At 33.0% G+C, this 72,089-nt stretch overlaps 1 protein-coding gene across 2 annotated transcripts; it reads right to left on the reverse strand.

The window, feature by feature from the left end:
- Window positions 1–31,481: 31,481 nt before the first annotated feature.
- Window positions 31,482–34,870, reverse strand: LOC116766819 (zinc finger protein Elbow). Of its 2 annotated transcripts, XM_032656940.2 has the most exons (3): window positions 34,616–34,870; window positions 32,697–33,363; window positions 31,482–32,576 (listed from the first exon to the last, which is right to left on the reverse strand). In XM_032656940.2, the coding sequence occupies exons 1-3, from the start codon at window positions 34,673–34,675 to the stop codon at window positions 32,179–32,181; spliced, it is 1,125 nt and encodes a 374-aa protein (XP_032512831.2). In that variant the 5' UTR covers window positions 34,676–34,870; the 3' UTR covers window positions 31,482–32,178. The 2 variants fall into 2 exon arrangements, with proteins under 2 accessions (XP_032512831.2, XP_032512830.2); XM_032656939.2 differs by having other exon boundaries at window positions 31,482–33,363; window positions 34,616–34,869.
- Between the last annotated feature and the right edge of the window lie 37,219 nt (window positions 34,871–72,089).

The raw sequence follows: 72,089 nt of genomic DNA on the forward strand, positions 1-72,089 counted from the left end.
AAAGCGCGAACAAATCAGGAGCGAAATATGGATGTGAGAAACATCCATTGGATATGACGATTAAATTATTTTTTAAAGTTGTTCTAAAAAAACGAAAAATAAAATTAAAATCATAAAATATTGATTATTGCAAAAGAATAACATTCAAGTTGCAACCGTATACATACTTCAGTTAATTTACACATATAAGCGGTTAGAATAACTCAAGACCATTAACATTATAATAATGCTCAATTAAATAAAGATATGTGTAAAAAAAACAGTTTTTTAATTTATGTTACAGCTCGCAACATAACATAAATATCAATCCACAAAGATAATGCTAATTACAGAAAGCATCAAATCTGCATATTTCTTACATTACCTTAAGTTATACCTCATCCTTGTTATAAATATAACTAATTAATGTTTTTTATAGGCATAGTTAAATACACTTCAAGATAATGTATACTTCTGTATTAATTTATGTTTGTTTTTATTATTCAGTTAGATATATTAATAGCATCTATACGAAATATTTGTTTTATTAAATTTTATTTCTAGAAGTTGGTTACTGGTTATTGGATGTATTCAAATGTCATGTTTCAAGTGTACAAGGTTGAAACTTAAAAAGATTTAGTTTCGTATTTCTATGAGATAAATAAGTAATCAACTTAAATATGAAAGCACATCGCCGACATTTAAAGATATGTTTATCCAGGTCCGATTAAATCCACACTAATGAATACCGCATCCAAACCTTCGTATGTCACGTAACATCGTGATTTACTCTGTCGGAGGCGCGGGAGTGTGAGGAAGGGAGGGGGGAACACTCGACTAATAAAAAACACCCCGACGCCCTCCTGACTGATGCGACAATTAATTTAATCCCATTTCTCTGCGTCTTCCGCCGTCAGGGTTGTCGGAGGTGAGAAGGATCAAGGAGATTGGCCTCAAACATCTTCTTAACAATATTCTTTATAACGTACAACGAATGTAAATCATAAAACAGAGGTATTTATCGCCGGTTATTTAAAGATATCAAACATAGTAATAAATATACCTATAAAGTACATAACGCCTACTATAAAACAAACGATACTATTATATGTATGTAATGATCTTTACTGGCATCATTTAATATATGTGTCGGCAGCTCGATGTTATTTGATTTAATCTGTGTTCGTCGGTGTTTTGTTAGCCGCAGCCCTGAGAGTCGCGCGAAGCAGACATCAACGCGGCAGGCGGCTATTAAACAAGACTAATTGAGCGATAAATTTCAGACGGGAGACGGAATAAAAACGAGAGAGAAAAATCCTAGATGAAGGAATATTGAAAGCGGCCCGGGAATTGATTACTGTCAATTATAGACGCCACTCCATGTCGAGGCCAGATGCTTGTTAGGCTACCGGCACATCGGCTAGACTGTGCTCGAAACGTCTAAGCTGAGAACTATAATAAGTGGTACGGCTAAATCGTTTACTATAAATAGCTAGGCTGGTTCTTCAACTTAAGCTAACTTAAGCTAATTTACTGCGTTTTATGTTTTAATTATTTATTTATTCAGTCAATGCAGTTAAAAGAAATGGTATGTGGAAAATTATCTAAATATAATAAATTTAAGAGCTCCGAGAGATACAAAAAGGTTAAAAGCTTCAGACCGAATCTAAAATACATCAAATGGCAGCAGACATGTTTAATGCTATCCATTAAATTATATTATCAACGAAAAACGATGAAATATTAATGTATGCTCCATACATTAAATGATTTTAACACACGATTGATGCATTTATTATGAAATAGTCTGTTTTTATATCACATATCAATAATATTATTATATAAAACTATATATTGAAATCTTCGTATTATATCATGTACAAAATATTTACACCAAAGTTAAAATTCAGTAAAAAAAAACGGAATCGTGAAATTGAGTTTCCTCTTAATTTCATGTAAATAAAGTCTTCAAAAGAGATTTCATAAATCCGATAATATTGTAAATAACCCGGGAACAAAAAATATATCGAAGAATGTTATATAAATATAAACATATTTTAGCAATGATTCTATATCAACAGCTTTTTATAGACGCATTGTGCGATACAATGGCTCCAATATTTTTTATTTGAACATGACTGATTGCACATTGTTCAGCCGAACTGAACATAAACAGTAAGCGGTGAAATATATCATCCGTTCGAGCACACAATATTCGTTAGTACATTGCCGGTTCTGTTACAATACTCTCCGGTGAGCGTTTATCGAAACTGGTAATGTACGCGTGCTGTTTTACTGTGATCGTCGTATGAAACATGTAGCTTACATTTATGTCCGGGAGCCGTGTCGATTAATAACATTTACAAGATGAAAGCCGTCGGGATGTTAGTTGCGCTCCAGAAATAAAAGGCAGCTTTATTCGACAACTCAGCTGGGGAAATTCGGGTGACTATGATGACACAATATTGAAGACTGACAACTGACAACTGTCACTACGCCCGCTGTCAAAGAAAATCACGACTCGATTCTTATAACATCGCCTGTCGATGTTTTGATATACATATATTAAGTTCAATTTTGTTTCGATAATAGAAGGAGTTATTGAAAGCATCTTGTGTTATATTCCATTGTGTTTATATTGCGTACGACACGTGAACCTACAAATCATTGTTACATCTGTAACAGTTTTCTATCGCCCACTTCCTGTTTCATATTTATTAACCAACGAACATCGGTCCAACGAGCACAATACAACAAAACAAGCAATTTGTCACACTCACAATAAATCCTAAATTATAATTGGATGAATAGTTTTCCGTCGACATTAATAATCATGGTGACTGAACCACGTGAAATATACTGTGTGCGGCTAATAGGTGGGACGAGCGTTAAGGAGGGCATAAATTAGTGATGTTGTGACGTCGATGCTCTCCGACCATCTGTTTATCGATATGTCACCCCGCTAGGGAATTATACGGAGTGGATTTAATACAGTTATATGAAAAATTTATTATGATGATAATAAAAATAAATTTCATATATTTTAAAATTTCATGATCGTCTCCCTTTCTTGGTGCTATAAATCCGTTTGAATACATAATCTGCTTTTACACATTTTAAGTATAAGATGTTTTTTTACTGAAATGTACACAAAAATAAAAGCAACAGTAAATGTACAGTAATCGTCAACAGCTCGATGATGTTCATATACAAGGATATCTATTTTGATCTGAATCTCCCATGCGATGATAGTTCGTGACATTTGTGCCTCCGGCAGTCGGACGGCTTTTTTCAAGCTCTTAATTGCCTCGCATATATCTTAATGTATCAGCGGTTACGCCGTTTGTGGGACAAACACGATGAAAAACTCCTAGAACCGTAGCCAATAACAGAAGATTCGACTCTGAAATATTACAGGCTTGTAGCTATAAAAATGTTGGTTTATACGCAGCGGACGTCGTTGATAGATGGCGAGATTAGAGCAAGGAATTATGTTTCTAATTGTGTCATCGCTATGGATGATTGTAGCTCGAATGGTTTTTGTATCACGGAGGGCTGTTTGTAAGTCAATAAATAAAGATTCCACAGCTAGGTTAATCGCACTCAGACTCGCACCGACAATATGTTATTGTCACATAATTTAAGAAATGGGGGATTAATTGAATTGAGTGCTTCATTTCTGAAACGACTGTTATTTCGGGTGATATTCTTTCTTGTACATTTATTTTGTTGGCAGCTCACGAGCTGATAAATTATTATATATAATATGAACGACCTTCACGAATTTTGAAATATTTATTTCGCACATAATTTAAAGTAAAACTGTATCATTAAAAAGTAAGATTCATTTTATGTTTTTTTTACGAGTGACAAAATAAAATTATATTATAAAAGTTACCTGTTTTATTTTAAATTCTGTCTGTTAACTATTTTTCATATCTGTTTGATGTTCGCGTGTATCATAACTCGGAGATATTTATTGTCTGATGAGTTTAAGAGCTCTTGAGCAAATAATGTCATGCTTGTTAAATGAATAACGAGTAATTTAATTATTAATTTTTTGTATATTAATGTGTGAGTTATTCAAAATTATCTGTCAGCCCGTCGACATGACAAATGGCTTTTTATACATTAATGAAAAACCACTTATCTAACATATTCTCATATAATAACGTATGATATTTGAATTTAAGTTATATGATAATTAAAATTTAGTGTACAAGTGATTACATTTAATTACAGCCGCCTTGAAAGTAAGAGCATTACAAACAAATTAATCCCCGTTTAAAACCAGAATACACTTTTATAATTAGAAGCGTAACAAATCACCGCTCCATTAGCGGTATCGTCTACAAGATTAACGACCAGCCGGGAATAAGGTAACAATTACCGTATCCCGGGATCGGGGATGTCCCACGGGATATGAAGCGATGGTCGCCCTACGATCGATGTTACTCTTCAAAATGAAAAATGCGTTGGAGCGCACATCTTTTGATGTTGCAGTGAAAAATTGCTGAATTTGTCTTTATCGTGACTAACTTGCCCTTAAAATTAACACAGCAAAATGCCGCCGTAATTACCATTTCCTGTGTCGCTCCAATGAATACAGATATATTACTCAAAATTTAACGTGTTATTTATATGGTCCGTGATATCTTGTGTTTATATTAATAAACGGACCGGTCATTTGTTACAGAATAAAGAGGTTTTTGAATTAGGTCAATACAGCCTTTTGTTGTTACAATTCCCTTCAATCACGAAACTGTAGTTGCGGACATTCATTACCGGTTAAATTACTTAATTATTCAAAGCGTTACTTTTATTATTTTATTACTTAGATTTATGTTTTCTGGGGGTCTTGATAAAAAACAAGTATTAATTAATAAAATGACTTGACATTATTAATAATTTTATTTAACACAATATGTTTTTGCAAGTTAGAATTTAAGCGTACAGAACTTAAAGCACATAATCAATTATCAAACTATATAAGAAAACATAAATAAACTATTATATAATAATTAAAGTGTTAATACCTAATATAGAGAAAAAGTTTTCTGAGTATCTATTAATATATATAATTGTATATTAATAAGTAAATGAGTCGTTAGTGAGTAAGTCGTAATGACGAAACTCCGTACAACTGTGACGGATGTGATGTTCCGGATAACTGTGGCGAGCCGTCGCCGGGGAATTAACAAAAAATAATTAATTACCCGGGTAATGAATACAACGAGTTTACAGAACTACGGTCTGCAGAATATTAATGTAACGGTAACTTCTATCATATTAACGTATTTTTTTTGTACATCTATTGCATGTCGCATTCAAACACAGGTCAAAGGGGAGGGGGGAGGTAACGTAAATGAGGCTCAAAATTCAGCTCAATATAACTAACAATCGTTTAAATGAACTGGTTTACCTATAAAGGTATAACATCATCTTATCTACTACTGATTTCTTACTATCATTCCGGTTTTCTCCCATTAATTTCCCCTTATCAAATGATTTTCCGAAAATTAGTTAAATGGCTTAATACCATATTTTCAGAGAACGAAACCAAAATATTTGAATACATTTTGTTTCATTTCAGCTGATCCAAACGGGTATTATTATTGTATTATAATTTGTTATAGCTAGGTTTTATTTATTAATTTTCTTGAAGAATAAACTGTTCAAATATAATTGTTAAAAATAAATTTAAAAAAGAAATTAAATTTATAATCTGTGGACCGTACCTCATTCCCCAAGGGTGGAGTTAGTCCTGATTTATTCGGCTGGTTGCCGTCACTGTTGCGGGCTGTTTAGCCGACTCGCTGCTAAATTAACCGACATTCAACACTGAACGCCGACACCCGCTGACACCCGCCGACACCCGCCGACACCCGCCGACACCCGCCGACACCCTGCACACCCAGCGCCTTGCAATTACAACTTACATTACAATAGATACTATTGTAACAACAACATCATCTGATAGATCGTAATGCAATTACATTCGAAAAATAAAATAGAAGATCTTGACGAAAAATATTGCTGTTGTTGTAAATTCTGATGATTATAATTCATGTCACTAATAAATATATTATTCAAACGGCTCCTGGAACTTGCAAATTGTCATAATTTTTAATATAAACGTTATCCTAGAACCGCCAACATTACGTGGAGCGCGTTAAGCCTCCGCAATGAAAACTTCCTTTGTGATTAAGCTTATAATAATAAACTACGCCGGAAATCCTCATCCAAAACTGTTATATGCCGTCCGAGACGATTCTATTACTACCTCATAAGGGTTGAGAACAGCTTGGCGTGTTTGTGTAAAATAAAGTTGTCAGTATGATGTGTTAGTTTAGGGCATAAAGGCATAATTTGTGCAGCATTTAGCGGTGGGCTAAAGGGGCCAATATTTTAGTGAGGTGTTTGTACAGGCTGTTTGCAGTCTTGTTAGTGAGGATTGGCTTCTGTTTGCGGGATCAAAGCGTGATACATGTGGAGATTATCCCACGACCGAATGGCTTTCAGACGTTCGGATGTTGGATTTTATAAAAAATATATATTTATATAATATCAGAAAATATGATTATTTTATCTGTAATATAACTAAAGAAATGTTTTTTAATAGCTGAGATCTTATTAGGTATATTTAATATGAATAAATTTTACGTTAAACTGTAAGTCAATTAAATCAGTGGACATTTCCGCCATCGTTCGCTGTTTATGTCACTGCTGTCCAATTACGGACCCTCGATGTTTATTTGACAGATACCAAAAAAGGGTCATTTGTTAATTGTGATTTCACCGTCGATATTAAACTTATATATCATTAACTTCCTTTAATTTAAGTGTCCGTTTAAACAATATAATCACTTAACTGCATTTATTACGACGTAACATTATTTTGTTTATATGTGTATCATTTTATTCCATGTACGTAGTTCGTTAATCTCTCTTTATTGCTTATTTTAAATTGTATTGAAGCCGCTTTGGACAGTGTCATGTTTTTAATACTTTACACGTATGTACAAAAGTTCATAGAAATGTCAATGTGAAAATGATTAAAATTTATAATAAGCAATTATGTATGTTATCATAGTAATGTTTAATCGTAAATTAATGTTCAAATAGCCCAATTTTTTTTATTTCTTAATAACTAATAATCAATTCCCATTATAAGCATGAAAAAAAGCTATGACGATTCCTACTTTAACTCGCTGTGTATTAAGGAAATAATAATATTGTCTAAGTAACGAATTACTTCCGCGAGAGTAAACGGAGGAGAACACAAAGCTTTGATAACTTAATTAAAATGGTTTTATAATAGTTGCACAGCCCGAGGTGTATAACCTTATATTTAATTTTTCAATGTGGTCTCTACTGTAACATTCCAGCTTCTAATCTGTTGTTCTTATAATAGATTCTTGGTATTTGGGTGGTGTGAGATTAAAAACCAATTTTATTAACCTCTGAAATTCTTAAACGTTGTTTTGGTTTAAATCTAAAATTAAAATGAACAAATTTTGTGAATAAAATATATATATATTTTATAAAAAGCTCGAATTAAGCTACGTTTTTTTTTACTTTAATAACATTTAGGATATTCTTTTTGTTTGTGGTTGAAAAATTTATTTTAATACAAGCACTAAAATGTGAAAATATCTTAACCTTTATAATAGTGGTGAATATACAAAAATAAAAGTCATCTATATTAATTAAATGGCTATCTTAATAGCTATCGTATAAACAACCAGTAAATTGTGGATTCTTCAGTCAAATCCACTAACAACGTATTGAGCCAGCCGTCTCTTAACTCTGTAAGTCTGTCTGTCATTCTGTCAGTCACCGACAACTGTCAATTAGTGTTGCCTTGGATCATTTACTTTTTTAAGACGGCCTCTTTGTTTTCCGAACGCAGTAAGATGATCTGAATACCTGATACTTTGATGAAATTCGAATAAAATTTTCATATTTTATTAGAAATAATTTTTAAACACAGAACGGTTGTTTTGTATACAATAACATAGGCTTGTTTTTTGCTACTCGAGTTCAAAGCAGGTTTATCTAATCACCACTAGATACCAAAACTCGTCAAATTTGAAGAACACATGCGTTACAAGAAACAACTTTACTTTCGAATCCCTTGAACATAAATGGGCTTTCAATTCGCGGAGATCCATTAAACACTATCTTAATAATTCTGCCACGCAGCTATGATTTTCAACCCGGTTGTTATAAGTAGCAGAATCGTATAGAATAATAAACTCGTAATAGACAGCAGGGTTGTAAAGCTAAGTGCCGATTTCCTGACCAGCCTGACGCGAGGAAACGATAAATAACGACCAACAAGTGGCGGATTGTTTCTGCTAACTGTTTTATTACAAAGGTTTATTCTACAAATGTTCAGAACACGTTGTGCAACATGTCAAAAACACCTGCCCAGATACACACAGACATGTATATATATATATATATAACTATAACATCTCACTTTGAAATTCATTGACCGGGACCCTCGTTGATGTAAAATAATAACCGCAATAGCCGTTATAGGAATATAAGTTAGTTCGTCTCTTGTTACTGATGACTATAAAGCCGCTGGTTTGGCTCAATACAATACATTTATAGATCTATTAAGCATCGTCCTTCGCTGCGGAATCAGTTAGTCGCCGATTTTCGGGTCACTATTTGTCTGTGGCGAAGTGTACATCCATTCATACGTCTAAGTCCTGACGGCTACATGACTGCTAATGTCGGCGAGGATCATTTTTCATGCTTTGTGTATAACGCAGCGTCACTCCCCCTGGCAACATAAATAATTTATTACTTGGACCACCATTTACATAATGGACATGAACTTTCGCTGGGTGTTAAAGACAATGTTTGTAATGTTTTAACGACGAGCCGAGACGAATTACAAGTTTTTTATGAAATGTTGAGCTTCTTAATATATGTCCGAGTGACATCAAATTCCAGCGAATTTATATAAAAATAATGAATATTTATATTAATTATTAAAACGTGTTTTTGTAACACTCATCCGTAAATATATATGGGTATGTGCATTTTATTTACAGCTTATTTATGTTACATTTACGAAGTATCTGTATTACGGAACCATCAAACTAATTGTAATAAAGAAATCTTAAGATCTATGATTATATCGAAAACGATGCTATCGTTCTTATAAAAATCAGTAGATCGTAGGATATGTCAGGGACTGAAGAATTACGTAACATGTAACAGTATTAATAAATCACAGAACAAAGTGAGGATGCATTTGTAACAATGCTGTCCATAAATCGACGCTGAGGTTGACCGCTGATTAATATACTGCATGAGGCTGCATACGATTTTAAAATGCTGTCCAACGCTTCGGAGAATGTCGAAATGCATTCGGTACCATAATTTTTACCACTCGAAAAAGGAAAGCAATTTTGTTCAAAGTACAAAACTTTTTCATTTCTTCGAATACACATTGAATGATCGTCACAGCAACAATCCAGTAAGTATTGTTAATCATTTAGTGCCAATGCTAATGATAACGGAAAGCTCACAAAAAATATATCGTAAATAGGACCCATATAAAAACGTAAAACAGCTGTGCGTGAGGACAAAACAATTTTTAACACGGCACATGTATCCATGATATTAAATTTATTAATATTAATGGTACCTCAATGACTTCAATGAAAATAAAGACTCAATTGTTTCATGTACTGGTCATTAATATTTATCTACAAAATAGAAGTAAATTAACCGCGTCAGTGCAGTGCATGTCCACGGACAAGTGGCAGTGACTGATTAATGTCCCTTCCCTTTACAATACGCATACCACTTTATTTAATTTTCTTGCTGTAATTGCTTTTAAAAATGTGCTCGGCATAATTTTTTCGTCGCTGCTCCTCAACGCGTAACTCATGACAATTACTATACGTCACTATAATATTTACAGAATTACCGTCGTATATTTTTATGACATGCGAATAAATTCATAATAAAAATGTTGCCGATGGGACACGTAAGGGGTTTGTAGCAAAAAGTTGCCAGCGAATTTACAAACCGACTTGGGACAGCTGAAACCTGACGGGATCTCCTCAAAACACTCTGGACATAACCGTTTCCTTTTCGACGAAATAAAAATTTAGTATCGCTCTGTGGATCGTAGGGGAGAGTTATGGTTTCTGGGCCATTTTAGTCTCATGAATATTTGTAATGGAACTAATATATTTTTAGAGCAAAGAATTTAAAAACACTCATTTAATATTGTAGGTCTTATGTAACAATTATAAATCTGTCGAAAACGTGTTATTCATTATTTTTTTATTTTTTTCTTTGATATTTAGAAGAACACGAAGCTCATACAATAGTTTTTTGTACGAAGTTATTACATCTGTTACACAAATATGAAATTGTATTTGGTACAGTAACCTGGTGTCTCACTGATCAGTATATAACCGGCGTATTAAATCGCCAAGTTAAAGCCATAATCCGATACAACCCTAAACAATTACAGCATCCAGCTTCGGCTGTAACATAACATAAAGACTTAAGTGGTATATTAATACGTTGTACAGAGAGGGGTCGGATTAGTAAAGCTCCTGCTAGACGAGATACTGAACGATATATTTTATTATTAAATATACATCCAAGAGAACTTATATTTAGTAATAATTGGATCTTAAAAAATCTGCTATTTTATAATCATGTTGATTTTAAATATGTGCTAATGAGTTGGCTTGCTAACGTCAAGGATTATCTACCATTGTTATAAAATAAGCTGTATAGGAGATTCATTAATGATAAGGCTGTATGAAACGCAGTGGAGTCAACGGGTCGTGTGATGAGAGCCTTAGTGAAGTAGCATTAATGGCGTATCAGTCGTATTAATAGCATATCATCGAGATAGCCCGCCGGCGCCCGCAGCGCTCGTTCGCCTTTATGGATGCCCTGTTTAGGAGTTAAGTTGGTGATAAATTTTATATGCAACATTCACTTCATCTTTGTTTATAGAGCTGCCTTTATTGGTGAAAACTACCTTTTATTACTTCAAGGATGGCTTTGTGTTTTATATGATATCGCGTATATAACTTAAGCTTTTGTGTTTTAATTAAAACTTCTATAACTGTTGAATTGAATACATCAACGTTGGAATATATATCTTTTTCATATCTTTGCATCTTGTCTTCTGTTCTATTTCCATTAATCAGTAATTTCATAACTGATTAAAATTTTAATAATAACCAGTTTCAGTATAACGAATTAACTATATGTATTTGTTCATATATTTTTTATACAAACCTTTTAACAATTTAACAATCGATTTCGATGGTACTTCAAACTTCATCGACGTCATAAAAACAGTCGTTCGTCTCGTTCCATAACATGACACGTCACTTAATTACACCACAAAACGAACAATTTTAATTGTCACTTACCAGTTTTATGTAAATCGGACGCGCGTCACACTGACAGTTGACAGCTGACAGTTGACAGCTGACAGCCGCCCGCCAATTTGGAAGCTGCATCGTATTTTTTCAGTCTTTTTAAAATAAAAGCGTTTATGAAAATATTCGTAACGATTATAGTAGTTTCTAAATTTCATTTGTTTCGAATTTCAATTAAAAAGTTATGAATTAAAGTAATAATATAGAAAATAATAATATGAAAATATCTTAGAATCTTCCTGTCCCTTCGTCATTTTTTTGCTCACATGTAACAGTTACAATACAAAAGTCAACCTAATTTACATACTAAGAATGTATTAAATGTAACTAAAATAACTCATAGAATCCATTCGGCTCTAGTAACTGCGGGGTCTGTGCCCCGAGTACCCTAACGACATCATCTTTCATATTTTGAATACTTATTCGAGTTATAAGAATTTACGCCACACTTAGGCGGGGTAATGGCGCGTATAAAATGTTATGACCACTTCGTTCTTATGTATTGACTTTTAGCCTTTTCATGTTGTACTCGTTTTAGTAGACAGTTCGTGTGTTGAACGATTTCTTAGTGCTCAGAGACGCATAAAGATATGAAAATGTTTTAGCCTCTTTTGTGAATGTTTCTATCTACCTGGTAATAGATTTAGCCTTAATTACCTATGTCACGAAATGTCATTTATTGTCGCCTCCTAATAAATATCGTCGTTCGATTCATCTTTAATTTAACTCTCTTTTTATACTATTATGTTTCACAGATCCTATTCTGTCTACGAGTCCTTTCCATTTTGCGCAACCATTTCCCGATTGCTTGTCAATGTCATTTTATTAATGTACATAAAATAAACAATAGAGTGGGAATCTATTAACAATAAATCAAATGCTAGAAGGCGATGCGATTGAGCAATAAATTTCAATGAGTTTAATGTTCCCGCGCAACATGCGATAACTGTCAACCGGCCGCCATGTTGGACCTTGTTTGATTTACGACGTTTTATTGTGAACTGTCAATAAACGTGGAACGAGGTGAAAGATGCAAATAGGACTAAAACCAATAACAGCTTACCAAACTGTAATGACATTTGCTTTCAAAATGACCAAATCAACTAAACATATTTTGTAAAGAACCAAACTATTTTTACAATGTTTCAACACTAAATTGTTACTAGTTTCTTTAAACAGTTTTTATTGACTGTTAATAGAAAAAAATAATGAACGAAGTATTAATTTTCTTTTCTATAAATCAATATTATCTATAAATCAACTATATTTAGATGTTGTTGTCGACACGAGGTACATTTTTATCCCACCGTTACAATGAGCTCGTAATTCACAATTGATTCTATGGCCTTCTGTCAGCAATCTGTTTCATGTCGGCTTAAAACGCATTTGATTAAGTGAGCAGTTTCATCTAAATTGATAATGGCTATTTTTAAACAACGAATATTGCTTCACAAGTATTTAATGTCCTTTTAATGTTTTCTGATTTTCTCTAGAAATGTATTAAAAGAAATTTTCAAAAGAAATTCTACACAATATGTATGTTGGTGGTAATTTTTATGTAATTTTATAGAGGTTCAGTCATTTAAAGTGACTGTTTGGATAACATAGATAGATAGAACATAAGATCATCTCTCTGACATTGCTCCAAAGGAGATTGATTATGTTTAATTAAATGGTTTCAAAAAGGTCATCTGTTTCATATTATGCATAAACATTTAATGATTGTTGTCGTTAAAATTGTTTTGGAGCATCATGGTTTTGGAGCAATAACAGTTCTAAAAACTTTAGATTACTACGAGATGGATTTTCATTTATTATATTTTTTCTTGCGATGGATATTAAAACTATTTATATTCTTGGTATATATTTTTTTAATTGTAAACTAATATAACGCTGAAAAACTTGACTTTCTTTATGAAACTGGGTGTTGCCTGGTGTTATCTCCGCATAATAAACTTATTTGAGTCATTTTCGCCCATTTGAGATTAGGTTCGGTTTCGAGCCTTACCCCCCCCCCCCCCTCCATCAGACCCGTCTCAGTGAAATTGAATATACCTTACTACAGTACATAATTGAAAATACCTTAGTTTTCAATTAAAACAGAATTTTGAAATCACCCTTGGTTGAAGTACCTAACAATGTAACACTCGTTTTATGTACCTAGTCGAATTTTTGAAGTCGGTTAATAAGTTAAGTTGATAATTTAAGTTACTCCTTGTGGCGTTACCAACCTGTTGGTGAAATTTCTAACAAAATTTCTCCTGCAGTTCTAGAGATTAAAAATAAATTATTGTGTTTAACGATTTTTATTATTATTTTTTTAATATCATTGTTTTATTGTGCATCAACTTTCTTATGCGTTTATAAAAAACTACCAATTTGAAATTCGAACCAAAACACTTTTTATTAATTAGACAATACAATTAATCACTTCCATTTTACTTTTTATGCATTTTTGTATTTCTGCTTTGGTGAATTCATAACACTCGTGTGAATTGAAATGCATATGTATAAAAAAAAAAAAAAAATAAGCTTGCACAATATATTTTAATAGGATTCGGTATTCGGTATTCGGCATCAGTTGTTATATTCAGCCGAATATAAATACCTTAAATAATACAATTTGCTTTAGTGACATACATATATGGTAAAATTATAATGATTCTTTTCATAGTAATGTTATTTATTACAAGCTTTTATCTGCTATTAATTAGTTGGAAGTTTAAGAAAGATGGAGTCAATTAGTTTAGCTTAACAGTTAACCAAATGTTTAGCTGTGTGACGTCAACCTAGATCCAAGATGGCGGAGAATCTAAGATGGCGGATAAGTTGTCAAACAATCTGGCTTGTTGAAATCATTCAATTAATCAGTAGAGAGGAGGTTAAAATAAATAATTATTGTTATAAAACTTTTACTTACTTATCATAGATATGTACAGACAGGCCGAATTTATTTTTTTAATTCGGTTATTATTCTAAGAATGACTAAATGTACTATTTCTTGGGAGCATAGTATTAGGGTATATATTTTTGATTGACCTTCTATTAATTTAAGGGATACTATTATGCGATAACAACTATTAAGTTTTGTAGGGTAAAATTAATCGTAAATAAAATGTGAAATATCAAACTCTATGAGCCTATGATAAATGAACAAAATAATTATAAACATATTTCATAGAGGTTTTATCGTGTAATATATCAAAGTAAAGAATGCGATGTCGTTATTATTGATGATACAATAAAACGAAGACTTATGACTGTCGTAAATTACCAGCTATATCCAACTGTTCCCAATAAATTAACATGGAATTAAAACTGCACTTTTTAAATATTGCTATTAATTGTTTCAGATTCATTTTACTACATAAATATCTTTTGTATTTAACCGACTTCTTCGACCGATCGTTTGTATTCAAGGCGGAACGTATTTACAACTTTTCATATTCAGGTTATTAGCGGTGATGTGTATATCTCGTAACATTTTTCAAATTGAAGTCCTTCGATAGTAATCTCAATGCAAGTGTGCATCGTCACTATACGAAGCGTTTCCCGTTTCTCGTTAACTAACCTACGTTAATACTATAATCTGCGACGATTTGTGAATAAAATCCTGTCAACGCTCCGTGTGTAATGCAAACTTGAAATAAGCATACAGCGTTATAATGATGACGATTGGATTGTTATAATCAGGAACAGTAATCTATATGTTTCTGTGTGGATGGTTAAAATTAAGTGATAAATGCAATTTTTGTGTAGAGTTCAACGTACTTTGATGTTTAAATTTATTTCTACAATATATATCGTTAGTAAAGGACGATATTTAAAGTTTTAGAATATTATGATGTTTTTACTAATTTGTAAATTAGTACAAAGGAAGCAAGAGAATGAAGTGAGTGTTTAAAGACATAGTTTAGTTGATACAAATATTAAACTTATGTAAAAAATATTGATGAGCATCCTCTAAATATATAAAATTTTGTTCTTCTTGATAGGCTAATAGTTTTTCAAAGTCAAAGTAGAAAAAACTTTTTGACATAAGCTTGTGTGTAAAAACACGAACTTATATATCAGTGTGTGTGTGTGAAAACCAAGTTATATGTAATTGTGTCATGATTTGAAGGTTTATTGTTCGAAATTATTTATATTTGCCGTCCGATCAGGTCTGCGCCTGCGCATAAAATTATAACGCTCTCCTTGATTGATTGACGACTTTCTAAATAGAATTTATGGCGAATATAATAAAATACCGCTCGTTACATAAACAGAGAAATAAAAAATTTGGAACGAATTCATTACTTTCCGCAGTAAATTTTTAGTTTCGTCTAGTTCGATGTGATTTTATTTCCAACAAATAATGCCGTTTAATATATTTATTAAGGCAAAATAAAAGAAAAAAATATTATAATTAAAAAGGCACGAAAGGGTTAACTCAGTCAATATTATTCTCATTAACTGCCATCCATTGAACGATGAATATTAAATTTTAAACTGTCACACCAAACTGACACTGTCAAACTTTTTCTATTAACTTTCCCATTGTGATTTGACAGCGCATTCATAAGGCCAGACTTTGATGAATGAATCTTTATACTCGGCTAGACTTATCCTTATTTGTAGCTTTTGATAGTCTTTAATACATAAAGTAAACATATATTTACATTTCTAGAAAATCTCTGCTACAATTTCATAAACTATGGGATATTTTCATTTTTAATAAAGCTATGTTTGCGAGTTAGTAAAATTTTTAATGAAATTCCATAAAAACAATTGTTTCTTTTTTTAATCAAAGAGTTTAAAGCTAATAATTGAGAACACTTCACAGCATTTCAATAGAAAATAAAAACTTTAACTCTGTGTAATAATTACCTGGGCTTTTTCAATTAAAGCCATGTATATTTAGGTTTATATCGTTCAAACAGACAAACAGATTATTTAAATTTATGGATATATAAAAACCCGCACAGCGTATAATAAAAACTTTAATTACCCACTGTTCCCTTGCTATCACATTACAGATGTATAAACTTTAATCCCGCCAACAAACAATGTTACCACGATTTTATTCGTTCACGTCATTCGAACCCTTAATGCACGAGCTTACAGCACACATTCCGACGTCTTTATTTTACATACGAGTCTGCCAGATTGCTTTAGAGTATAAATAAACTCTTTTTATTAGAGTTTCATTAACAGTATACGTAATCTTTATTGTATTTCACGGTCGCGTAACACATGTATTTAGTAAGGTCATTATATACTATGACACCTTAAAACATCAATAAATCAATGCTTACAAACTGTTTATGAAGTCTATATAATATAAAACACACAGTGTTAAAAGCATAACAATATTTATTGAAACATATTCAATACGATCTCAATAAATAAGTTAAATAATTGTGATCACATTTTTAAGCGAGCCGTCATCGCTGTGAACATTGCTGGATGTTATTTATGGCAGCAATTTGTAAACATAACCGTGTAAATACATTCGGTGAACAATAAAGTCGCATTTAATACAATTACTTTAGAATATATAGCTGTTTATTTTGCGTAGCGAGTGTCTGACCCCGTATGTCTTCTTTGGTACGAGTTGAGAGATGAGGCTTGCGCTGTCATTGCGAGTGACAACTGACAATGACATTTCTTTTGACAGATAATCTGTTCTTACAGATTGTATAAAGTATGATCTGTGCGTAAATAATTTAACAATCTATATTTATTAAGGTTTTGTTCGTAATTATTGTTTTAGTTAAAATCGATTATAACGTTAGTTATTTAAGAATAGAATTTTATAGCATTCCACGTGACTAGTAAAGGTTTCAATTGATTTATACAAATGACAACCGCTAATCTTATAACGTTGTACCAGACAACAAAACGTCGCTATTAACGTACATCAATGTTATTTGTGGCAGTCATTCGCTACGACGATTACTAAGAAACTAAAGTGCGAACGCCATTCGATTTGTGCCACCGTCGTATTATTAACAGAGCTTATCTTGTTTGATATCGTAATGAGTAATTTGGTCGGGATTTTAGTGCTTTGCTGATTTTGATTTTGGGACCAAGGTGTTTCGTTTGAGCCCAGTGATAAATAACACGTATTTAGTGTCCTTTTCGTTTCTTATGTGTTTTAAATGGTTATATTGGACTTTTTATTTTGTACATTTTTGCCAATATTTAAATCGGAATATTTCAACGTCCATTAAAAGATGAAAAGAAAATATCGAGTGTAATAAAATATGTCTCTGTCCATGACACAGACACAGATGGGTATTTTTTTAAATAAAATTTTAGTTCATGGTTCATTAACAACGAGATACATTGTAGTGCAGCTTAAACAGAAAATAGAGTTATATATTCCGCTCTTGATTGAGGATTTAAATTTTGAATTTGAAGGATTGTTGTAACCAAATTTAAGATTAAGACTCGAGACTATTCAATAATAATATGTTCTATAAAGCAAAATTATCAAGAGAGACATCGTCAAAGAAACTTTTCATACCAATTGTCCTTCAGCTTTTCTGCAACCTTATAGTCCGCAGTCCGCAGTATAGAATGACATTACAAAAAATAGACTTAATAATACCCTATTAAAAGTTCACAAACTTGCAATTTTTTTACAATTCCAGCTGCAACAAATATTCAAATAAAACCAATTTTGATCTTATTTATTAAATAAAAAAATACAGTATGAAGACGTAGGACGTTTTAAAACGAAAAAATAACAACGCGAAACGAACTGGTACCCTTTGAATTGGAACGTCATAAAATTAATAAAGCAAACGTAAGCCCATTGCGTATTTAAATAAACACAATGAAATTGCAAACAAAATTTTATTGTCGCGTCTGTCACCAATACATTACGAAAAACATAACCCAATCAGAGCCGTCACGCCATTTGTCGCCCGCATCTGTCGGACATACATCGCGGCCGCGTCACGACCACGACACGTTTACGAGCGCGACGACGAAAGTATCGCACGGGAACGCGACGAGTGAATTACCGCTACCCCTTTCTGACTAATTTATTACTCTGATGAATGAAAGGGACAACTGATCCGCGATACGATGTGCCTCATGTCGCATCTTTTATATTTAGAAATGGCAGATGCGAAAATATTATTACGCGTTGAATTAATACGAAAATGAATAAGGTTTGACCTTAATTTACAATTTGACTTGGTGTCATTTCCGGACACAAAAAAAATTACATTTTAATATTCCAAAGCTGCTTTTGATGGACAATTCTTTATAGAGATATATTTGGATCTTAATATTTTTTAACATGTTGTATGGATGTGGGAGAGTTAGGTTTTTATTTCCTTTCCATACGGTGGCGTGCCTTAGTGTCGGCGACACTCGTCACTTGTTAGTGCTTAACAAGCTGCCTGTCGTCTCACTGTGGAGACGGATTTGTATTACTTTATATTTCGTGCACGTTTAATATCAAAGTTTAGGTTCTAGAAGTTGTAATTAAATCTGGAGGATAACATTTTTAAGAGGCTGGTTTAAAAATATAAATTTTAGTATTTCAACAAAATTTAAGCAATTCATTTTACATCCGTTTTAGAAATACTCCGTCAAAGCAGTGTAACATTTCTATTTTCTGTATTTAGAATCAAATATCCGGTTAAAGTGTAGTTCAGTCTTTTTCCATGTATTTGGGAGATAGTTTGTCCGCAGATTACATTCAACCACAGATCGGGGTTGGGGGAGCGAAGAGCGTACGAGCATACTCTGACGGCTCCTAATAAAGACTTGTATTGATAAACGATGTTTTATAGAGTTGTATAGAAAATAATTAAAAGATCCTCCAAAAAATTCGTTCGTACGAGATGTCCTTAGAAATTGTAAGCTATCGTCGACCAGTAACGACGTATTGTCAGACAGGCTAACACTAACAATGTTTGTCTACACGTGGGTTTGCACTTCGCAAATATTTCACAGGACGTAGGGAACTTTGTATGCAGATTTACTAAGGAATGAAATTTGTACAATTTATTTAGGATTATATAATATCGGTTGACATATTACGGAAATACATTTTTTGACTGCTAATGTGATAAACGTGTCGTCTAAGACCCTTTGTAAACAGATTACTGAAGCTCAGATTTCTCTGATAAGATTGACGAAGATACAAAAAGATTTCCTGTTTTCAGTTCAAATTCCTTCTATTTCTTATTGTACTTATCATAAAGGTAACATTGTCTAACTACGCCGAAATTGTGTATGGAAGACTACTACTACTTACATCGTGAAAGACCTCACAATTCCAAGGAGTCGATAAATATTCAGCAAACTATTACATAATAGAACAGTTTTATAATGTTGTCGTTACAATTACTTGAAACAAGTGATCCGCAGTCGAACGTCATAAATATTTAAAGCCTGAAACAAGAAATTATCATGTACCCCGACACGGACGCCTCAAAAAATTATACATATTTATCAGACGTCACACGAGTGGCAGCGTTGGGTTGCACCTGCGCTGTAATATAATTTACGACTCACAATGAACATTAATATTCAAATTTAATGAATTCGCAATAGAATAGGAATAACGTGTTTATGATATTGCCGATGTGTGACTTGTACCGTCCGCAACATTAAGTTACTTTTATTATTTTGTGTTCCTGTAAATTAAATTGTAATATTTGTATGAAGAAAAAATAAATAAGAATCTCTTAATGGCGGACAAAGTTCTATTTTAGTAACTTTAATTGTGACGTTAAACTTTCGATTAATTATCGGTGAAACATCAATGCGTTTTGATATCTTTACTAACCATACCGCTGTCGTGTCTATATCGGCCATTCACGTCAATATGACTGCGTAAACAATAATAATGAAGAAATATCATTGCCTTTATCATGCAGGCTGTTTCAATCTGCCTCTAAATTCAACATTACCTGTCATTTTCTTGATAACTAACAACGTTTTCGCGTTACATCGGATAACATATATTAAGACAGATAATCTGCGTGTCTGCTGACATTTTGAATGACATTAGGACTTATTTAAAATTACAATGATTTTCATTACGGTCTCATTATGACATTGACATATTGACAGTATCAGCGCAAATCAATAGATTATATATGCAATAAATACAAGAGTTTTAAAGGTGTTGATATTTTTTATGTTTTCATTATTGAGAATTGACTATTTTTTATTTATTAAATAAAGCATTAGCACGTAAGCTGTCATTGGTTTCATTTTAAATTTAATTATATCCAGGAAAACATTTTAAGAAATTTATAACGAATAAAAAAAGTAAGCTGCTTCTTTAATTGACATGAATTATTTAAATTTTCAGTTAGAAATATTATATATTTAATTACTTAGAAATGTTATTAATAATACTTAATATACCAATACCAATATATAATACATAGTAATTAAATAACGTGAAAAATTTTCCAAAACTGATAAAAGTTATTATGGCTATTAAAAGTCATATTTTGTTATCAAGATTATAAGAAAGAGAAATTAAAAAGAGCTATTATTGTAAAGCCTATTAGAGTTGTATTGGTAACAAGCTATCCTTGTAGTAGTGTAGTCACGGGATAAAAGTACTTTAAAGGGCTTTTAGAGCGCTTTGAGCTGAATGATTTCTATTTTAAAACGTCATGTTTTTGACATGACGGTTTATATATTTATCATTCACGAAAATTTTATAATTTCTTATGTACTTGTACACTTTTTATGCTTAACAAAAAAATAATTAAGAATGTTTGATTTATATGTATGAATGATTAAATGCAAAAAGGAGCCATAAATAAAATTATGTTTAAGAGAAACAAAAATATATAAAATAAAATCACATCAGTTTACATTAATTATATACACTCGAATTAAAACATTTCACAGAAATATGTTTCAGACGAACACAAACAGACGCTAACGAACGCTCTCTGGGTATATTTACTCTGTTCGCAATTAGTTACTTATTTTATAAGTTATATTATAATTTAAGTGTGAAGTCTGTTCAAGATATGTAGATCAGAACAAAACAGATGCTGCACATATAATATTTTGCTCGTTACCAGAATTTCAGTGAATAAAAAGTATATTTAATATTATTATAACCGAACATTTTTTTTCTATTAAAACGTTATATCGCTATGATTCTTTATGAGAAATCAAATAGAAAGAAATGCATATAAATAAATGTAATTGTAATATTAATGTATTACGTTACTTTATGTAACATGTATGTATGTCCATATTTAGACAATATTAATGTGCTAACAAACGGCATGTCTGCATATATTCAACATAACCTTATATATTTACCAACAAAGTTATATTCAGATTTAATTATTCTTAAGCCTGATATATCTCTATCGATAAATTAATCTATGAAGCCGAAGTAAGACGGGCGTGCCATTCCGTTAGATTTACAACTCAACTGACGTTTTAACGATAATACGCATTTACGAGTATTTATGTGTATTTACGTATATTTACGGGCGGCGAGAAAGCCCGCCGGTTTAATTGTGGAATAAAATTGAATTTATACATTGATTTATGCTCGTCGGACGGGCGATACGCGGCTTTATGGTGTTTTATGATTTACAGCGGGGGAAATGGGAACGTTTGGCTGCGTCCAGGATCTGAGCTGTGAGAGGTGTGATGCTGTCACGACTCTGTAGCCTCTTTGAACTATGACTGACACCGCCTGGATGATTTATAGCGGAGGTCTTGGCCTAACAATGTCGCGGAATTCAGCTTAAATCTTAATTTTGATCTCTAATACATTTCTTCAAATATCTTTCTACTTACGTTACTATAAAAAGTTCAACCCTTCTCTGAGCGTTCTGATGCGAGTCACGTCTGTACAGATTATCATACAAACTACGTTCCATTACGCTGAAGGCATTACGGAATATTTATAAATGCTAAACGAGCCTTAAATGGTGAATGCCGACCATACGTTGTGGATTGTAAGGGATGTACGATGCTTTGGAGGCGGCATTTCATTATTTTATATAAGCGAATCATTGTTATTTACATACGTTATAAACATACTCATTCATTTAAAAATACGTTTCGATTATATTATAAAAGCTTCTTTTCAATTTAATTATTGGAAATGAATTCATAAAATAAGTTTATTGAACTAAACTATGCAATCGATTTTTCTAAATCGTATTATTGTTAACTTTACTTCAGTTGTTTTTGCAAATAATATTTCCTTGGCATATCCAAATTTCCTCAATCCCTTTCCCCCGACACTACCAAGTTCCCGGCATGTCTGTAGCGTGCGATCGCCGCCGCTATTTTAATTGATATGTCTTGGCGTTTCACAGCCAATACCAATTAGGATAGAACTTGTACATTTCACGTGGAAAGTCTACATTATAGAGAATGCGGGGGCGGTGTTAAACGTTCTCTGGTAATCTATTTAAATATCCGTTATAACATGTTTTGTTCGTCGCCTTTGCTTTGGCTCGGCGTATTGTTAATTGTTCTCTACGTCGGATAAATTAAATAACTCTTTGAATTTCTTGCCCATCAGATAAGTCCATGCCAATAAAGCGAACATTACTTTCCAGACCTTAATAAATTGAAACACAATACGAAATAAAATTAAAAATGCTGTTTAAACTAAAAATATTTTGTCCGTGAACGCTACTTTATTTCATAACCAGAGAGCTCCGGTCATGAGTCGATCTAATCTGTGAGATTTATATGAGGGATTCTTCTTTACGAGCTGCCGACTGTGGCCGACTGTGGCCGGCGGTGGCTGACTGTGGCCGACTGTGGCTCCCTCCATCATCAGATTGTATCGGTGTTTATTGTCGATGTAATCAGTTATGGCGTATTAATGTTCGCTATTCTGTTAGCCTAAGATTGAATGTTTTTGTTCTCAGTAACTGCTTTTTCTAAATTTTATAAAAAACTAAAAAATATAAAACAGAATAATCTTTTATTGTTTTTCCAACCATTGCATGATATTTATTAACGTTCGAATTTTATAACAAAAAGCTAAAATGCACAATATTTTAAGTAGCTTCGGTAGGACGTATAAAAGTTTACGATTGCTCATTAAGCGTAATACGAGATGCCAATACTAAAATTTTAAATGATAATTAGGTTTTTCACATAACATCAAATATGGTAAGGAGCACCATCTGTAGTCCACACCTTATAATTATCATTGAAATTGTATCTACAACACGACGCTGCCATGCTGCGCCACACTTGACACTTGACAGTTGACAAATGTAATGGCGATAGAGGGGACTTTGACAGCGCTTTGAGAATTTTTATGTGCTCATATCCAGTGTTTTATAGGACCGTGTCAACTCCTCCTTAGCGAACAGACTAATTTATTGATTCACATCACATTCTCGTGTATAAACTTTATGTCATGTAGTTAAGCTCGATTGTTGCGTGATAGTTTGTTCGGCGACGACATTCTTTCTGTAATAGCGTCACACAGGAAGACTTGGATAGTTTGCTGTTGTATTTTTTGTTATTTTTTCTTATTTTTATATTGATAAGGATGATAATCGCGTCTTCCCCAGTTTGTCGATCACGATACAGTTATGTCCGGTAGCCAATGTTTTGCTCGTAAAACCGAGTATACCTAATTGCACTTATAGATGGTGTTCTATTTAATATCCGCTTGATTGCTCCGTTTGTTTCTTGGCATTGAAGTTTTTATTGTTATGAATTGTTTTACGTTCCAAGTTTTAGTGCTACGTTTTTTGTTGTGATATCAATTAGGTCCGCATTTTCGAAATTTAATTGATTCCACTTTGTATACATTTTATTTTTATATTCTTTTGACATAATTCCAATACAAACACACAATTTATATTGTAGATTAAGTTCAATAGCATTATAAACCACGCCGTCTGCTACAGGATCTCTCCACACATGTATATAATTACTCTGTAATTATTTACACGCCTTACCCTTTTTATTGTTGCATTCCAAACAGTTAACACCTTTCAAATCTTATCCTACACCGCTAGTACTACTTTGTTAGAGCAAATTATACTTTGTTTGACCGTGTTAATGTATGTTATTGCATCCGTCGAATACCACTAGTGTTGGGAGCAAAATATCGATGGTATTACAAGCATTGAATCCTATCGATGTCACCTTATAGAAAGCCAAAAATTTAACGAACATTTATGATAGGCGATATCTGTCGGCAAACTCGGGTGAAAACATTTAGATAGTAAATTTATTTTTTATAAATAAGTATATGTGTATAGGTCTTAGAAAAATTAATCCTTTTCTTATATAAACACTACGTGTCGTGTTAAATGGATACACATTTTATCAAACAAAAAGTTACATTAAAACCCGATGTCACTATAAGCACATAACTCCAAATTCCTTTTTCAATTTCACACCCAAAAGTATACGAGTGTGTCCCTTCATAAAGCCAGCAGCGTGATAGTAATCGCGCGAGCAGCGCGTAAATATCGCTGGATCGTGTCGATAGCTACCACTCGTGCTTTACGACCATCGAGATAACGATACGATTTATCGTGACGGTTCAGCTACTTGAGATGTTTGGGACAAAGACGGAACAATACGTACAGACATTCATTGTGTTCTTTACAATAATTTTGCATGATTTTTATAATTTTCACTTAAAAATCTTGTTTTTTTATTGACAGAACAACAAACAGTTACAGACTTATATCGTTCACAAGAGCATTATAAATACCTTTTCAACAACAGTGTCCGATAGTTTAAGGAGATAGTTATAAAGTACATAAAACGACAATGAATGTTCTGAAACAAAATGATCTTTGGCCATCCAAAAATTTGTACAGACAGAAAATAGACTTAAACGCTTCGGTATCAAGCGATTTCGGATGAGATTTATGTACAAGTAGAGAGAATGAAAACTTTGTTATATTACCAACAGCGGCTCGTAAACTAGCAGTTTTATGTGATGGAATCGTTTGTATGCTGTTTACACTATTAACGGATAGTATGTTAGCACACACTACAGTTATTGAACTACGTGTGCCGATAAATACTTTAAAGAGGTGATTTTTAACAGATATTCACGTGAATTATATTGTTTTCATGCTGTGGATGTTGCGCTGCGTGAGTTACGTTTAAGAAATTTATAATTATTACTCCAAAAAGGTTCTGATACATGCTGAGTAGTTGAAAATATATCTCTCCTGTAATAAGACGTAACGAAATTATTATAATGTTAATGGCCGTCTTGATTACAGTTCCGTGTTTTATTATATTTAGTGAATACAAGCGATCGAATATGTATTATTATAATGTCGGTAGATTTTAGACAGTAATTAGTAAACTTCAGTCCAACAGATCCCATCTGTTTCAACACGTATGCGAAGCTATATTTATAAGAATTCAAACATTTCCTTTATCAAGAGTCCATTAAACACATTACAACGTTGATCCGACTCGTATGTTATGAACGTGTACGAGCCGTCCTTCTGTTCGTCAAGACCTGGAACAGAGGTGTATTGTTATGTATTATAATTGTTCGCGAATAAAGTTAATATTATTTAAGATACTAAATAATAACATTAAATGAGAAGGCAAGAGATTTCTTCATGTTATAAAGTTAAAATTAATGTACGCACTAATCTTAACTATTAGTTGTGTTTGTTAGCGTGTATTTTTTTTGTAGTTAAATTAATGGAAATATAGAAGCTGCTATTGATTTTAAACCACAAAAAGGTCACCAAAAATAAAAATTAAAACCCAAATAGATTCATATATTAAAAGCAACACGTGAACACATGTGTTTATGATTATCGTTAAAAAGAGAGCATATTTCGTCAACATCCCACCTCCTATACCACAGAATTACAAATGTGTAGACATGTCTGTAAATTATATATAACATCAAATTATCTTTTTCTCACCAGTCCATATATATGTTGTTCAAGGAAGTTTTACCCTTCCTCGCTCTTGCTATAATTTAAAAATTCATTATCGTTAGACCATTGCATATAAACAAGCCCCTAGTGGTGTAAAAAGTGTTGTATGATTAAATTTTGTAAAAGCTAATGAATAAATGTTCATTAAATCATCCATAAATGAACGCAATTTATATTCTCGATGCATAACATTTAACAAATAAGGCGTCAGTATAATCATGTTCTAGAAATACTCGCTGCTAGAAAAACGTGAGCCTTCATGCTTTTAAACGTTTAAATACTAAGGTTGGTATTATCGTGTCTCATACGAGTTTGCAGCGTTTAACTAAAAACCTACCTTTTTAAATAATACCAAAGGCCTTCCCCCTATTATTATTTGTTTGAAATATTTTAATAGTAATATGTTTGTCTATATTTTTATGATGTAGAAGTAGCAGAGAGAGGACTCTGTATTTACACAGCCTGTCCACACTGAAACACTGGCTTTTACAAAGTTTATTTCCTCGTACATGGAGTTTACTTTTCATCTTTGGCAGAGCCTCAACAAGAAATATATTCTCTTCAATCTGGACAACGGCGTACAAATCCCAATAGCGATCATCCCAAAGACACATACTCCCAGAACTTTTGGGGATAGGAGGTTACTAATAGATATTTGAGCATGTATTATTTAAAATACTGTCATGCTTATAATTTTGTAGAACCCTTTGGATAATATTTTCTTCATCTGTATGACTTTCTTTTCGAATCTGTAACTGAGACAATCTTCTTTTTTTAACTCTCATTCGTAAATGAAATAAATTTCCTTTCTGAACTGTTCTTAAAGTACAACTACATGGCTTAATCTGTTAATTGGGAGGGACAGTCTTTTCCTGTATAATGAAGACCAGTAATTGCAATTATCATTCTATAAGATGCCTATGTAAAATTATAACCACTTGTAGTCAGTTATTCCATTTAATGACTTACAAACTAATTGTATTAAGTTTTAGAAAAACATAAGGTATTTTTTACATTTATATACGGTCATCACTTCTAATGAGTTCAAACTCTGTGGCACATAAATAGACAATCTGTTTGTATTACATACAAAGTTTATGAGAGCAATTAGGGGCCTGGCTTATTAACACTAAAACTCACGAACTAACGACCTCTCAGATAATATATTCATTTTAGATAAACCTCTTTGACGTGTTGTTTTTAAATATTCAAATACTTGATGCGTTATAATTGAACGATGTATTGAATTGGAGGGTATTTTTAGGTTATTTTAAGTTTTCTCTTACTATGGAGAACGTAATCCTAACACTTGTTCCCTTCAGAGTTGACTCCATCAGGATATATAAAGGATGTTTCTTATCAGGTGCCTCGTAAACAGACAGGTTTATGCGCTTCCGACTTCCTTTGTGCGTCACCCTGTGGTGGGTTATTTTGTTTTTTTTTTTCAGTGTATTCTTAAGATAACGCTTAATGGCGGAATCGAGGCGTTTATCGTTTGATTTTAATTATTTCCACCGACTTAGCAAAAGCGCTACTCGTATTTAAACTTATACTTCCATTAAAAATTTAAATGAAAAGATTGTAACCCTAAATGTTAAAAAGAAAAATTTTCTTGTAACGAAGTAATAAATGCTTATCAGATTTGCAAGTTCTGGGGATTTTTTTTATATATATTCCCAGCACACACAATTAAGTAGTGCGCCATCTTTGGGCATTGACTCTTTGATTTAAAACAACGTCAGTCAACTGACTGATTGTTGTTAAATTAATTTGATCTGAATCAACATTAAATGATTCGAACATATGAACATATATTGCAAGTTAAATAATATTATACATATTTAATTATTAAAAAAAAAAACATTCAAAGCCTTTGTATTCAAAGTACTTTTAATCAATAAAACTTTTAAGACGGATATATCTCGTCATAACGGTGTGATGTGTGTTTGTCAGTCTGTCAGTCAACATTAAAGGCAGTCTTCATTTAATGCATTAGATCGTGAAATGTTTATACAACAACAGTGATTTTCTTTGAAATCTATTTAAATTGAAGGACTTTTAATGTTAAAGTGTTTTTGTATTGCCTCTGTGTCAGACCTCTTAATAACGAGGATGTCTTGGAAGAACATTACTTTGTATTCAGATGGTACGCGTATTGCGTAGAATTAAGTAGAATTCAATTAAAAATAATGGTTATATGAATTTCATATATTTACATGCTTTGCTTGAGCTGAATAAATGTTGATGTAGATGAATATAACGATATTTATTTCTACAGTATACAACGATAGGCAAAGTCGGAGCCGTCGCTAGTAAAAATAGTTGCCGCTGCTCCCGCGCTTGTAACGAGTCTTCAAAGATGCCGCCTCTTTGATCTGCCGCGGTAACAGTACAGGGGCGAGAAAAACTGGCCCGGCCTTGTTTATACGACGTCTTGGTGTCGTATTGTGACTGTAATCACCCTTTTAAAAGAAAGTTTTCATTCTTTGTATGTTTTAATGGATTATGGTTTTAATTGTGTTCGCTCCTTGCTGATGTTTTATTGAAGTATATTTTTAACTGACAGATGGAATTTTATTTATGTTTCAAGATTCTTAACCAGTTTAATAATAAACGCATTCGCGAATGTTGCTTCGCAGTCCCTCTGAAGGTCTAAGTAAGAAGCTTTTGTATATCTAGTTTAGCCCGCTGCGTATCACCAAAGGATGATAAATATTGTATTTGTTGATACTCCGTCATGTAATATACAATTTGTGAGTGGTTATTTTTTAAAACGTTGTAATAATATATAGCCGTCTAAGTCAATGTCAATATAATTTGATGCAATAGGCAGATAAGCATCGTACAGTCGACTGGAAGAGTGATTAACGTAAGCTCTTTGAAGTCGCCGCTGTTCAAAACACATTAGTGTCAGCCACTGTGACTCGTTTTATTCTTTTTAAGGTCTTTTTATGAAATGCTCTTCGACTAAATCAGATGATTCTATGTTTATTGTAAGGAGAACACTGTTTTATTATTATATATTGCGTACGGGTTTGGTCTAACCTCGAGTACTGAATTAGTTTATTCCAAAATTTTCATAATGATCAAACGATTTTTTAAATTTAGTTGAAACGTTCTTAGTTCGTCTGAAGTTATTTCGCAAGTAATTTCAAATATTAAGAAGCTAATTACAAATTGTGATCATTATTTTTCATTCGAAAATAAACAAACCTATTGAAAACTGATTCATTCTTAAATAATACTTAGAAATAAACTAAATTGATGGTAGCTTACTTTATACTAATGAATACATTTTGGATAACTATCTTTCTGATGTTATCATTTACTAGTTACTAAAGGATTATTTAGAAAAATAATAGAAATAGTTTTATAGTAATGATATTTTATCAATGTGTCTAGTTACATGTCTATGTATTGCCTCCCTGACGTTGCCTTAGAGTTAAAAAACTTGGTTTTATGCCAGCATACCTTCTTATTCCTGAAATACAGTTATTATATAAGTTTCATTAATAATATCTGTATTATCCTCCTTTTCTTAACGTCAACACTAAGAGCTTAGAAAACCTCGTGATCTTCAAAGACAATAAGGATTCCTTAGACCTTATAGAGCTCAGTTCAAACCTTTCAAACATTATCTCAGCGTTATAAAATAACAACACTTTATTACCAATACGGAAAGATAAAGTTTTTTTAGTTATAAATAACATGAACAGTTGAAGTCATGAATAAATAGTTAGGTATGTGTAAATTGATTTCTGAAGATAACAAAGTCACTGCCACCTTTAACTTATTTGTCAAGTTATTAACAGAAAGTTTCGCAATCCATTTGTAAAATACGATAACACGACCGTTCATACTTTATGTTAATATTATTATAAAAGAACTATAAATAGAATTGTGACAATAATATGCCGATAAATATTGATTTGAGATAAATAGATTGAATCGATATTGAACCGTGTCAGTACAAGTTACCTTGTTTACAAGCACAATACGTAATTTTTCAATAACAATAATTTTCTTGTCACTTTTCGGTTTTCCTCATGATATTAACGACATCAAATCTCAGAAACAGTTATGTTGGAATCTGTATTCAATACAATTGATCAATAACAATTACTAGATATTGTATAGATCTTCAGTTTTCCCTGCATTGTTTTGTTGTCCATTGAATTGTTCTCATAACTTTTTAATATAGTTTTTGACAGCATAATTACCTATATCATCGGAGTTCTGAGACGCACAGATTACTTGTCTATTAGTTTTAAAAATATTCAACTTTATAGCTAGTAAATATTTAAACAACTGATAAATTAAGCTCTTTAAATAAAATGCATCAAGTGCAAAACAAATTACAATTTGAAGTTGATGTCCCAATAAGACATGTTTAAAACGCGACGACAACACTTATCTATTCAAAGAACACAAACAAACAATAACTATACGAGCAGTAACGGCGACCGTTACATTGTATTTACAAAAAGTACGCAATAAAGTAAACATATTTTATAAAAAAAAAATCAGTATCGAAATGAAAAACAAGATATATCACAGAGGAGTGATTAAACGCTGCTATGAAAGATAATATAAAGGCGTCAACAATATGGACGCGGAGTGGTCATGTTTCAACGCTAGCGAATGTACAACGTAACATGATGTATGGTGACAGACGGACAGATAAATTGCTCATAATTTATTGTATAGAAGCCGCAGCGCCTAATTATCCTCGTTGCACAGTTGACTCATGAGAGAAAAATGGTTTGTGATTATTATCTTAGGGGTCTATTATGAAAGCGTCCGGTTTGACTCGAGGCGGCAAATTTATGGACGTAATAACTTTATATACGGACTTTCAGAAATACGGACACTATTTGTATCTTTAACTTAGGTGGGTGTATAATTTATCAGTTTAGAAAATCAACACCGTTTATAATAATTGTCAGATTTTTATTAAGTTGCAAAACCAAACCGCTTCACAGCCATTGCTTGGCGACGTTTTACTTTTACTTCAGTTTATTTTTCCCATAATATAATATCTATGTAACTGAAGGTCTCAACGATAGTTTAATTCAGTTATTTTATTTGTTCTTGAATAAAAATCTATTCATCGGGTCACTGTAATGAAGAGGATGTAAAAACAAAACAAAAAATGTGAAATTAAATATTTACGTATATTTTCATTTTATGTACGCTTTAACAACAAACTCTCGTCAACAGATACTTATTGCATCTATTAGGGTATTTAGATTCTAGTACAAACAGTGTATTTTAGCTTTCTTTTATTTAAATGTAAGTTTTACTTTGAAATCTATTACAATTGTGCCATAGCGACAAGCATCGAGGTCAAAGTTAACGCATGGACAGAAATACCAAATTATATAATTGATTAAACAATCAACCAACCGCAGTATGATCGTATTCGATAGTCGCAAAGATACGTGTTGATTAATATTTTGCCAAATGATACACACATTATTATTAAAAATAGAAACACAATTAACAATCCTCACTAAATAATTGCAACAACTTAAATTACAAACTAATTAAATTACATTATTTATTTGGTACATAAAATTCTGTTAGTCTAACTAGAAAATTATAACCGCGCTCGGACGAAGCGATAGCGGACACAGACGCAGTCGGTGCACTAAAACATTACCAATATTACAAGTTAGAGATCACAGCTGTCGCACCCCGCAGGGTTTACATGTCCGTTCTTGATATGAGCCGACTAGAAACTAGAAGAACACTATCTTATATTTACACTTTCTTCAGTTCCGAATGTCCTTTTGGCGTGGGCGTTAGTTGTCGGCGCCCCCCTTTTTGTTTGCGTGGAGCGCCGACGGTCCTCAAGGGTGAAGAGGACGCGGTCCGAAGAGGGGATAAGAGGGGAAATACGCCGCTAGCGATGGATGTGGCGGGAGTGGAAACGGCAGAGGCGGTGAGGACACCAGGTGGGAGGGCTTGCTGTATGGATGGAAACGAGGAGTCAGCGGAGATAGAGGCGGTGTCGGGTACGTCCTCTGGAGGAGCGGATGAGTGGCGCTTAGCATGGACAGACTAGGACTGGATTCACCACTAGCCGTGTGGGACCGTAAATGTTGCAGCAATTCTTCGGAAGTTGCAAATCTTTTGCCACAGTATGCAGAGTCACCGGCCATCCAACTGCACACGAATGGTAGTTGAGATGCGGCAGCGAGAGCCGCTAGCTGTGCGTGAGCGTATGCCGCCGCTGCTGGATGGTTCGCTGGTAATGGAAACGGAGTTTTAGCATGATCACATTGGGCACAGCCAGCTGGACATACTGCGGACTTTAATAAATGCGAACTTAGAGAGCATCCGGTGCAATATGGATCTCTACACATACCTAGATCGCCGCCGGGAGCTTTCATTCGGGCATAGGCAAGATAAGGATTCAATCCGTTTTTTAAAGCTTGGTGTTGAGCTGCCATTATGCTACTCGTCATTAAATCCATATGCAACGGGAATCCGGTAGGAGGCAATCCACCGAGGAAAGCTGAAGAACTGACCGGTATGCTGGGTTTAAAACTTGAGGGTTCTTTGGTGTCAGCGGTGGACGCTAAACTAGTGTGAGGATATGGTAACTTCGCAGATGAGCTAGATTCTGAACTTGATTTGGTTTGAGCGGGTGAGTTTAGTGGACTTGATCTCTCATCCGATTTTTCCGACGGTGTTTTGCGATGAGCCGGAGGTGACGTTCTCTGTGATGAAGAACTTTGGTTGCTATGGCATCGGGCTTGAACGGGAGTCGTCGAGGCGCTGCCTTTAGATGACGGTGTTTTAGGATGAGCGTTAACCGAAGCAGACCTGTCTTCGGGCGTTCTAGTCTTTTCTCTCGTCAGGCACGACTCGTAAGGCTTAAAACTCGGTTTGTTATCCACATGCATCGGTTTGTCTTCGTATTTTTTGCTCGCTTTTTCCGCGGCAGATATCAGCTTGGGGTTGGGTGTGTCAGCGCCGATCGCACTGCAGGTCTGTGCGAGTAGTGCCAACGGGCTCTTTTTCGCGTCGAGCTGCAACAAAGAGGTTTATGAAATGAAACGTCGGATTGCGAGTGACGGCACAAAGGGAGCGAGGGTGCCCCGAGGCGGGCTGTCGGGCTGGAGGGCGGGGGTGGGTCCAATCACGCGGTCGACGTGCCATTATCCGCGCGTCTGGCAGCCGACGGCCTCGCTTGACATTTCACTCGGCTCCCGCATGATGTAATCTCGCAGCGAAAAGGCCAATTTGTGCCGCTGAATTTGCGGTGCGCCTGTACTTGCCGCGCTGTCACGTCTATTATCACGGAGCGGCGTTAGTTTGAGCCGAACATTTTAGGGGATGATTTTGTTTTATGTTTTGCATATGACTACGTCATTTTTGAGTTTGAATACGGCTTTACTTATACGATACTGACAACATTATTATTCTTTAACCGTTCGCTGTTTAATGATTGGATTTTATTTCAAAGGAAGTAATATTGATGAAAATATTAAGGTGCAGTAGATCCGATAAAATAAATACCGATATACTTCTTAATGAAATACGTATACATTTTAAAAAAGTTCATAGGAGAGGGAATTCTATGTTTTTCAATAACACCGACTGACAGCATCACTTCGGAATGATTAGTTAGATCGGCTTAATTCAGCTTTAATTATGTCTGCTGTTCCCAGACAAACGTAATTTAAAAAAAAAGATTATCATAATAAAACTTTAATGATGTCAAATGAATATCTGTTATTTATTAAAGTAAATTATTAAAGGTAGTAACATTGTTAAATTATTTCAAAAGAACTTTTCGCTTCATAATCATTCATTTTAATTTGAATGTTTTACTCGGAATATTGCGTGTTTATGCCGTTTTATGTATATCTGACATATTTTCATTTATTAATGTTGTTGGAGCACTTCCAGCGACTATTAATTAAGAGTTTGTATAGCTTCATTCATTTTTGTTAAAACATTATTATTACGAGGATCTTGTATATTTATCGCATCTTTAAAAAAGCTTTAATAAGAGTTAATGTATGTTTTATTTACAATTTTATTGTATTATTATTTAGTTGCTGTATTTTTTTGATACGAAAACAAAAATCGAATTAGTTAATTGAAAGTAACGATCACATATAATTTTAACGAATTCGCGACAGTCTTGGGAATTTACTTAATATTTTATTATTTTAAAAAAAGGGGAAACAAATATTTTTACTATATTTAAGTATAGAACGAACAAATATAAAACGTAAAACGAACGAACAAAATTCCTATTAAATATGAACGTACCGTGGTCGGCAAAGGCGACAGATAATCCGGTCTCAAATACTGATTACTAGAAGTGAGCATGTTGCTCCACAGTATATTATCCTTCTCCAGTGTAAATATGCCACAGTAAACACCACACGAGTCAGCACATCACTCACTAGCCACAGGTTCTATGTATTACTAACACGTGCACACCGTACGACGGTCCGAGTCAGACTGAGTTCAATGCTGGCTGGCGGCGCTGGCGGCCCCCCTCTGACACGTTGTCACTCGACGCCGCGCCATTTTTGCATCTTGTGTACTTTGCGGGAGCTTTGGCGTCTTATCCCCACCGCCGTTTGACACCCCGTTCGTTAGGCGTCTCGCTCGCGCGCGGTAAAAATTACTAGAACGCCTTTGATGAAAGGCTTATATAAAATATGCAGAGCGGAGTCAAAGGCTACACGGCGACAGAGATGCATGGCTCGGGAAATTGAATAGCCGCCGACTTGGTCCGGGTAAACGGTTCGCTGCGAACTAATAATTTAGTTTGAGCGTCATCTTTGCGGTCGGAACGGTCTTTATATCGACGCACTCGACGTGATTCACGCTTTGAAAACTTTAATGACTTTTATATTTGCTAAAAGATTAACAACTCTTTATGGGGTGCATGCTTTTTGAGCTCTGAGTGCCCTTGATTATTAGTATTTTGATAGTTTTTTCTTACTACTTGTATTATTAATTGACGAAGTTTAATATCAAAACTTTATTTTCATTGTTTAACTTTGTCTTTGTGAGTTATGAAAATTGAACAGAGATGGCGTTAGTAGTACCATTGTTTTTTCACGTGGTGTTGCAAATTATTGTAGAGGATTGTAGAACTTATCTAAGGATCTGACTTTCCTCGTATGTTTATTATATTAATTGGTTTTTATTATACCATTTTATACTAAGGGATTTGCGAATAAAATATTGGTCACAGTTTTCTTTGTATCCTGTAATGATCCCTAGATGATATTTATGAAATCCGCTAATGTACTGTATTGTACATATTTCAAAATCCGCTTTGTTGAGATGTCAGTTAAGATAACCTTGTCGCGATCTAGTTATAAGTATAAAATAAATTATATTAAATCAAATAACAAACTAATTAATTTGAAAAATATCGACTCGGAAATCAGCTGTTAGGAAATATGAAAAAGATCAACTGTCATGATTTAATGTTATGAATATGTTATGAGTATTAGTAGCATAAAATAATAAAATGTTTTGTAATTAGGTTTAACACTGTACTCATGAGTTACGCTGATAAATTTAAAATGTTTAATAAAATCTCATCACTTTGGATTGATAATAATATCACAAAATAATATTTTAAAATCTTCAAATATAGAAATATTTAACTCTAATTCTATGTTTTTAAGTGGCGTTGAGCTTCTCATATATTTAATTATAAAGACTTTATTCACATTAACCCTTTTCTCGGTTAAAATGTGTTACAAGAAGTTTATAGGACGGAGTTGTGGAGTAAGTGTAAAGTTTCTTCAGCAAATTCAACGAAAAATACGTATTTTAAGGGAGGAATAAAATAAACAATTCATGTAACCTAACCGCAATTATATTATATTAGTTTGAGAAAACATTTAAATTTGTAAGATTTTTATAAAAATAAATTAAATCTTAAGCGAAGTAGCGCTATTTATAATAGATGCCATTTTATAGATGATAATGATGCCTAAAATGAATCGGGTTTAAATTATTTAATAGTAAAAATTTTATGTAAAAGTATGAAGATACATTTTTTGGATCCTCACAAAAACTAAACACGGGTTATAAATTGTAGATGATTTTTTTAATCCTTCACATAATAATGTAATAAAATAATAATAAATCATAATTATCTTTATTGTTATATTAAGAGAGATTGAGAGATAAGGTGAACTATAATTAAATAAGGAAATATGTCCAACTTAATCGTGCTTCAGTTTCGGAGATATCCCGCGATAATATTTGGTATTCGTGTGGGAAGACAGGTGAACTCATAATGATCAAACAGCGGGTATAATGTGCGTTGGCGTTAGTATTGATTACATATCACAAACTGATCTACGGAACATTTAATTATATACATTTGAATGAAATATAGATTAAATGAAACTAATATTCTTCGGATTTTACTACGCTTATTTTACTTTTTTAAAAAACTACACACTCCCTACGTTTCGGTTATTGCAGCGACGGTGATCACGAGCAGACGAGATCATGAGATGTGAATGATAAAATAATAAAATATTAGTCTCGTTTAAATGAATACTCGCGAAACTCTTAAATCTCATTGCGAATATAGATTATTTCGTAACATTGTATTAGTTTACTTTTTATATTCAAACTATTTAACATATTTTTCATGTATATAACCACAATGTTTGTGGTCTGTTGAACATCCTTCCGATATCGCTCTCGTTAATAACCACGTTCATAAATAACACGAAACCTATACAGGGTTGACACAGAAACATATATAAACATTAAAACATATAATATTATAATATAATTATGTATTTTTAATTATTTTTATTACACTATTCGGCACAGTTGGTGTTCTGTATCGAGCGCCTGTTGTCTAAGAATCCCCTCGTCATCATCATATTGGCTACAACCATGATCAGGACGGAGTAATGGATTGCTTTGTTGTTTCAAGGGTTATGATGGATCGAATGTTGCCTAATATTGTATAGCCTTAGAATAGTTTTTTATATGAATGATTCTGTTTCTTTTGGCTTGTTCTTTATAACACTCCAGATAGCCCTCTATCAGCTATCTGAAGACCTCTCTACTCATCTAGACTGGCTACCTATCCAGTATGTAGTATTTTTAACTTATAACAATATTAGTACCTGGAATCGATTCTTTTTAACGCCTCTACCTGACCAAAGCTGACACCAGTATTTTGTAAATCGGTTTAAAATTTCACTGAACAACGAAAGATTAAACGATTTACGAAGGAACATTTATACAAAGAATTTTTTTTTTTATATTTATTCAATGCAAATTATTAACAAAGGGAGGAGTAAAAAAAGTTATACAAAATTTACTTAAACAGATTCAGCGGAACGCTATCAGTAGAATCCTTGTTACATAAACAACTATTCAAGATAACATCAACAAATGATGCTGTAATCTCATTCCCCGATCTCTTACAGTCGAGATGCTCTCAGACTCGCGAGACTAACACTGCAGCCTTTCATCAAATTAACAGTTAACTTTATGTTACAACTAAATTGTTGCTGGAAGGCATTTAGAATTGAATGAGATAAGATTTAAAACTGCTATACCAAAAGAAAAAAAACAATAAATGTATAGATATGAACGCTTTAAAAACACTATTAATATGTAATAAAAATATAACGTATATATATTGGTAACTCGGGAAAATATATATATATATATACATATACACAAATTTATATACATATACCTTTGTGTATCATCGGATATAAGTATAGTTTTAAGTTTATTCCAAACAGCTTTGGCACAGTCTGTTAACACAGCATCGACTTAAACATAAGTTAATCTTGCTAGTTAAGATATGAACATCGTCTTAGCGTACTCGAGCGTGCAAACGTTAAATCGGTGAGAAGAGATTGCAACTAATACATTGTAAATAATCTGCTTAAAATGAGAAAAGAAATATAATCTCAAATTCCATCTGTTTCATCCTTATATTATATGATGATAGTTACATTTATCGTTGCTATTATTTTTCTCACGCTTCAAGCATGTCAATGACTGTAGTAGAATTTCTAATACCTATTGTCTAACGATCGGTAAAACATTATATGCAGACAATGTATTGTTTAGCTGGAATTAAAAAACTGAAATGATATTACACCTTAAGAAATGTCACGCTCAAAGCTCAAGTCGAAGTGTTAAGCGTAATATAATATAGAATGTTGTTGAATGACGAGTGTCGCTGAATGTAGAGTCAATAGTATAACAAACTAATCCCAGCGCTAGCAGCACATCCCAGCAGTGTGGAGGCGGAGAGGGGTGGTCGTGTCAACTGAGGACTATCTACGGAAGTCACACAGCGAGTTGCTTTCAGCGATCTTCATACAACACCCACAAACATATAGAGAAGGCATATTTATATTAAATAATTAACATATTATTTTCTATTTAAATTAAGTATTTATATATATAGGCTTAGATAAAAAAATTTTCTTTTCTATTCAAGTTCTGTTAGGCTGTTGTTGTATCAAACTCAATGATGGAAGATTGTCATACAGTACATTTGTTACTAAATAGTTTTGTCAAATAAATGATATACCAGACTGGGTTCTCAGACTGATCAGACTGGGTTCACGTTTCTACAGAGAGAACTGCTTTTATATCGTTCTTATATATTATTAAGGACTAATAATATGTAAAAGAATTAAATGTCTTAAAGTTTATGTAAATAGAAATAAATATAGGAAATTTAATGTAAAAGAGTACAATAATTTTAAAAACTCTTTGATATACATCTTTTTAATGTTCCATTGAAAGCTGTTGTCCTGTCTGAACGTTATAGAGTCTATATTCTGAAGGAACTCGCGTACAATGAAGCTGCTAAGTGGTTGTCGTCACTCGCCAGCTTGAATCGCTGCTGCCATGTATTTGTTCAAGTCAGAGATTTCCAATTTGTATTACGAAAATTATGACATTGTTATGTTAATAGAAAATATAATAGACATTTGTATACGTATACCAATGGAATGTAATAACAGCTGTTTGGAAATTAAATAAAATTCATTAAATCAGTATAACCAGTTTTATTGTCCGTCTATGTGGAATATTTCATTTGTGTCTAAATACAAATTAAAATGACATATTTTAGTATTACTAAATTACAGAAATGAGTTCTGTGATAGAGCTATATTTGGTATACTGCAATGAATACAAATTTTCCGTGAGGATCACAAACACATTATTGTATAAACTATGATAAAGATCAGTTATTCGAAACCTTTGGCAATTTTGAACTCTATCAGAATCTTAAGAGACACAGATCGATTAAAATATTAATACTTTTAGGATCCAAATGTTCATGAATAGAATAGAATAATATTGTCATTAAATGTACCTAATGGTTGAGAATCCCTGTGTCCGGAATGTCTTGATATCGTGTTTGAAACTGTTTACTCGCTCACGACTAACAACTCAGAAGCGACTTCGTTCAAGACGCTCTCAAACTGTGTTACTGGACCTTACAATGAAAATCGTAACTTCAACTACACCTTTCTATAGTTATTAAATCTGTCCAAACTTTGTTATAAATAATAAAAATACTTCACTGAGGTTCATTAACCCCTGTTAAGACTAGTTTTAATAATCAGAAAGTTAGTGAAGCGTCCAATAATGCTGTTTAATATATCCGCGGAGTTAATTATAGTGGATCCAAAAGTACTGTCTGTGCGCACGACCACATTATCATCAATATATCTATAATTATATTACATTTGGCCCCAAAACACACATGTCTTCCTGTGTGTGATAGATGACCGCCAATGATTTATTTGAGCCATCAACGGTCCCTATTTATGCACTTATTGTGAAGGAAAAGCGATCATAATTCATAATGGCGTCGGTTCAAGTTACGAGCGATCATTGTATGTTTATCAGGAATACATTACATACATTACATACATATCATAGACTTAAATATAAAATTAAGTATAGTGAGCATGATTTTAAACCATTTAGATGATTTTTTTTAATTAATCTTTTTTGTAAGGAGTATTATTGGCTTGTGTATAGTTTGCTTAAACTGGAGATAAAATGAACATACAGGGTGTTGCGTCTCGCTTCTCACTTGAACAGTTTTGACAAGATAGGTCCCGAGCTCATTAGACGCGAGATAATCAATCATGGTGAATTAACGCAGTAGAGGAGGCTGCATTCCTTGTTTGCCGTAATAAGTGACTTTTGTTCTCAATTCAATACTCATTTTAGGGTTTCATAAAATATACTCATTAATGACGAATTTAATAATAATGTAACTTGACAATATTAAATTAAAAGAGTTCTAATACGTGTCTCTTTATTATAATTTAATGTAAGAATACCCATCACTCCAATTGATTGCGACAAATACGAACCTAAGCCTGTTGCATTTAATTAAGAAATATAAAGAGTATTTTAGTATGAATGTTATTGTACAATATGTTGGACATTTTATCAAATTAGACATACGGGAAGGATATTTTCCTGTAAGTAGTTGTAATGAAACGAGAAACAACTCGGCGCGTGCAAGTAACGACGGGGCCGGATATATGTTATAACGTCTGGAAACCTGTCCGTACATATATAGTTAAAATTATAAAAATCTGCTATTCACATCTATTACTTGTGGCTCCTTAACTCTTTATGTCGACTTCGTTATTTAAAATACATATTTAGTTTGGCATCGTCCTGCAATGGAAGATATTAAAAACACTTAATTTTCATATTCAAACATTTATGTTATCATAAAATCTTATACGCATTAATATTTTTAACTAAAAGAAAGGCGTATCCCGGAGTCTATAGTAGTATACAGACTCAGCCCGTAATAAGATAGCGAGTGCGGAGACAAAAGTGTTGTGTTAACGGCGGCTCATGCGACAACATATGAAGGTGTGAAATTAAAAGATAAACCTATTTTCCCTCTTATTACGTTGTGTGTATACAAACTATATAATACTTGTATATTTTTCATATGTTTTATATTCCAAAGTATTTTATATTTAGAACTGTATTTCGTATGATGTTTATGAATCTATGTGACTTATGACGTCATTTTTACGCGAGTGATTAAAATCTTTTTGGATAGACAGTTGTTCTTATATTCAAAGACAATAAGATTTAGATAAACTCTTTCATATAATTGACATCTAGCTATATATGAATTGAATACAACCCGACTTTAAGGTTACCCGAGCTAACTAAATATTTGATCGGTTAAAAAGTATCAAATTGCAAGGAATGATAAAAAAAGAACTTTTTTAGTCATCGAGTGTTTCATTTTGAGCCGTCGATTATATTGAGGTGAAAAGGGAAGGAGCACAATAGAACAAGCAATTATATAACATACCGCGAGACGGTTAAACCAAAATATAAACGAGTCGGAAAATACGAAATATGGATAATTAATACCTGTCAACCAGCAATTGTATACGACCAATTGCCAAGACGTCACCAGCTAACTGTGAAAAATAATCAGGCTTTTGTAGCTCCTATCAGACACACAATACATGCCATATTGGCGTATATGTATGGAACAATAGAGTTATTCTGTGGGGTAGATGCACAGTAATTGACCCTTGTTGGCTCACAGAAGCATAATGCGTATAATCCATCACCGGTGTTCAATGCTCGTAATTTGTTTTGAGAAACATGTCATTTCACGGTCCGTTTGTTTCTCATTTTAATATTATAATGACTTGTTCTGTAAGACGACACAAATGAAAAGCGAAATTTCTATGTATTGGTAAACCGGAATGTATATATATACACGTATGTAGAGCGCGTGTCCTCAAAAGGAAGTTAGCTAGTGTGTTTAAAATTCAAATTTTCTTATTTTGTAATCTTCTTTTTTCTGAATATTTATTAACTAATGTATGTTTTAATCGATGAACCATGTAGTCAACTATAAGAATAAATAACTTGTTTACAATCGTCTGAAAACAGTAATATAAAATTACTTTAAACTACATCAATTTCTTTTAATCATTTGCAACTGACATAAACGGCTTCCACGTAATGGCATGACAAAGATGGATGGATCTCCTCAACCCGCCGATTGTCAGGAAATGATCCAGTTTTTAGTTTACAAACATTCACCCTAACCTCACACCCAAGATTGGTCTTAACCTGTAAGACATAAGGTACATAATTGAATGACGATGAATCTTTGAATTAATTTGACTAAGAATAACGCCTTTTAGGAAAACTCGCGACGCGTGAAGCGATTAGACGCATTGTTGAATGACTCTTTTAAGTTGTTTGATTGATTATTCTTAATTTGAATGCCGTTATATTTGTGAGTTGTTAAATGTACTACGAACATATTATAATATGTAAATAAGATACAGCAGATTTAGAGTAAGGAAAGTTTTCACATGAGGAACTATAGTGGGGAGCAGAAGGTGTTGAACACTTACTGCCTGATTAAACATGACTAGGTATTATCTATAGAAAATTTTGAATTTACCGTCATCAAGCAAATAGAATAGAAACAGTCACAAGAATAAAAATTGTTAGTTAAATAATAATGAATTTCTCGTACCACGTTTTGAAAGCAGATAATACGCGATATACCTCCTGTAATGTTTGTTCACATTTATCTCTATGAAATTAGTCTTAAATTATTTCAGTCTGAGACAACAACAATATTTACTTTTGAGGAGTTTATAAAGAAGTTCCAAGTTCGAAGTTCGCTCTGTTTTCAAATGATAAACTTAATCCGTGAGGTAGCGCGGCAGTCACGGAGCGGAAAGTATATCTCTGAAATTACTTCCACTGTTTAAAAAAATATCTATTATTATAATATAACGTTGAGTATTTTATTATTATTAAGTATTAATATGAAAGATGACGTTCATTTCACAAGTTTTGATAAGTAGTCTTTGATATTATTGGTAGGAAACGGTAATGTGAATGCTTTCTGTAAGTAAGGTAGTTTAATCATAATCAAAATTATCGATACAAATACAAATGTTTTATAATTTTTCTCTGCAATACATTCACTGAAAGTATAAAAGCAACGGTTATAAAGCGGATATTACGGTTGTATTGTTTGTAAAGACAAATTTAATCATGAATATAAAATCCAATATAACTTGAACGTTTCATAGCGCGTCACAGAGCCGGGAGTTAGACACAAAAGATTTTGCAATTTATAAACAGTTCAAAAATTGAATTATTCATACGGCTGGCAGTCGATGAAATACGTGTGTGCCCTCGGGCTTTTGGGGGATAATTTTTGGGGATTCACTGTGAGTACCGAAAAGCAATTTCCGTGCCCCGGGCGATTGTTCCCGACGCTGATGTGGGCGTTTATGCATTAAAACCTCTTTGGTGGACCTAACTCTGTTTTGTATCCATACTATCAATTTATGGTTCGCTTGTAATTTATTAACATTTAACTATTATGTGTTATGTACAACAGACAATGTACTTATTTATAATAAATTTAATTGATGTATAGCTCCCGCAGACATCGTGACGAGTTATCATGCTTCGTGAGAATTTTATCAGATTGTTTGTCGTTATGCATGTTAAAATATTAATGTCTATTTGTTGTTTAAGAACAATTTTATACTACAAATGTTTCGAGAATGATGGCGAGGAAATTTTTTTCCACAGCGGTCTCATGAAATTGGATGCTTTACCCAATTTTCCTTCGGTGAAACGAAAAGATGGAATATAGAAGACATAAAGTGATTCATAAACATGACTACTCGAGTAAAGATATAATGCTCTTCGCGATCGTGTTTTAAACTTCAGTACCGAATAAAATTCTCTAAAAACACTGAGATGAGCAAATAAAAGCAGTTAAACCGGCATCTATTAAGCAGTCAACAGACAATAAGTCGTTACACGTCACACTTTATCTGTTCGCTCACGATTATTAAAGATAACCCCCAAAAACTTGAAGGATTCTAAAGCGACAATCTTCATTGTGTCGGGTCTCAGCGACCCTAGTAATGATCTCACGTCCCGCGTGCGTGTCCCGATAAAGGGTTAAGTATACTAACAACCTGACGTGAGTCACAAATCCACCATTATTATGTTATTGTGGGAGCCGTGTCGTTGCGGCCCCGCATTTACATACAATTTAACATGAAATGTGGGCAATAATTCTTGGCGGTGTTTCGTTATTATTTCTATTATAAAGTGCTCAACTCGACATTTTTCATGTTACCGTTTTGGACTTTTCTTCTCTTGGAAATGTTTTAGTTTTTTATATGTTTACAGATATTTGTTCGTTCTCTTTAGCTATACATTACTAACTAGCTAGTCTTGTATTTTTTTTTTATAAATCATTTATTTAATATAAATAGTTCTAACGTCATCATATTTAAGACGGAACTATTTGAATATATACTTTTAAGATAAGAAACTGAAATACAACATCGGATATAATCGAACGTATTCATTGCCGAACAAATACACCATCTGGTAATCCGATACTATATGAATATAAATAAAGAAAAAACAACGTATTAATATGTTGACGGGCGGCACTCAGAAGCAAACAGCGTTACGGAATAATTGGGAACAAACAAAACAAGAATCCTTTGAAAGCGATCAACGACACATCGAAGCAGCGAATTATCAACGCGTCGCTTAGCACAAATTCAAATGAAGGCATTCACTTTAAATATTAATCGATGCGAGGAGCTTATTGAATATTTTTACCACGATTTATGCCCAATTAGTAGCCGGTGCGTGAATTGAATTGTTTGTGCCCGAAATCTGAATAAATACCACAATATTTACGATAATGTCCGGCCGTTTGAAAAGGCGGCACCGCGAGCTCTCCGCGGGAGAGGAGCAGTTAGGTTTGTTTATTATGCTGCGGCAAAGGGTTGGCTCTTTGTATGACGTTTCCATGTTAATTTACGTGCCAGCTGACAAGGTGGTCCGACCACCAGCCTGCCCCCCCCACCCGCCCGGGAACCTATCGCTTACTAACGATTTAAAAATATATATTTTAGTGTTAATACGACGCTTGTATGATATTCTCCACTCAATTTATTCGAGTCCTAAAGATCTCATAAACACATTTAAGACATGGATAAAAAAACTCGTTTCTTTTCGAACATTCAAACTGGTTTTATATAAACGACCCTTACAATTTAAATTTATATGAATTACATTATTTATAGTCTTGTCATACAAATATTATTTTTAATTGTTTCGTCAACAACGTTCTCTTATAAATTGTAGGAGAACAAAATTTATTTATTCTTAGATGTATTAAATAATGTTATTCGCAGTATATGAAGCTAGCTATAAATCCTTTTATTTATAATGGATCATTACGGACGGTAATTAATTAGAAGCAGTTGTTCGGATCAGCGCTCCGCGTTTGAAGCTCTTGAGCGTGATCAAAGCTTTGTGTACGTTCATTGAACATAAATTGCGGAAGATTTGGTTTGTACGTTCAATTACATTCACTGTATCCCTTTCATTTTGCTATTAAACATATTTTAGATCTGACTATCCAAATTATATCGTTTTATAAATTAATATTAACTTAGATTTATAGTTCGCTAATTAATTTTAGTTAAAACAAAAACTAAATTCGTAGTGAGGTGAGTAACAGCTTTAAATACGTCGTCGTCCTTTGACTCGATGCATTATAAGGGGCGTGAAATATGAGTTATGGCTTGTGAAAATAGATGGTGTGCTAGTGACGGGAATATGATGTCGATGAAATTATATAAACGAATCGTACAACAACATTTACTTAATTAGATATCTGTTATACTCTAAAAAAGGTTTTATTTGTTTTTCTAATTCCAATATAAGTTTTAACATACCACGTGTTTGTCGTACTAAACTATAATGCTTTTAATATCTCAGTGATTAACAATCGGTCCAAGTGAATCATCGATATAATTTATCGTTGCCATCGCGTCCCTAGTCCACACCTGTCGCTCATAAACTATCGCTATATAAACATAAAAGAACCAAAATATCTCCTTTTATCTCCACTGACTGCTTCCATTTAATTTACATAAAAGATTTAGATCTCATTTATCATATTCTTATAAACATTTTGGTTTTCAATACAGTTTTCATTAAAAGCGTTAAGAAATTATCGATAAAGTGCGTAATTTGATTTGTAGCACGTTTTAAATTTATATATATAGTTTTATGTTTTGCAATAGTTTTCTTTGGTAATTGTAAAACTAATATTAAGTTGAGACCGCCCTCGTTGAATCCGAACAATGGTTTTATAGATATATGTATGTGGATGTATGTGTTAATATAGAATAGGTAGATTACTATGAAGTGATATAAAACACATTTGTAGATTAAATCTAACAACTATATGAAGCAAATGACTACCAATCAGCTGAACGGAGTAATATGTTGTTTACCCGAGACCTGTTTTAATAGCCCACCTCATAGTAATGACTGCCAATTCTAGATATTGAAGTAAAATAATTACATGTAATACAACAACGTATATTTTTGTTTGTACTCAGCTAAAATGAAATTGTTGAGTTCATGCATGACACAATTTCAATAAAATCGGTTTCGAAACGATGATTCTGTATTTACGGCTGTTATATTTCTTGAATGGCCAACTGACATGCGAAATGTACATTGAAAACTTAGCATAAATAGATTTATATCTGGTTATCCATTAGAATAGACTTTTGATTTATAGCGTTCGGACACGCGAGAATCTCCAAGCTGAAATATGTCACGATGAGATAAAAAATACGACGCAGTAATTGCTAATGAACAAATATCTTTGATGAAGAAAAATACTGCACTGAATAAAAATGTTTTGTTGCCTCTTGGAAAATTTTGCATAGCAGTCGATAAAAAAATAATTTAAAAAATGTAAAATTTAGTTACATTATGAAAAAGTGTTTAGTAGATGAAGACGTTGATGAAATTTAATTGGAGTCACTTTACTATAAGATAGAATCAGAATAAAATAAGTGTGCAAAATAGAACACTTAATCGTATTTAGGGTTAATTTGAACATTATTTGTATGTAAAGTTGTCGCACAAAAGAAAATATAGTTGTAGGAAAATCTTTTTGTTTTAACGCAAAGTTGTAACAATATATAGCAAGTATTGAATAATAGACATTTATAATCGCGTGTTGCTGGGTGTTCGTGTAAACATTCATTACTGTGTCACCGCAGTATCATTTCGTCCAGAGTAATGACGCGGTTGACATGCCAAGTTGACGGAACAATTGTTCTGATTGAATAATGGCCTAGTCGGTATCGATTGTTGACTGTTGACTGTTGACTGTCGATGGAAACAGGGCATTCTAGGTAAATATGCTTTAGTTTTTGTATATTTAAAAGGAGTTTTCTCAGATGAATGCTTTTATGTCAGCTTGTATTATACGATAATGTTTGTAGTTCTTACTCTAGAAATAAATTGATGCCAAAGGTAGAAAATAACTGGTATAATAACTGGTCTTTGAATTGTTGATCTGATATTTGATACTATTATACGTAATATCATCTCTAATTAGATTTACTAGACCTGTTCTTTGATGTTCGATGTTTAGATCCATTCCACAACTGACAAAGGAATTCAAAAGCACAAATTATGTACTGTCTGTCGTAAATCTAGCCATACAATCAGCTAGATACGAAGAAGCGTTCTCAAAATCAAACAGAGTATCACAACCGCCGACATGTTCCAATCAGCCATCACTTCACAAGCACGCCGCAGACGTCTCGATACAATCGAAACTGCAACTGCATTTCAGTTGCAAGGCCTTTGATACGTCCATCGCTTGTCTGTCCAAACGATTCTACCAAACGACCAATCCACTGAGACCTCCTATCCTATTAACTTCCTCCCCTTCAAGTTTTACACGCAAAGCACCGGGAGTATCACGGAAGATCAAGGTAATGTGGTCGCACATCACCCGCCTTTGAATTCAGAATAAACCGTCATTTCAATTGTCAAGCCTTACTCGTAAACAGAGGAGGTGATAAATTAATGCTCCAGTACATTAGACCGTGATAATAAAACACGCATTAAAGCGTAATTGCTGACAACCCTCCCACCTCGCTCAAAATTTTCATTTTATATTATATCCATGTCAACTTCACAAACGATCATAAAAGTTTGTATCAAACGAGAGAGGCAATGGACGTTTCAAGAAGCGATATAGCGGAATGGACAATAGGGTGTAAGTCTAAGATAGAGGGCATCTAACAGCGAAACTCACTCTCGGGGGTAATCGCGCACGAAAGCGTCTGGTAATAAAAGTGGTCGTAAAATTGTAACGTTACGACCCGTGAGACGGTAGAGTGCACTCGATGGCACACTGATACGCTTTTTTGGGTTCACTAGCTTCTACGACTTGTACAATTGATTTATGGATATATTTTCTCTGTTGACAGGATGTTACCGGCTTCCACTGGATTGTATTTCTTTCGGACCCTAGTTAGAATTTATTTACATTGATTTGATTGGTAAAAGTCTTTGTATTTCCACAGACTACTCTTTTAGTTTAAAAAAAAACTATTTAGTATATATAACAATAACATCAGAAATATTGCAAATATGTTTATAAATTCTGTTGAAAGTGAAATAATTTTGCGTATTTCAGAAGATATCAAAATATGTTTAATCCTTTTTGTTGATTTCCTCTCCGTTAATTTGTAAAATACAGTCCTTCTACTCCGCCATTTCACTTTACAAGCTTTCACTGTAACTAAGCAGCTGCCTTTCAAAGGCTTTATCTCCAATGTAATTGGTCGTAAGACGCGCGCATTACGAGTCTCTGTGATTTTATCCCGACCAGCTTTTGTAAAGCATTGTACTTAGTGATTGTAAGAGAATCATTACTGACGACAATGACACGCCGGCCTTGCTGCGTCTACGTTAATCTAATTTTAGATAATGGTTTGGTTGCAACAAGCTGGGAAATAAAATTGCGTTGGAACCATGCTTACTTTTGTATTTCTTTTTCTAAATTATGGGAATTACAACTTTTTTACTTTTCTTCGTCTGGTTTGTATCTTGTTATGTTTTTCCAATTTAGGTAAATCATTTTTGTATTAATAATAAAGACTTATTAGGTCTATCGTTGAAAATTTATTGTTCGCTTATTTTATTTATACATTCGCATGTTCAAAGGAAAGTCCTCTTCATGCTCTTTGTTAGCTTACAGTTAGAAGATACAAAATATATTAAAATATTTATTTAGTCCTACCAATTGCTTAGAATGTTTTAGCTTAGTTGTGACACGTGTGGTGTGAATAAGATTTTTTTTGCTGAATACGAATCGCGCCTCATTCCGTCCCCCAACACCGTGAGTAATATGTATAATAAAATGACCATTGACGTGTCATCTCTTAAAAATATCATCTATATGAACCTTTTAGTGATATTATTGGGAGTGCAGCGACAGGGTAATGACGCGTGAAAGATTGATCGTTTTGATGTTATATAAAACATTGCTTTTATTCGTAATAAGGAATCGCTATTTAATAGACGTGTTAATCGAATCGTACTTGGGGCACTCAGTGTAATTAAGGGGGAAAGACGGAAGACGTCAGCAATGTTATGAACGAGTCTATCCATCAGAATATCATAATAAGATTATGATGCAGTCTGTGTGTATTATTATTATATTAAATTATAGTATAAAGAAATGTTTTAAAAAGTCAATAAGCTGCCCATTTCGTAATTCAATAAACAACGTCTATGACCCGAGACCACTTCGTGAACTGAATGCTCCTGAATCCAACGCAGGGATGGTACTAAGTTTAATCGGTCAATCGTCGTGTACGTGGCATACATGAAGTAACAGGTTCAAATTATGTCTATGATTTTATCAGATTAAATTACTTAATATTAATATCAACCCATACTACAGTTCACTACAACAAAGGCCGTACATCAATCTATTCATTTATAATGTTACTTTTATATAATGCGAGTCGTTCATAACTCTGTTTAATTGGCAATAGCTGAAAATAATTTGACATCACACAACACCAGAGCAGAGTAACTCATAACCAGACGAATATATTAGTTTTATTGTGTCGTAAATCGTCGCATGTGTAGCGTTAACAAATGGCAGCGTTAGACGTCCGTGTCTCTGATGATGTGTTTACAATGTTCTGAGGACGGACGAATCATTACGATTTGTATCCAGCAAGTGTTGTCGATAAATTATTTGTTATATCCAATTAGTGCTTGTTTTTGAAGTTTATTGTCCTCTTAGGATTTAAAATAGAGTGTGCTCTATCATTGTGATAGTAGATTATGAAGTTATTATGGTTATAATTTATGTCATGTTTTGATTTATTCTTGATTTCTAAGAATATAATAACTATGGATAAGTAATCTATAAAGTAGCGAATGTTGAATGCCCTATTTGTAACTTTTAGTTACGGTTTCTATATAATAAAAAAACACCAAAAAATTGTGTGTCATTGTTGTTATTATCCAGCTGTCAGGTCGCAAGATAAATTCAAAAAATGCATTTCACCATGAAGATTGTTAAATGTATTTTTTATATGAATCCCCACAACACGATCATTATTGGCATGCGGATTCATAATGCAATGCAATGCAATATTTGGGGCATTTTATTATTATTATTTTTTTATTTATTTTCATAAAAAATAAAAATATGCAAAGTAACAACTGTCACGTAATTTCAAATATTGCGATGCTTCGAAGTATAGAGAATTGAAAAAACGTGATGTACTTATATCAGCTAACATTTAAGCCATGTGGGGTCTAATCGCAAAGCAATAAGGGCCAGTTCACGTTGAACTAATAAATGTAAAGGTGGCCGATGTGCATGTGTATTTGAATAACAAATGAAAGGTAATTAACAAGGATCGTAAATATTGTCGACGCTCAGATTTCGTGCGATGGCGTGACACGCTCGCTGCAGGATGACAAAACTATGGAGTCACCTTGTTTGGAACAATATTGAAAATTATTTCTGATAAAGATCAACCTGAACATACATTACGGTGTAATAACATACACATTGAACTATTTATTATAGTCGATATGTAATAAACAAAACAAATTATTTACATTTTACAGGATTTTTACAAATGCATAGTACCTAATATTTTAGTTTATTACAATATGCGCTTAAGAGTGCTAAACAATAAAACTGTGAAAAAGTTTGTAATATTTGTTAAGTCAGAATCCACCCCATACATTTCCTGTTCCCTCCTCAACCGGACATCGCTAATGGTTTTGAAGTATCGATATTGATGTGCCTCCGTGCATTCAGTCGGTAGCACATTTGCTTATTTTTGCAGCTGTCTTTGTATACACTGTCCAGAGAGGAGCTTAGAATTTAGTAATTAATTGGTAGTTAGAAAAATCAAGGCGGGAAATATACAAAACTGTAAAGATTCTTTTTGAATGTCTAGTCTTGCGGTTGTTGTAATCTATAGCCGGTATATCAGTATGATTTAGTATAACATAATTATCAACAACATCCACAAGCCGACACGTCTTTGGTAATCTGTTCATACATCAGCCATTATCTGACTCTCGAAGCCAACAGAACAAAACGACGACAACAAATGAGTGCGATTTTTCTTCTGCATCCGTAACCGAGGACTCTGTCAATATAGATGAAGTTAAGTCTTAGGCTGAAGCGATTTCGTAAAAAATATTTCGTCTTAAAGAAATAAAAACTAATTTGCAGATATGAATAAGTACTCAATACCCAAGCATAATACATGGATTATAATTTATTTTTTTACACAGTTCCATGATAATATTAATATATTTGTGTGAATTTTAATACTAGCCTTTCTCTCTTGTTCCTTCCCAAACATCGACGTATCAGTACGCCGCGCCCCATCTGCCGCCCTAACCACTGTTATATTTTATTTGCCCCATAAATTACGTTTTATTACACATATTTTGCCGTGTTATAATAACTAATGTACCCACTCTCAAATCGTATGTAACGAAACGTTATGCGCTTTTTGTTATTTATTCTTATTTTATTGCTTTTCGCCCCCAAATTGTTTAAGTTACTTGATGACGTGAACAGGAAATGCTAGAGAAAATTTTATTGCCAAATAGAAATATAAATTTATTATTTGATTCAACTCTGTAAATAAAACGTCTGCTGTTTTCAAGTTGGTTTATTATAATAACAGTAAACAAGCTGTTACTTCGACCGCAAAACATCTTCATCTATGTCTTGACATTTATATAAGAAATATTGTAAAACTGTAGACTTATAATATTATATAAGGTGTATGCGTGTATATGGTTGGATATTCTGTATGGTATGTTTTTAAGAACCCGCTTTATCTTATAAACGTTATCTAATGAAAGTTTTAAGAATATTAAATGAAAAGTTGTCACTGTAGTGTTATGAAACTGCCAACTTGACCAACTCCCCGCCAGTTGCTCCAAGTTTTATTGATGATTGTTCCACAGAGAAATGGCACTCTGTAGTTTGAGACCTCGCAGCAATATATAGAAATAATAAACTTAATATTTGATTTAAACAATTATTAATATATTTATTTCAAAATGATCTGAAATAACTCGGATATCAAAGTCGTTTCGATACAACAATATCTTTCAATGTAATTGTAAAAGCAAGTATCATAACTCAATACGTAAGTCTCGGGAAAGTTTTATGAAAACGATAAAACGAGTTAGTTGGACGGGTGTTACATTGCCCGCTCGTTGGGGTGGTTTGAAAAATTGCCCTCTCCCACAGTAAGATGTATGGATGACATTAAATTGCTACGCCGCACAAATCATAGCGTTTGCATCATTTTAATTTATTTGCCAGCATCACACCGCCACCCACCCCTGCGGACGAACAGATCTATCTCACGTCGGTAACAACAACGGCTTTATTTAATTGATACGGAGAGATGAAAAATGATCAATCACTGGTGTAATACAAGTTTAACATCGAGCGACTACAGGTGTTCGTGTCTAAGATGTATGTACATTAAAATAGTGGTTTGTATTTTAGGAGTGCTCATTAAAACATTAGGTATTTATGGTAAATTTTTTTATGTATATTATGTATCAAAAAATATGCTAGAGTTTTTTAAGGTTAATATTTAAGCTAACTAGTATTTTTCATTATCACATTTTATTTACGATGCGTAACTTGTAATTTTTTGTTTTTATCAATATTATTTTTGTTTTTTTTTTTTTTTACCCAATTCATTGCAATGTAAGTTAAAAAAATTCATAAGGCATATTATTTTCTTAAAATGGGTTCCAGAGTTATCACTCCATGTTGTTTGATAAGGACATGTTGATGTTGTAGTTACTAATGTCGGTAACGGTTCAAAGGTCACCAATAGTAAAAAGGTCAAATGTTGTACTTACAGCGAGACGTATCATATTATAATAAACGTGTTTTCTAAATAAATTGAAATATCCATTTTAGGAATCCTATGATACTACTAAAAATAACAATATCCCAGGAAATATTTACTGCTAATTTATATAAAGTAACAATTACTTATAACTATAATTGACACATTTTTCATAATTATAAAAAAAACAAAGATCCTTCAAATAGATTTTACCATAACAATAAAAAAATATATTATCTAAGGTTAGCTAGACCGGTTACAACAATAAAATAAATCACAATTATGAACAGATCTGCGTGCCATTAATCCTGACATTCAGTGCTCATATAAACATAAATTCAATGTAACACTGGCGTCGTTATAAATAACGATAATAGCATAAACAAAAACATCAGATTTTATCGTGAAACGAAACGGAACGCCGTGACGAATCGAATTTGATAAATGGCGGGGAACTGTTGATACTTGAATAGGGTTACAGATTATATATAAGTGCAGTCAGGAGATTAAAACCTTATTGATTATGAAATACACTGACGTGTTATTCTATGGAGGTGCGATTAGACTTCGTATGCGTCATTATATTTACACATGTAAAATAATTTTGAAGAAATGTATGAACGGTCGCTCGTCCTTTATAGTTATCATAAAATTTTCTATTTACGATAACTTTAAGAAGAAAATAATCAAAGTGCAGTGGAAGCTTTAAGTGTCATATTTTTCGTATTATGTCCGTTAATATAAAATATAAAAGTGTGGGGTCGTGATGGATGGAGCGAGTATAATTGGTGAGCTTCGATGTTCATGAATCGTGTGTAATGAAAAATGACTGTCACTGTGACAGCTCGTCGGAGTTACGCATAGACAAACTGATGATTACTTGTTCATTCAGAAACAGAAGATTTGGTGGGAAGGAATATAAAAGTTTTATAATGGTACAGCAACCTTTTTTATTATTATTTGATAATTAATTTATATTTATTCTACCACTGTACAATATCGTGGAATATGTTTTATTGAATCGGAACAAGCACAGCTTTTCATGAACAATCTACATTTCGGAGAAATAAATCCAAAACAACTGGCAGATAGTATCCATAAAAACAGAGAAAAATTTTATAGTCTTTCTAACAAATGCATTTGGAAATTATTTTGCATACTCTGAGCCTGTAGAGGCGATAAGCGGCTCCGAAATGACCGCGGGGAATATAAAACTGCTGTCCGATGACAAACTGCCTCATATCCGCCCCCCAGTATTTTTACGTTTAAATGCACTTACCACCCTTTCCACAGCCATAACTATGCTAATATAATGATATACGGTCATTTATTTTTGGGTGATCGATGCATCGGATAAGATATATTAAATGTATATAGCGAGTTCAGTCCAGAATATAGACTGTCATCTATCTCGACGAGATTACATTTGAGATAATTATGATCTTGTTGACAATTGAACTCTGTATATGAAAAGCGAATCATTTACTGAGACTTTTTCGTATACTTTAGTTAAACATTTATTTTAAACATATGTTCTCGATAATCCTATACACATAAGCTTATTAATTTTTAAATCGATAATATATACATATATATTTCTATTCCAGAACCCTGAAACATCACTGTCAGATGTAATCAGATACTGAATCACAGTTCTGTCACTCGTAGAGCACGTATAAAGAGTTACAAATAGCTTTAATCGCACTTTATTATGTCCAGTACAACTATAAATTTTGACGGTCGATTAATTTCAATGGGCGTATCATGATGTATACATACATCTGTCGGCGTCGTTGTCGTGGGGTGTGAGATTTGAGAGAATAATATTTCTTTATGTTTGATATTGCTTAATTGTTTGTGCATCTGACAATATATTTGGATTATGTAATATTCATTATTTATAGGATAGAAAATGTGAGGAATCTCGCATACATTATTTCTCTATATATTTTTTAAAAATAGAACAAAGATTCGTTCCTTTTAAAGTATCTTTATTCGAATATTCAAAAAAGTGTTACGGTTACGAATAAAATACATAACAGTAAACGAAGTAAGTTTATTAAAAATTAAATAGTAATATAAATAAAAAATATAAATGCAGTCAAACCCCATCTTCTTGAAACGAAGATTTCCATTGAAATGACAACATTTGAAACTCAAATTGGATCTTGTCAATTAACTCACGTATTAACATGTGCCCCATCGAGATCACGACAAAAGTAACCGAATTATATTGTCATCTATAGAAAGAGAGGGATCATATTTGACAGGCCAATTTGGAGAGAGAGAGAAAGAGAGTAGAGGAGAGAGGATAAGAGAAAGTGAGAGAGAGTGATCAATCTTATTAGAGATGTAAATGAATTTGGAATGAATCCATTATATCACAAACAAGACTCATGATAAGGGGAACATATCATGACGAGCTGTTATTACAACACATACAAACTAATGTATATATGTTAAATAGATATATTGTAGCGTGATGTAAATTATAATACTATATAATTAAAACAGTATAACTTTGTTTGAAACATTTATATAATCAAAGGTTTTTAAATTAAACCATATATATTAATAATTATATTTATTATGTTGTAAGTAACAGCTCTATATAATTCTTTCTCTAAGACAATAATAGCCTTACCATATTTTCGTCTATCACTGCGATGAGTTTGATTGGCTCATGCTATGACATACATTGAGAACTTTATATTTTAATACGTGATAATATATGTATACTTATTTGGACAGGCTGACGGCAACCTAATTATGATTATTAATATACTATATTATACTTATATGGTTAGTTCACTACAAATTGATTGCCTTTTTGAAATTTTCATTAGAAATTACATCTAAATATATAAAAAATGTCAAATTGGTTCGTGTATGCTTCAAACACTCAAAATGTCCTGCACCGATTAAGCTGAAATTTTGACACGATACACAACAGGCTTCAAGGATTGTTGTCTATTTTCCACGTTGCTAACATACCCCTAAGTGCGCTATCTGTCGGAAGCGCAAGGAACACTCACGATATTAGGTTACGACAACCACAGACTTTTCGTGTTGCTGAAGCAAATTGTTTAGTACACCGACATCGAACCCAAAAATGTGATTACAAAATCTCTGTCTGTCTGTCTGTTTGTTCCGGCGTCCACAAGGGGTGTAGTGCCCAGGATATAATACAATAAAGAATACAATAAAAAAACAAAATTTATTTTTGCGGTTCAATCCCTAGACCCGATTACTGTACCAACCACAAATAATAAGTTTGTTATAGGTTACGTCACCCGCAGTGCAGTTCACTAAGAGTCGCTGCACACAGCTGAGATACTATAGTATAAGAGAGACAATTTGATTTTTGAATTGTTTGTTTACATAGTCATGTAATCGATACGGTTTGGAAAAGGCTATAACTAGGTGAAAAACCCAAATTCTTCAGTCATTATTCCACGCGGACGAAGTCGCGAGCGAAAGGTAGCAGTCTATAAAAATAAAAAAATATTTTTTACTCCAAAGACTTTTTTTTCATTCCTTACACTAAATGTTAAGTTTTTTACTTATTTTTCTCAAACTACTATAATCCCCAAATATAACCGTTGAAGTAACAATTTTTCAACACTCAAGATATGCAAACAACAACCCAAATATTTATAAAACGAGATGAAAGCGTTCCGTCGCTTGTAGTTTCTTTTATGTTTTCGCTAATTTCCCGCTAAATACGCACACTCGAATACACGCTAACAGCTTTTAAATATTTGGCAAATATATCACATCCCATTTAAAAATACATCGTATGTATGTATGTACTAATGTTTCTGTATTGCAATCATTGGTAGCATTTTAATATTTCCGCCATTTTTCTGTATATATCTGTGATACCTATCAATATAATGTGTAATAAATGTTAGCCGAATATAGCCCCCGAGACGATACAACCACTGTTAACTGGCCTGGGTGACCGCAGATTAAAGATAGAATGGGACAGATATACAAAAATAATGAAGATAGAATGAGATGCAAGATGTTAATTGAATCGGAGTGTTGGGTTAATAGTGGATGTTGGTCTTAATTGTACAGTTGTCGTGTTTAGTTGTTAGGTAAGGGTTGTCGCTTATTATATTAACATAATGTAACATATTATCTTTCTAGCTATAGATTTAAGATTAAGTTATAAATATATTTTTATTGTATCTAAAAGTTAACGTTAGATGTACGATGGCATATTAAAATAGAAGGCAGTATATTTTCCGTATAACAATATTATTGGAACAGTTTAAATAATGGGTCACCACTCCGCAATTCAGAGGCTATATTGTCCGGTCAAATTAAAATCAAAAGATCCTAATATATCTTAGGGAGCAGGGATTTAATCCCCAAATCCCGGGAATGGTGAATTGCTTTTATTACAGTGCAAAGCTTAATTTAGTCGCAACCCTGATAAATAGACCTGGACACCGCCGTATGGCCAACTATTACAGCAATATATTTTACCAAGAAATTACTACGACACTGGAATATTAAATGATAAACAGGCGAATATGTTTACTTAGAGAGAATAAAAGTATTATTATACTCGTATGTACAAATGCATGTTGCTAATATATATACATATGTATACGTGTGTGTGAGTGCATGTATGTGTGTGTGAACAATAATAAAAATACATTTTAAATAATATGTTCAAAGTGATAATAATAAGAAAACAGTTACATCATTGATCTTAAGTTTCAACAGAATCGGGCGATAACTATCGGAACTAAACGACCCTAAAACAATCCCTCTATCCCACTAGCCCGCCATCCCGCCAACCCGCTGTATCCCGGGACAATTCCGCAGTTACCGTCCCTTGTAATTCAGTCCCGTGATTACGTCCGGGATTTGCTCGACTAAATTGCTAACCGCATATTACTTTTCCCACCTTCACGTAATAAATGGTTTTGTGACCTTTATTTTTATGAAGAAAGAAAAAAAATCACATTTATATTTACTTTTATATAAATAAATAAAAATTATGACGTACCAGCTATTTTAGAGCGAATAATAGCTATTAATAGAGTTCATTTAATCAATGCTCTGAATCTAAGTACGATTTGCTATTCCTAGACTACAGTGAGAATGATAAATGTACACCATCAATAGCGATTAATTATTTGGAGACATCACCAGCGTATCTTCGGCCGTACATGAATATTGAAAGTCCTTATTATAATATATAAAGTGTCGCTAGTAAAGCAGATCATAACTCCGAGAGGTGCCTGAATGGGGTCAGTAAAAACTGTTCCATGTAAATGTAAAACACCATTTGTATGTAAATTTTATCGTCCCGTCCGTTTAATCCCGCGCTGTTACCGCTCAAACGAGCTTGTATCTGGATTAACTGGATCAGGGCTGTCGCTATACGATTGCCAAAAATTTTGAAGCTCTCTCCGGTTTGAAGCTTTCTCACCAATTGTGTTGATATTTTATTACGTCTATCAACCCTAGTTGACAATCACGTATATGTACCTCTTTGTGTCGATTTGACAGCTAGCAATTAAAACTATATTGTTTTTTTTCTAAGGCAAGATCAGGTCAGGTAACACATGAGAAAAAAATTAACAAATGATTTTCGATTTTTATTAACGTGAGATATTTAGATTCTTGTATTTTAATGTAATCTGATATAATAACTCCTTATATAGGAATTTATTATTTTTTTCTAGGATATTTAAACGTTAAGTGCGTACTTCTAGACCAGGTTCCCCTTTCACGTGTTTTATGAAAATCAATCAAATGTCTTTTTTTATTACCTTCAGCTTTAATATAGGTTCATTTTATCTTTAACCATCATGTATGTATATATATCATAGTGTTATTAATATTCTTTATGTTTAAAAAAAATATTAAAAGTGGTATTTATACCAATGAGTGAATAAAAATAATTTTTGTGTCAATTATACAAAAATATTCCAGGTTACTTCTATAGAACCAAGAACACTGTACCTGACCGAATTGTTTTGTTGACAATAAATAAAGGTAGATATTTAAAACTATGAAAACTATAATAAATATAGTTATTCCATTAGAGTTGATTCGATTACAGATAGGGTCACAAAATATAAGTAAAATAAAACTAATAAAACTAAAAAATAAAAGAAAGAACGCTAGAATAAAAATGTTTTCCAACCCTAATACAAATTTGCTTGAGATTCTGCGATAGTTTGGCAAGAATAGTGTGAAGTTAGAAGATAAAAAAGCTTACGCTGTAGCTTGACGACGAGTTCTGTTCCCTTGTTGAATAAACTACTACACAATAAAACGACTCCTAGCAGAAGAAAATAGCAATCAGTGTTAATAATTATGTATATGAATAATTATATGAATGTTAAAACAGAGCTGTCTTTGTTTAACATATAGATAAAAGTTTCATCTTTCCCGCGCAGCCTCCGTATCTACTATCACATTAAGCCGACGGAATTCAGAAACAGCATCCGAGTTTATTTAAAATCCCAACTAAGGAATATCAATAGTTTATACAATTCTAATGATTTCAATTTTATCACATCTGAGGTGGAAAGGTCGAGTTGCATTTACAAAGTTCCTACTTGTGGTTTTCCTTCAGCTCGTTACACACTTATCTTGTGTACTTAAATGTTTTGTTTGTTTTAATGGGAACCTTATATGTAATTTCTCAAAGCTCACTTTAAAATAACCACCGATAGATCGTAGAAAAGTTAGCAGTGTAAGTGCTTTCCTTGGATTTTATTAAAACGTCACAATCACAATGCTTCTTTCTTAAGGCAATTCAATTCAATAGAAATGACTCTAAAGTAAAATATAAAACCAATAACTGTCTCATTCTATTACATTCTGTTTACGGCGAAACAAAATGAGATAGAATATTACACAATATGATTCAAGTAATTTAAGTTTCGCCATTAGCTATAAAAGTTGTACAGTAAAATGCATTTAGCGGAGCTGTTATATAAGCTGTTAATGTCTGTCCAATGATTTACTTAGTAGTTGCTAGTAAATTTGCTTTAGAAACAGTATATTAGAGTGCGCTAGGTACGCTAGTCAAATAACGTGAACGTAAATTGTAGACAACCTAGTTACCGACTGACAGCCTTCACGAGTCCACAAGCTAGGGACTTCTAGACTTCTTCTCGTTCATATTGATTGCAAGGGCAATGAAGCCTCTCCTACAAACTATATTTCAAGAAGACTGTGAGTCTATAACATGGTGATCACTGTACCGATTACGATCTTACATATAGATTTGACAAGTTTATGTTGTGTGCATAAATCTCTCGTCACTTAGACCATGTAACAAAACGTCACGCGAGCGCAACCTAAGCGAATGTAAAGCGCTAACTAACGCAAGGAAGACGCCGACGAGAAATATTTGCGAGCACTTAGCGCTTATCGCTTCAATAAATCGCTTAAAGCGCTCATTTGTTGAAACAAGCGTTGATAAAGTTGCACTCTGATTGCCTGATAGCGTTGACTTCTTTATAGGCCTTTTAATAAATGGTAACGTGCTTCTGACTGTAATTTTATATATTCTTTTTATAGACGAGCTTATGTTATCAGTTTAATAAATTTAACATTATTTTGATACTTTCGAATAATCTTGGAGTACTATTAATGACCGAGTTGCTCAACCATTAGTGGTAAAAGTCAGTTATAATTCACTATTAATAAGTTAAAACAACACAAAGACCCTGGGTTGCCACTCTACGTTATTTACGACCACCTGGCCACGGCAATTACACCCACTAATGTGGCAACAGGAAATACTGGCAACACTGAACGAAAAAATTGCAACTTGCCAGAAACACATTCGTTTAGATATTATTCTATAATTGTGGCTTAAATCCAACAAACAAAGAAACTTTAAAGTTTAGCTTACGTTAATTTATTTACGCCGTCAGCATAAATTCATATTACTATCCAGCTGAGAAGTAGTTTGCGCTAAAGTCGGGAAACTTTTTGTACGAAGATATTAATTCTGTGAATCGGAGATAAAAAATAGATATATCTCATCAAACATTTCTCACAGTTATAACGGTTAAAAAATACAAGCGACACAAAATCGAAATAGAAGCGAACGCAGAAACAAAAAATATCCATGAATTACAACGCCATCATAAAAGAGGCAAATAAAAAATGGCACACGCAACATAAAGCATATTTTATTGCTACTATCAATAATATTTTATAGGTACATTCAATAACATCTAGAACGGGAGTTGCTCAAGCGAATAACGCAATAATTACAACGAAACGAACATAAAGAAGATTTACAGGAAAACTGTGAGCCTAAAACAGTCCCCGGCGACTATAAAATTCGCTACACACGTTTATCTCCAGCGCTCTCAATAAACAAACTGCGGAAGAGAGGATAAAGCCGAAAGACCAGCATATATCTCACTGAGCAATAAAATAAATCCGACTCAGCTCCATAATAACATTCAGAGCGGTGAATTATTTTCTAATCCGCCTCCGGGAAGCTAATAGTTCGCACGTGCTGCTCTTTACGCTGACTTACGGTCGAAAACATCCCAAGAAAAACATGAATTTCCTCTAGAAGCGGCGGTATAATGCACCCTTAATGCGGACACCTTAATAATTGTCAAATAAATTTGGAGAAAAAGTGGTATAGCTTAGAGCGGTGTGAATGTAATGACGTCATAAAGTTTCAGCTCCGTTGATCCAGAGTTTGAGGTGAGAAGGTGCTTAAGACTTAGTCTTGCTGAGATAGAAAAAAACGATCTAATAATATGGCGCTATTAATAACACTAAAATAATATTGTTAGTTTATACAAACGATTACTTATTTTTATATGAAAAAATATACATTAGAACTTTTTTTTATGAGGCCAATAACAGGGCCCAATATAGTAGACCTGCTAGAGTAATAGTTACATTCACAAATACAGGCCATTTACTCACTTGACGTGGTTAAGTAAAGGGATTTCTCAAATTCTCATCTGAGCTGTGACGTGGGACATAAATAACAAGTCATATTTTCACGCCATTTCAACTCTCCCCCACAAAGGAATGCACGTCTGTTTAGATTAATGTATCTTCATATATTTATACTTGGCTTTGCACACCTTCGACTAAATAACTACAAAGGAAACGCGAAGGATATTCAGTTTTATAATACAGTTGTATGGTTGAAATTCATATGGCATTGTTAAGTTTTAAGGCTGCTTTGGAGCGTTGTACAGATGAATTTTCCGCAAAGTTCTCCCCGTGTCTATCTGAGCACTTTGTAAGATAAAAATGTGGACCCGAAGGAGAATAGATCAAGTCTGTCTACAGAGGTGGCGGTGGCAGACAACCGACCAAAAAATGGCTAGACTACGGTGACAACGCTGCCTTGTAATAATTCAAAATTTTGATACTTACATATTATGTACATGATTTAAACATAGGCAAACGTGAAAACGTTTACATTACTACATAATATTTTTTTATTAATAAATTATTTTTCCATACTTTAAAGATTTATTTGCTAAAAAGATTCACAGCCAATTAAAAAAAGAAATATAATATGTTTAAAATCTATGTAATGTAAAATCCATGGTCACCCTACAATAGACCTTTGACAGCTGCAACATTAGCTTTGCGGGATGCTTTGTACTTGTTGAAACCTTAATTTTGCGATGCCACTAAAATATGGTTCAATATATCATAGATACTAGTTCCGAAGTTATTCCGCAAGCGTCTCGTGTACCGCTTTGAGGATATTTTTATTGTGTGTAGCTTACACTCGAAGTTACCTAACTTATATAGTTATGATATTATTCATGTTTGTGATTTCATTATTTCTATTAGGAAATTGTTCCACCTTCTCGTTTTTTGGTAAAAAGATAATTATTATAGGTACCTTATGTTACCTGTTGATAAAATATATCATTATTACTGACATTTGTTACTAAACCTATTTTATATTACAGTTCGACAGTACGTTATTAATAAAACCACCCGTGCTATATATCAACAAACAGACAAACGTAAGTACATGCCATATATAACATTGATTCATTTACAACAAGTCATAATAAACTCAGGTTTACACGTAGCATAGCTCATTTTGACGTGAGTTTTAAATTGAATAAGAAATAAATCTTGTCACTTTTTAAGGCTTTGACGGAGGCTGTGTTGCTGTCACGAAGTAGTGACAGTGACGAATACCGGGTGACCGATACTTTATGTATGGATTATTGAATTTAAAAACAATATATTGGGGCTATTCTGGCTATGGCTTCACTTTAGCCGAGATAAGACTACACAATTAGATAACAGTATAAATAAAAAACCTTGGAAACTAGAGGAAAAGTTCTTTAAAAATTTAATTAATATTCTGTTATTTAAAAAAAAGTAACACAATCACAATATTTTTGCGATATTAAAGGCAAACTTTTACGTCCTAATCCATATTTATAACTCAAATCCGCAATATAATATTATTAACAAATAAAATCGCAAATCTCTTTGAAGAGCATGATGAATGCGACACTTACTTCGTCGCATCGGATCAAAGGCTTGATTTATAACAGGATTATAATTACAAGTTACATGAACTACACTTGAAACCGTGATCAAACAATTCATCATAACACAATCAGTGTACAAGCTGTATATAATGAGATCTCTACAAAGAAAACAGTAAAAACTTAATAACTCACGGTACATTGAACACGCCGTATATCAGATGCAATGAAACAAAAAAGAGCAATTACATTTGATAAATTAGTTCAGATGAGAGATAATTTCACAGTAGCCAGTTTTGATTGTCAGTTTTAAATGATAAGAACAGCCGGCGATAAAAGTCTTTCATTTATAAAGTTCGTTATAGAATTGAGAGATTCGATAAAGTTTAACAGGTAGCTGGCTCCAAGAACATGCCGACGAATATATCGATGATAAAACATGTACCAAATTATACAGTATAAGAAAAATATCGCTGATTGTTCAAAACACTTTTATTCATACAGATTTCAGAAACAGAAGTAAAATGAATCTACAATCACTTAGAACGTTCCTTCTATCTGTTATATGATTGATCTGTTGTATCTTCAATGTAAGAAGTGATCTCGAACAACGAATGCCTTAGTTCCGATGCTGTATCTCATCACAGATGACCGTCACACGAATGATATACTTTTGACAGTCAGATAACATTGACAGCTGACAAATAAGAAACTAATGGCTAATACGAACCAGCTACCATTCTGATGTAATTAAAACGTTGATGAAAGAGATTATATTTACGATAGTTTTTGTAATAGTATAAGTTTTGATGAAATAAATTTACAGTAAAATTTAAAAGCTATTAAATTTTTTACTTATTTCAATTCAAAATATGTCAGTAAAATAATCGATAAAAAGTATACTATTTCCGAAATCACAGTAGCGCTGAAGCCCACAAAGAAATTATCGATATACCGTCAATCAGTCACTGCACGACATCGCTGTTACATCCTACAAACAGAATAATACATCGCCTAAACATTTGCTACTTAAAAACCATCCTTATATGTACACAATAGGGGTTTCTGGTTTTTCAATGAATGGCAATATTAAGTGTGCGCAGGAGTCGATTGGATCACAATCGATGCTTTTGATTGACAGATAAAAGAAATCGGTGGATTCTTTGTTCGTGGATCGATTATGGTATACGTAATTGGATTCTGGAGTCAGTAGAATCAAAAATAATTATACGATTGGCTAACGGTTCACAGAAATAGAAGTAAGATTGTGTGTTGAAAGGCTTAAGAGTATTTCGTAAGGGTTTAATATTGAGATATTATCATTTACATTACAAGCAATTTAATCGGTACTGAAAATCATCGGACCATTAATATGTAACACATGTTTCTTGTTTGAAATACAAATTTAATGAAATAAAATGTTAAATGTTCATATTAATACGATTTACTTGGAGAAAAACACGTATTACGTATTATTAATAATTTAACAACATTAATAATACATAGTTATGGTACAAGTGGTCCAGAAGTTACATAAATATTACTTGATTATCATTTATTGAGAATTTCGTACATCAAACATCATGAGTGTTTGTTCTGAGCGAGTGCTTGAGCGAGTCACTCGAGCGCCAGTAGCGCGTGTTGTGTTTTGACAAGCTGCTAAGCAAATAGCATTGTTGAGAACAGAATTGTACGCTATTGTTGGATGAAAGTAGTGATGCGGCATGCTCGATAAACATCTTAATGATTTCGATCGATATTTTTTTCCTCAGTGTATTGAGATTAATTTCTACTTTAAAATAACATCTGTATACTATAGCTACTTTAATCTTGGCTACATATAACATAATTACATATTTTATTCATCAGAAATTTAATGCCAACATATAAATTGTCCTATTTCTTTGGATGTGAATATTAAGTGCAAACAACAGTCTAATTTAACAGATAATACGTATTTTCCTCTAAGTAACTTCTAACGGGTTGTTCAATCACTAAACCTGAACACTAGAAGCAAATAGTTTTGTATGATCGATCATCTACTCTCTGAGATCTAATCGTGTTGACATAAGTTACACTCGATACCAACATTTTTAAAAGACCCGGGTGGCCGCTACTGTTTGCGTTTACTCTACTATTTGAACGCAGCATTAAAATAACATAGACGAAACTATACCTTATCATAATAAGGTTAAGGTAAATTTTAATACACGAATTTAAATATTTTTTGCCGCGTGGGGTTTTATTTTGAGAAACAAAAAGTAAATATGAATTAAGACATTCTGTTTTCGGAGTGTCGAATTAGCAGCTGGGTTCATAAGAACTGAATGTTTTTATATTAAATAACCATGAATATTAGTTAACACTCAAGAAATACCAGTATTATTTGAACTTAAAGTAGAATTAAATAATAGAAATCCCGAAGAAGAAGTATAATTTTTTTTTAATTCTATGATTTTATGGAGGAGAAAACTTTCTTAACGTACAAGCTGAAATCTAAACCTTGTACTACTTAAAATAATATAAAAGTTCCGTGACAACAGTTAAAGTAATACTTTTTACTTTAATTACGTGGTCTCCGCCGATTATTACCAAACATCCGCTTTGAATTTCAACATTTGTGGAACAAACACAACTTGGAGAACACGGGTGTAGCTATTAAGGAACTTAATTCCTTTAGTTACTTTAACTATAAATGTTTACTATTTTTGAAATTCGTCGTGTAATGGATACTTATGATGGTTTTCAGATCAGTCTCCTTACCATGAGTTTTGCATCGTCACTCTGCGTACGGAGTGTTTTCAGCTTTTTATTCATAATTCTATCTGGATACCGTCATATACATCATATAACTCGGTTGATTAATGTATATTTTAAATAAATTCTAATACTTTTAAAATACATTACTGGTTATTTTAAATCCTTTTTTTGAGAGCTCAATATTATTCGTATCTGTATCGTTTTAAAATTATTGAAAATTATCATCACACTCGACAGGCCATGCGCTAGGGAAATCCTTTTTATTAAGGGCCTCATATCTTTGGATGTAAAGGACAACTTCATTTAGAACTTTAAGATACAAAAGCAAGAAGGATACCTACTAACTATGAACCATTTAATTTTACACAACGATTAATTATTTGTAACAAAAAATAATCTAGTTGGTAGTAACATCAATTCATTAAATATATATTTAATTGTTGAATAATTGTTTTACATTTGACTGTAAATGATATGAGTGTTTATTTTAATTAGTTATAATAATACTTGCGATGAAAGAAAAGTCTAGAATTTAATTTATTGAACACTTTCGAATGGATAATGTGATAGTGTTGAATTAATCTTAAACTTAGAACACGGGATATATGTTTGAGGAGAACATAATTAAAACAAACATCACATATAAATTAACAGCGATGCTATATATTTCACAAGTCGGTATCTTATTTAAGTAGTTTTATCGATCGGTTGACACGTCGGCGGCACTTTGAGACCGGACGTCATAACGATAAGGTTTTTGTCGGCACAGTTTTACGTGAACGAGGAATTCTGTTCTGGTGAAACGAGATCCTTAATTGAATCAGAGGTATTCATTAGCATTCATTATTTGCACAAAATGCTTATGTCGGTATCTCGGAACACGTGGACTAAAACAATGTTTTTTTTAGCATTGTTTAGTTTTTGCCATCGACGGAATTCGATTCGTCCATACCAAATACCAAGGTGGACAGTTCTCGTAAATCATCTTACCATCAAGAATAATTACTCGATATCTGTGATCTGAATGTGAATATTCTATAAAATCTTGATATATTATTTATTCACCTTATAATATACCCAAACGTTCAGTTACTCAGCGGTCCGCAGCCACCTTTACGCCTCAGCGTGTCGTTCATCATCGTCACAGATGATTGATAATACTTTTTCATACGTTGGCCCTTGAATATTCGCCTTAAACGGACCACCGCCAACCTAAAACCGATCATATTCCATTGTATTTGAGTTTCTTTTAGAAGAGTCAATATCATAGATCCGAATACCATCAGACAATAGAAGTTGAGCTTTATCAAGCTGAAATAGAGATAGTTTTCAATCGTACGAGAGTTGTTAAGAGGTCGTTTATTGCACACTTTCCACACAATGTAAGGCTTGGCGCGGAAGGTTTTTTCGTTGATATTGAGCTTGTGCTAATACGGACTCGGTGATGAAGATAAATGGCTCTCGCAGCTTATAATTGGAAAAGATTTGAATGTATAATTCTTCAGGGTTTTTCTGATAGTATCTATGTATGGGGTCGTCAGAAACCTGATTAAACTTTACATATGAAGCAGGAACAGTGATTTCATACACTGCGTCAAAATATTCTGTTTATATGAACAAGTAATTAATGCCAATAGATATGCAATCAGAGGATAATGTGTTAAAGCAACACCTACGACATAAAAGCATTTTATTCATATACATGTTAGAGAATCTGCTGCGGGAGGAAGAAAAATCCAGCAACTTTTTTACAAAATTTGTAAATCTCAACCTGAATACGAGGACTAGACACCGACAGAATTTGATGATATTGATTTGAATTTTATCGTTTTTAAGAGGACAAGTTTAAAAACAAACCTTCCTTAGATGTCCAAAATTGGAACAGCTGTTGCATTCTGATCAAAGTGAAATTCATTCTTCCTTTTAGTGGAAATAATTTCGTGTAGAGAGCTCAGACAATGTGTCTATGGTATTCAGTTAAAAAAGTATGTATTCTGTCGGACTCGTCCATTTAAGAAAACTGTGTTTAAATAGTCTCTCAGATCTTAAACCTTTTTGCATTAATCAACATTATCTCTATTTGGTCTTGTGACTGTTCGTTTGACTTTCAATCGATCAACAAGCGAACATTCTTTGTCTGTTATATTATGTAATATTTCATATCAACGTAGCATGTAAAGTACAGAGGCTCTGTGGGCGGTCTCGACTAATTAAACTGCAGCTCAGAACGCTATGAAATATGCATGCAAATGCAATTGTATTTGCATCCGCTACGAATACGAAATCTATATCGATTGTCGGCTCTCCCCCGTTTGTAGATTTCACTAACAGATAAAATGAATACGATTATGCAATACGGATGGCTCTATACTGTTTCCATCCTTTGATGTATTGCGCCTTTTGTCAGCAGCAATCTGTGATATAATTAAGGTGACTTCAAGATCTAAGACCTAACGACGCTTAATTAGATATAGTCTCCGTTGGAATTCGATGATTGAGACAAAACAAATCAGACGGAGAGTTCCAGAAAATATCGAATAAAACTGGATGGTGTATAACAATGAAAATATTCCCGAATTCCGCCGACACAGAGCCGGTCATCCGACAGCCATCCGTATAAGTCGAAGGCGTCGCATCAAACTTCACGGGTGGGGAAAACAAAAAGTAAAATTCCTCAAATCTGATCCCGTATGCGGTTCGCGAGACATATTATTATTTCAATCAGAGATAATTGGACATTTGTCGCTAAAAACATTCGACTTGGATGATACAGTTTGCATTTAAATGCACCTTGTGATCTGCTTTCAATTATTAATGTGTCGGTGTAAGAAAGAAAGTGGACAAATGACAGTTATTGGTGGCGTAGAACTAAAAACATGCTATAGAATAATTACGTTGAGGCTTAGAGGTTTTACGTGACATCAACGTTAATATTTATTAAACTAAGTTAAGCCCGGTTTGTATTCAAGACAATAAATTATTTCTATGAAGATAAAACAAAAGTGTTAACGCTTTGAGAGGATTAAATTATTATCTATTTTTTAACAAGCGATTAGTTTTTTAAACGCTCTTGTAAAATACGGATTTTTATGAACACTATAATCATTTCTTTTGTTAACATAACGTAATGCTTAAAACAATGCAACTAATGACACCTCATTCGAAGAATCGTTCCTAAAATGTTTTATAAAAACGTCTCAGCTTCGTAAATGTAAAGGATTGTAAAACCGTACAATACAGCTATAAGGAGTTTGTGGCTTTGCAATGGTATTAACGTGTATTTGTTTAATGAAACACAAGAGTCATCGACCACCGGGAATCGAGGAGCGCCTCAGGTAAAGAGGCCGTTGAAAGGTTGGCGCCAGAACATTCGTCAAATCCGAATTATATTAGAATAAAAAATTGTTGATATATAAGGCTTAATATACTACTTACTGTCCTTATCACCACTCTGATGATGAATCTTTGCAATACTGCATCCCTTATTTTTTTTAAACATACTACATATATAGAGGAGTTGAGGATTTGTCGTGTGATTACAACATTTTAAATTGAAAATAATATTAAACATTTTAAAGGTGTTAATATTACAATAAACACGGGCAGAATCTCGCCATTACAGGACAGGTACAAACCCTAAGTATGGTAAATGTATGAATGACTGTCGGTCCGTCTGTTATTTCGGCAAATTGTATATAATTAAGTATTATTTGTACCGAAGACGAAAGATTCGGTTGGCGCCTCATCGGTACCGCTCATTATAGATATTACGTCCCCACAGACACTCACTCCAACTATTTATGTGTTAAAACAAATCTTAAAGTTATAATAACTGTTCATATTATTTATAAACTAGCTGATATATGCGACTTTGTTAGAATTTTTTGATTATTTTTTTTATAAGAAAACATAGATCATAGAACTGTTCATAAGTGTGTTACGTGACGGTGTCATAGTGATAGTTAAATTAGATATTAAAAGAGTTACGGTGTAATCGCAGGCCGCGCTAAGCTTCTAAGTAAACTTGTTCATTCTACACGGGTCTGACTCAGCAGTTCCGTGTGAACAGACTTTTTAGTTTTATATTTCTTTTTCGAATATTTTAGAATATTGTGTCACTATTTGTTCACCCTTCGTACAATATAGTCGAACCAATTAATTGTAATTTAGATTTAAAATTAAATTAAGTCATTTAAATTTTGGTTTCATTGCATCCACCGACCGTCGAAATCATAATTGGCGCAGTCGGTAGGATACTCGCGGATAGTTCGTGATAATATCCAACTTCGATACCGTGTTCGCGAGCTACCCGGGTGGCTAAGCACCGTTTTCGAGTATCCGAATCCTATTCGGTTCGAACGGTTCGGGGGAGATCTGAAAATCGATTCCGCAATTGATACCAAAATTCAGATATGCTGTAAGTACTTTGAATCTATCTCAGTCCTTACTTTCCTAGTTCATATCCTTAATTTAGTAAGACTATAACTATTTTATTAATTAATTACTCACATATACCCTATTAGGGTTCAGTAAAAAATTAATTAATTTCTTTTATAGACGTAGTTAATCAATTTTATTTTTTTTTCTAATCTTTATTTAATAAAATCGATTTATTTCATAAAGAATATAGTTTTGAATAAACTTACATTTTCACCTGACTTTCAAATCAATTAGTGTGATTTTTATTATATTTTATGTTCGTTTCTTTCGATTGTTTAAACTTACTTTTTGAATTTTAATTGTGTATTATTTTAAATTGTGTGTGTCATTTTAAGCAACCAAGATTTTTCATCCACTCGAATATCGCAACTCTAGATTAAAGAATAGGTTAGATAAAAATAATAAGTTTAATATAATAGACGAAAATAGAGATTTAAACGTAAAAATGGCTGACATTGACAATATCTACAAATCACTAAGGTTGCTACCCGATTTCGACGGGAACACTCATGTTTTAACCCGTTTCATTAATTTATGCGATCAATTAGTATTGCAATATTTCCAACCGGGTCCTGGAAACGAGTTGTCTAATTTGGCTTTAATAAACGGAATCTTAAATAAAATTTCTGGACCCGCGGCTAGGCTAATTAATTCCAATGGAATTCCAGAAAACTGGCTAGGTATCAGGAGTGCGTTAGTGAACAATTTTGCAGATCACCGTGACGAGACCGCTCTTTA

The sequence above is a fragment of the Danaus plexippus genome, chromosome 10 (assembly GCF_018135715.1).
Source record: "Danaus plexippus chromosome 10, MEX_DaPlex, whole genome shotgun sequence".
Taxonomy (NCBI): Eukaryota; Metazoa; Arthropoda; class Insecta; order Lepidoptera; family Nymphalidae; genus Danaus; species Danaus plexippus.

Bases quoted from the DNA above. Each gene is read 5' to 3' on its own strand.
- LOC116766819 (XM_032656939.2), bottom strand. From the start codon at position 34,675: ATGCTCACTTCTAGTAATCAGTATTTGAGACCGGATTATCTGTCGCCT. The intron at 33,364-34,615 runs GTACGTTCATAT...TCTTTGTTGCAG, and splicing joins TGTCGCCTTTGCCGACCACG to CTCGACGCGAAAAAGAGCCC.